This window comes from Leptinotarsa decemlineata, unplaced genomic scaffold (assembly GCF_025532065.1).
Source record: "Leptinotarsa decemlineata unplaced genomic scaffold, Ldec_3_MD MMD2_tig00026347_RagTag_RagTag, whole genome shotgun sequence".
In the NCBI taxonomy this organism is placed as follows: Eukaryota; Metazoa; Arthropoda; class Insecta; order Coleoptera; family Chrysomelidae; genus Leptinotarsa; species Leptinotarsa decemlineata.
Genome location: NW_027412698.1, coordinates 1,800,805 through 1,872,893, shown reverse-complemented (window position 1 = coordinate 1,872,893; position 72,089 = coordinate 1,800,805). Strand labels below are relative to the sequence as shown.

Here is a 72,089-nt window from a genome sequence, read left to right as displayed (position 1 = left end):
TTTATCCATTAAGTATTTTTACACGAAACCGATCAGCTCTAATTGGAAAAGGGGGTATTCATACTAAAAGTTTTTTAGATTGACTTTATTAAAAGATTGGAAAAATTAAATAGGTAGGTGAATGTCTTTAACTCTAACTGTACTAACTTAAAACTATTGACTAACAATATGCCATATCCTGTGGCAGAGAATTAAAAAATGTAATCGCACTGTATACAGTACTTCTTTCATATAGAGATTTTTTATGTATCGGATATAAAAAATCATTCCTAAATCTTGTTCCATACTTATGTGTTTTATGATGCTTTTCAAAGTAGCTTGGTTGATTTACTAAAAATTTCAATGACTCAAAAATGTATATCGCTGGAACTGTTGATAATTTGTTCATTTTGAAAATTCCTCTACATGAGTCTTTGACCTTCATACCAAAAAGTATTCTGATTACCCTTTTTTTGACAGAGAAATACTCTGTTCAGCTCATGACTGGAGCCCCAAATAATAATACCAAACTTGCAGAGTAAAAATTAGCGTAGTAGACAGTCATCGGAACATCACTCAAGGTTTTTTTTTTTGAGAATTCTCATAGCATATGTAGTTGAAGAGAGTTTTCTGCAGAGATTGTCAATTTGATTTACCCAACTTAAGGTGTCATCGGTAAATATACCCAAAAACTTCACAGAGGTGTTGCAGGTCACTCTAAAATCATTGAAACTGACGATCAACTTCTCAAAACCGCTCACTTTACTGATATTATTTTGTGTTGACAAAATTTTGAGAGCTGAATTTGCAAAATGGTTGTTAATATTATTAGCCATTTCTCCTGGTTTTTCAGTATCTATCTGATTACAATGCAGTGAACCCGTTTCTTCTTTAATTATCTTCCACATCATTTTGGTTTTGTTGTCTGATTGTGCAATTCTCTTCCTATAGTAATCTTTCTTGGCGTTTTCTAGTAGATTATTATAGTTGATCTTTAGTTCCTTGTAAATTTCTTTGTACTGATGATCAATGTGCGATATTGATTGATAGAAAACTAGTTTGTTTTTCATATGACTAATCTCTGGTGACATGAAATATTTACTTTTAGTCAACTTCTTTTTCTTACATGATTTGGGAAAATAGAGATTGAAATAGAAGTTGAAAGTATTACTGAAGGATGAGAATGCTTCATTTAGGTTTTCTGCATTGTAAAGATTTGACCAATCCTCGGAAACTAATTTTTTACGAAATTCCAGAATTGATTCCAGATCATAGTATCGTTTCTGAATTCTGGAAGGGAGGTGAGTTTGATTCATTATATAACAGAGCAAGAGCTGCCCAGAATGATCAGAAATACCGGTTTGTATGACTATTCCTTTTTCAAATCCATCAAAATTTGTAATAATATTATCTAAGCATGAACTAGTTCCGAAATAGTTATAGTAGCATTGTAGCTGGCCAGCAGATCTCTGAAATCTCTGCAAGCCTTCGTTTTTTGACATAAAAGATCCACATTGAAATCACCTGCAATAAAATATACACAGTGTTTTTCATATAAAATGTCCATTATATGTTGAAATTTAGATAAAAAAAAATTTATATCACCTAATAGTGATCTATATACACAGACTATGATAAATTTGGTGCCGCCTGCTATTTTGCAAGCTGCGCTGGAGCATTCAAAAGTAAAATCCTCTGAGAGGGCATTAATTTCACCAATGGGACTACCGGAGATCCTCTTCATCACATAAATTGCTGAACCTCCATGTTTGCGTTCCTCTCTGCAATGGCTCGATATAAGATTGAAATCATCAATAGTATAGTGTTTTAGTTTCTCCCATGTTTGCCAGTGCTCTGTTATGCATATAATGGGGCAATTAAGATTTTCCATGACTTTTTGGAGCATATTCACACTGTTTCCTAAAGACTGTACGTTGTGGTGCATTGGGAAATTTTTCATATCATTTGGATCTTGTTTATTTGATTCTTTTCTAAAAAAGATTCTGCTTGGTTTGTGTTATTTGTTCGAGTTTCCACATTTTCAAGGAGATCTGCCTCTCCTAAAATCGAAGCTTTCAAATCCAATATTTTTTGGCCAGAAATTTGGATCATATAATTCCTCTTTCAAGCCTGGTGCTGCCAGGATTGGTTATTCCTTCTTACATTAAGTGTGTGTAGTTTTTTTGACTTCCACTTCATTTCCAGAATCCTGATTTTTGAAAATATGTGTTTCAATATATTCCTTGACATTTTCTTCCATTATGTTATCAGGAACTTTTGTAACAAATTTTTTCTGTTCATCATTTACACCTTTAACACTTTCGCTGCGGAATTTTTAAAGCTTGCTGAACCTAGGTGCTAATTTTTTTTTCAATGTTTTTCTTTTATGTTCTTGTTGTAAATGTAAATTCACTATTTAGATCGACATATATCTAGCGCTTGTGAACTTCTCAAGCATGGCACGGATCCGTGTCATGAGCATATAGCAAAATTTTTCTTGCTTTTTGCTGACCGACACGGATCCGTGTCGGCCTTCTATTGTTTTTCCTTCTTGTAGGCGGTAAAAATGCAATCTACATTCCCATAAAAAAAATCAACGAATTATTGTAGAACACAAATATATTGAACATAAAAACGTCAAACATAAAATACATTCATAAAAAATGCAAAGTAAACATGAAAAATATTTTTTCCCAAAATAAAAAGCATTATTTGACAAGTATATTACAAAACATTTTCCTGGACACAAGCCAGGCGCATCAGGACATTTCTCGCAGTGATATATAGTGCTTTTCCTAATCCTATTTTGCGAGCATACCCTACACTTCTTTCTCTTGGTTTCATTTTTAGTAGAAACTTCAGGAATTTTTTTTGGGTGATGAGAAACAAATGTTGTGTTTTTGAAATCCGGAGTGGCTTTTGTCTTCATTTTCAATAGCTCTTCTATAACCGCCAGCCTGAAATCATACAATGACATTTTTTGCTGTGAAGAATATTTTCCATGCAAATAATATCCATTCAATAGCATTAGCTGAATAATATGTAGAGCTAATTTCCTGTACCACCGAAGCGTCTTTCTTTCACATGGGTAATACGAGGACATTTGATCCTGTCTATCCACACCCCCCATGAACCTGTTATATTCAAGAACAGGCAAAGGCTTTAGTCGTGCTCTATTTCTTTTATCTGTATGTTCAATCATTTCATTTTCAAACTCTGTTGATATGTAAAGAACATCCCTCCTGTCTTTCCACTTTCCCACCAATATTTTCTTTGAATATTTGGATATAGTCTCGCCTTTTCCCAGTTTTGCTTTAACAACTTCCTTTGGATTATTTTTTCGATCGGCACGAAGTGTCCCAGTACAATAAGTCTGTTTTTGTAGTAAAGTTTCTGCTAAGTCACAACTGTTGTAAAAGTTGTCCAAGAAAAGGGAATGGCCACAATTCAGTTTACCTTCCATCAGATGCAACACAACATTTGCCGCATGTCCCTTTCCTCCTTTACTATCTAAAACACCAGTGTACACAGCTATAATTAAAATGATGCCATTTGGTTCCGAAAGCATATAGAGCTTGATTCCATATTTATGTCACTTGTTTTTTATGTATTGCCTGAATAACAAGCGACCCCTCCATAAAACCATGGACTCATCAAGCGAAAGTTGTTTTCCTGGATAGTAAATTGTGGCCATTTTTTTATTGAAAAAATTTATAATGGGTGATACTTTATATAAGCGATCGTTTGTAGTTTCGCCCTCGGTAAGATTTTTTGAGAAATGCAAACATCGCAGAATTAGGAGGAACCTATCACGGCTCATATGACTCGAAAAACATTTAAAATTAAACAGTGGATGCACTTTCCAGTAGTCTTGAATTTTTTTTAATTTTATCGTGCCTGTGTGCAATACCAGACCCAAAAATGAAAGTAATTCTTCCGTCGATAATGGTTTCCATCAAACAATTCTGGATTTTTCAGATATACCTGGCTGACAAAATACTTCTTCGGCATAAATATTGGTTTGTTCCACTATCAGGTTTAGGAAATCGTCGTCAAGCAAGAAACGAAAATAATCAATTGGTTTGTCACCCGGTAAGGGGACCAGAAGCTCATTTCTTTTCGTAAATGGAAAGTTCCACATCCCATTAGAATTTTCATCCCATAAAAAAGAAATATTATCAGCGTGAGCCACTGCATTATTCAATTCTTGGTTATTGTTCACGTTATTTCTCGTCAAATTTATCAAAGGTACATCATCTTCTGAAATCAAATTAATTGCCTTCAGAGTTCGACTACAAAAAAACATAATAAATACACTTACCCGAGTCGGATGAGCTAAAACTCTCATCGTCATTGTTGTCGTTAGGAATGAAATCCGACGCGTTGTCAGAATCAAAGTCACTGAAAGATTCATACAATGCTGCCTGAAGCTCATCTTCAGTCAATTTACGAGGGTTTTTAACAGTCAATTTTCTTTTTTCAGGCTCCGAGGGCCCTGCCTCACTATCCGCCATTTTGTTCTGATATCAGTTGTTAGAAAAATTCTATACGGAAACGGCGCAAAAAATACGAATTTCCTATGCATTGGCTATATGCTAACAAACTTACTACTGCTTTCAACCGGTGCTCGCGATACACTGCCAAGATGACTTCACAAACACAGACGACACGGATCCGTGTCACGAGCACGTGACTACAGGTGGGAGGTGACACGGATCCGGGTCATTAGCATTGAAAGTGTTAAAATTGATGTCCCAATCGCTTCTTCCATAATTGATCTTCCTGCGATTACTTTTCCTGATGACCTGTTGAAAACGTTCAGTGTCACATTAATTTCCTTCCTAAAGGTTAATTATAATAATAATAATAATAATAATAGAATTTATTCATCAATCAAAGGTTATACAAGGCATTATACATACACATACATAACACTTATCAGACTAGTTAAGAAAGAAAAGAAGGTAATCTACAAATAAGTTGTTAATCGCAAACAAACCAGAAAAATTGTACATACAATAGTCAGTCTTACAATTATGAGATATCACGAATTATAAAAGTCTTCAATATTATAAAATACTTTTTCAAGAAGAAAGTTTTTCAATTGCGATGAGACTCTGGGTTCGATGAGTTTGATATAGACGTGTAACCACTATTGATTTATTTATCAATCAGAACATACATTAAAATATATACAAGTGTTAGATAGCTGCGATACAACATTAATTTCGCAATCGCCATCGTCAAATTCACAGTCAATAAACACACTGCCTTGTCGGCTGACCATGCCAGACTGACTGTCCAAAACAATTCGTCTCTTAACTCCGCGCGCCCCTCCACCGACACTTCACTAACAACCCGTTGGCGGTAAAACTGAATCACTACATCACCCCCTACTTAAATTAGGTGTACAAGTAACGGCAATTTAAGTACTGGAAGTAGACACAACCTTCTACAAAGCTCCCTTACTCAATTCTCTAAGGTAGCCAAAATGATAATGAAAAAATAAACACTGACAACTAAATAAAATAGATCTTCTAATTCCTCAACGATAACCACAGTTACTGTAATTTATTAATCTCATTATAGGGTTTCAAATTAATAACATTTTGATTAGAGAGTTCCCTCCCCTGGACATCACCAATGATGTATGAATTTGGGCCTGCCTGCCGGACAACCACAAACGGTCCTTCGAATAGCCATACAAACTTTTTGATAACATGATCGTTTACTGAGGACTGTGGGTGCGACCGAACAAGAACCCTATCGCCGACCTTGAAGGAAACAGGTTGAACTTTAGCGTTATGTATATCTGCCCGTTTTTGTGCTTTTGATCGTAACCGTTTAGAGGCCAATACCCAAGCGTGTTCCAAACCCATTGAAGTTTTATCGACCGAAGGAAATTGCACGATTTTCTCAAACGGGTTAGTAGACTCCTTACCGAACTGAAGAAACAGAGCCGTATATCCTGTGCTATCGTTAATAACGTTGTTCAAGCATGTTTCTACCCACGGAAGCAACATGGCCCACATTGTATGTTTCTCAGCGCAATTTCTCGGTTGTATCTTTCCGTCATATTCCCCTGTGGATAATAGACAGAAATCAACTTATGCCGGATTCCAACCTCCTTTAACTTTTTTCCCCACAGCTTGGAAGTAAACTGCGTTCCATTATCGCTCAAAAAACACTGTGGTTTTTGAACTTCTCCAATGTAATTATTCAAAATTTTATTCAAAATGGTTCTAGAAGACGCCCTTTTTAGCGCGTATAACTTGATATATTTACTGAAGGCATCTACTAATACTAGCAAATGTTGTACCCCGCCACGACTCGGTGGAAGAGGCCCCATCAAATCGATACATACTAAGTCGCCTGGTTTTTCTACTATAACAGCATGTCCCGGCAACCACCTGTCGAACATGCTTTTGCATTTTTGGCCAGTAAAAATAATTTCTTAGGCTACTATAAGTTTTCGCATTCCCAAAGTGGCCTATACTCTTGTGTTGTTGTATAATTAAATCTACTATCTGAGCCCGAGGAACACATAACTGAAACCCACTGTATCCTAGACTTCCCTTTCGAAACAATAGTCCTTCATGCATTAAATACCATTTATAAATCTTCTGTTCCTTCACTCCGAGAGCCCTTTTATCGCACTTTGCCTTTTCTAATATTTCAATCTTATTTCTGATCCATTCTTCCCGCATTTGGCCCTCGCGCAAATTAACAAAATGTTTTTCAATCCTAGAATAATCGGTATTCAAACGAGCAAAGAAAATATGTACATGGCCTCCGTCATTGATCGGTTCTTCTAATAAACATTTCTCTACAGGGTTCCGAGATAATATATCCGCTGTAAGGTTATCCACTCCCTTACAATGACGAATTTCAAAGTCGAATTCCTGAATGAATAGAATCCACCTAGTTAAGCGTGCGCTACGGAATTGACTTGTTAACAAAAACTCCAATGATTTGTGATCACTTATTATTACTAGTGACCTTCCCAAAACTAATTGACGCCACTGTTTCAAACAACAAATTACCCCCCAAAGTTCTTTTTCGGTGACCGTATAGTTGATTTGGTGGGATTTCAAAGTTTTACTAAGGTAGGCGATCACACCTTTGTCACCCCCTTCGTATATCTGATAAAGACAGCCCCCTATCGCAAAGTTCGAGCTATCGCATTCGATATAAAACTTCCCTTCAGGTCTCGGGTGTACCATCATCGATACTTCTAAAAATGCTTGTTTGATATTTTCAAAAGCACCTTGTTTATCTTCTCCCCAGCTCCAATGAACCCCTTTTTTCAGTAGTGACAATAATGGCACTGTTAATTCAGAATAATTTTTACAGAAGCGGCTGTTGTAATTTACAAGCCCTAAAAACCCACGAAAACTTTTAACATTTTTAGGAACGGGAAAATCTTGAATTGCCTTAATTCTTTGCTGATCCATTCTAACCTCTTCTGAAGTAATAATATGCCCAAGGAAATTTACTTCACTATTAAAAAACAACGATTTTCGAAGTTTAACCGTCAACCCCCCAGCAGATAGCCTCTGAAAGATATTGTCTAAATGCAAAAAATGTTGCTCAATATCCTTAGAAAAAATTATTAAATCATCTACGTATATAAACGCATAATCAACTTCTCCCAGTACCATATTTACACCCCTAATTAACGAAGCCATCGACGTTGACAGTCCAAATGGTACCCTTTTAAATATATACGATGTACCCTCAAAAACAAATCCCACATATTTTTGATTTTCCTTTTTGATTGGCAATTGCCAATATGAAGCAGTTAAATCCATTACACTAAATATTTGCCCTCGTTTAAAACTGAGCAATAACTCCTGTGGATTTAGTGGTACAACGAAGTCCTTTTCTATGCGCTTATTTAAATAACGAGCATCTAAACATATGCGCACGGATTTGTCTTTTTTAAGAACTGTAACTAAAGGTGAAATAAATTCGGTTTTTCCAGCTTCAATAACCCCTAGATTGATCATTTCCTGAATTTGTTGCCGAACCTCTTCCCTATAAACAAAAGGTATGGGATATGATGGACCACAGAAAGGACTATCATCCTTCAGCTCAATTTCATGTTCATAACCCCTCATTAATCCCGGCCTTTCTGAAAAAAGATTATCATACTTCTTCAGAAGTTGGAACAATTTATTTTTGACCTTCTCTCCCAAATTAGCATTATCTACTATTGCCTGATAATCGCTATCACTATAGTGGTGTTTTTCACCCTGGGTGGATGTTCTTTCTAACCGATTAACTTGCAGAGGTCGTTCATTATTCAACAAAAGTGAAAATATTTCATTATCTTTGCAATAAAAGTTAACCTGATATTTTTCGTTTTGGCACGAAAAATGCATTGCCCTTTTGTCAAAATGGAGCTCTACTTTGTAGTTTCTCATCCAATCTACTCCTAAAATAATATTTTTATTTAACCCTGGTACGATTAAGCATTTTGCTTCGCAACTTCGCTTTCCTACCAATAATGTCAATAAAACCTGCTTTTTTATCTTAACTGGTTTAGCACATACGGCCATAATAATAGAAGTATTTGTTACTGGTAATATCGGAATATTTTCTAAACCTTTTTCAATATGATTGAAAAATTCCTCTGATATCGCTGATATCTCGCTGCCACTGTCCAGCAGTGCTTCGCTTTTAAAATCCCCTAGAATAACCTGAATTATAGGTGATCTAACTTCCCTAACTTCCTTTACTTCGTTTTCCCCCTCTGACTCACTTAATAAATAATCCGATGGTTCTTCATCAAAAGCTGTAATCAAACGAACATTTTCTGTTGTACCCGAATTACCAGAATTTTGAAAATTACTTCTAGTAATTTCTCCTCGACGACCTTCATTTTGATATTAACCCTTTCGTTCCTACGACGCTGATCTTTCCTATCGTACCCTTTTTGGTCATGTCTTGTATTACTTCTCTGTCCCCCCCAATCATTACAGTAAGTTTCATCAACTTTTCTGAGATATTCTTCAACTGCCTCTACCGTTTTCAGCCCCTGCGTAATTATCCCCCGGTAAATTTCTATAGAAAAATGTTTGCCCAACATTTCGACCAGTCTATGTTTCTCTACTGTTTCCGATAAATAATTCGCTTGCGTTACTAGGTTTATAAAATAATCTGACCTACTTTCCCCTCTTTTTTCCCTCTCGAATTTTCCATAATTTAACTCCATAAAAAGATCCCTCTGTCTATCTACCCCCCAGAATCTTTCTCTAAAAGCCCTTTCGAAACCTTCAAAATCAGCGAAGGACTCCTCCCTAATCGCTGCCCAGTCCGCCGCGGAACCTCGTAAATTATTTAATGCAAGACTCAGTTTGTTTCCGGCAGGTACACCCGCATCGCGAAACATATTTTTCAATTTCTTTAAAAAAGTCATAGGATGAACTTTTCCATTTGGATAAAATGTTAATGTTGTCCCCCCTAATTCTCTCCAATTCAAAATAAAAGAATGATTTTGTTGATTTAAGTCTTGGTGATTTTGAACTGCGACAACAGGTGTCAACTGATTCCCCTGCCATTGATTTACTATCTGATTTCTATTAACTTGTAAAGTTAAATTTTCAACAGTTTGCCTCAGTTGTGACATATCCTGAGCCAATTGGCGAAAAACATCGTTAAAATTATTTTTTTCAATATTTTCATCGGACTGCACCGTCTCAAATAAATCGGTCCCGTCCATGTCTGAACAACTCAAATTGTTTTTACTTATTTCCGCCCTACTTCCAGTATTCTTTTTTCCTTTGGGCATTTTACAACAATAATGTGCCCGCCGTTTTTTCTTAACTAAGTACTAACAATATTTATATATCCCCATGCACATAAATAGAAAAAGTTCAAATATTAATTTCAATAGTTCATGAAATCTTCAAATAAGTTTATACATACGCAGATAACATTTAACAATCTCACCGGTCTCCACGTCCTATTTGTTTCTCGGTACTGCGTCAGTGCTTCCTCGAAATCCTATGCTCTCCCCTCTCCGCTCTCTGTTTCAGTTCGCCGAATTCGTAAGATCGCCGCCACTTGTGTATATTATTTCAATTTATCTATCGTGTGACACGCTATACTTTGCCGCTGTTGGGTGCTAATTTATGCGATGAGACTCTGGGTTCGATGAGTTTGATATAGACGTGTAACCACTATTGATTTATTTATCAATCAGAACATACATTAAAATATATACAAGTGTTAGATAGCTGCGATACAACATTAATTTCGCAATCGCTATCGTCAAATTCACAGTCAATAAACACACTGCCTTGTCGGCTGACCATGCCAGACTGACTGTCCAAAACAATTCGTCTCTTAACTCCGCGCGCCCCTCCACCGACACTTCACTAACAACCCGTTGGCGGTAAAACTGAATCACTACACAATTTATTTTTGAATAGAATGTCATTCAGATTCACATCTATCAAATCTCTTATTTTATTGAAACACTTGATACCAATATGCTTTGGTGAATTTTCACAGACTGATAACCTTGAATAGGGTTGTCGAAGTTTTTCTTTATTCCTAGTATTATACATATGAGTGTCTTCATTCCTCATTAGTTCTTTTTGGTTACGTTTTATGTACATAATCAGTTCAAGAATATATAAACATGGAAGGGTTAGTATTTGGAGATTCTTGAATAAAGATTTACATGTTGTGGTTGGATGAGCATGACAAATCGTTCTTATTATCCTTTTTTGAGATACAAATGCCCTTTCAAAGTGACAAGACGACCCCCAGAAGATCACACCATATTGTAGAGTAGACTGTACCATCCCAAAATAACATAGTCTCAAGATGTCTGCTGATACAGTATCTCGCAGATTTTTTATTATATAGCATGTAGTGCTTAGTTTCGAACATACAGTATTTATGTGTGCTTCCCATGTTAGCTTACTATCCAAAGTAACACCTAAAAACTTGATGGTTTCCATGGATTGTATAGATTTACCAGATAAGGTTAAGTATAGGTCATAATTCATGTTTTTTGGCAAGAACCGGACATAATTGATTTTTTTTTAATTCAGGCTAAGGCCATTCTCAAAGCTATACCTTTCTATTTCATTAGATGCCTTGTTACTTAAATTTGTTAATTGATCAATGTATTGTGTGACATCAGAATATTAGTGTCATCGGCATATAATATCATTTGATTTGCGAATTTACAGGTGTCTTCAATGTCACTCAGAATCACTCAGAAAAGCTACAAACAATAGTGGTCCCAGGATTGAACCCTGTGGAACCCCTGAATTTATTACTCTTGAATCTGACTTCACACCATTCACAACTGTCGTCTGGGTTCTGTTTGTTAAGTATGATGTTACCCATTGAAGCGGAACACCCCTGACTCCTAACCCTTCCAATTTCATGATTAACAAATGATGATCAATGGTATCGAAAGCCCGACTGAAGTCATAGAACAGTCCTAGAACATTATTTCTGTCATTCATTGCACTGTAGATAAACTCTAGGCAATCAGAAATTGCCGAGCTGGTTGATTTGTGCTTACGGAAACCATTCTGATTTGCTGGGATGAGCTCAAAATATTCCAAGTACTTGGTCAATCTATCACAATAGGATGCTTCGAATAGTTTAGCGATTTGACTTTGTATGCATATAGCCCTATAGTTATGTATGTCACAAGCAGAGCCCTTATTTTTAAATACAGGTATACATTTTGATTCCTTAACATCTGGAAATGTTCCAGATGTGAAAGATTCATTTATTAAATATATGATGTCTGCTACAAGAGTACAGACAGATTTGAGAATTTTCCCATTTATGTCATCTATGCCAGCAGACTGTTTAGCTGTTGTCTTATTTATAATGGATGTTACTTCTATGGGTGTCACTGGTGTTAGAAAAAAACTTTTGTGGAATCTGTTGATTTTTTTATCACCATTATTGGGTTTGTTGAAATTGTGAGAAGAGTCTGAAAAAGTCATTGATAAAGTTACTTTTTATCATTGGGTTTGTTGAAATTGTGAGAAGAGTCTGAAAAAGTCATTGATAAAGTTACTTTTTATCATTGGATCAGTAATTGTCTGTTCTTGATTATCAACAATATTGACCTTATTTATCTGCTTGGTACAATTTTCCTCTTTAATAATTTTCCAGCTCTCTCTCATGATATTAGGTGAATTAAAATGTCTGTCATCATTTTTTTGTTTTTTGAAATGTTTTACTCGGCATTTATACTCTTTTTTAAACTGTTTATATGCTGCAATGTAGTTCTTGTCTTGTGTTTGTTTTTTTACCCTTTCCATTTCACAAAGTTGAGAGCATGCATTTCCTTGATTTCAGGGGAATACCATTTTTTTGTGTTATTTTTGAATTTAGTTTTAGTTACGGGAAATGAAATGTTATAGTAGTAAATAAATGTTTTATAGAATATGGAAAACTTATCTTGAAAAGTATTAGCTGAGTATATTTCATTCCAGTCTTCAGTGGATATATGTTGTTGAAATGTGCTAATAGAGTCATTGAATATTCTTTTATAGATAGACTCTGTTTTGATTTCCTCATTCACTGCAATATTAAGAGTACAAAGCTGATATGTATGATCGGATAAAAAAGAGTGTAACACCCGTACATGACTTATTTCTGTATTCGAGAAGATATTGTCAATGCAAGTTGCAGAATGGCTAGTTATCCTTGTAGGCTCATTGATGTAATATTTTATGTTATACTCTTGTAGCAGATTCATCAATAACATTTTATTCACACTGTATTCGAGAAAGTTAATATTTATGTCACCACAGATAATAAAAGTATCCTTTTTGTTATATATTTCATAAAGTAGTTGTTCTATCTTGGTAATGAAGGTACCAAATTCACTATCTGGAGTTCTGTATATGCTAATAATATATATGAGATTATTTCTATTTAGAAATTTGATACGTGTTAAACACGTTTCAAAGCTCTTCTCTACACTACCTTTATAAGTGATTGGTTCAAGGTTTACTTCTTCATTAGCAAATATACATACTCCCCCTCTTCGATGTTGTGTCCTAGCAAAATATGAGATGAGTTTGTAGTTTTTAATCACAGTTGTCTTCAGTTCATCTTCTGTGAGCCAGTGTTCATCGATACAAGCGATTTTCACATTATGTGTGGTCAGTAGTACGTTAAGGTCATCACATTTTCCTGAAAGTCCCTGTATGTTGAAATGAATCATATTGAATGCACCATCACAGTTCAGTGGTGGTTGGGGGTATGATGATCTTGTTGTTGTATTTCTAAAAAAGACCTCGGTTGGTTTGTCTGTGCCTCCTCTTCTTTTGGTTGCCCATCTAGAAAGTGTTGCCCATCTTGAAATTGAATCTACTATAAATTATATTTCTGGGCCAAAAGTCAGGTGCGTAGATAAGTTCTTTTAGATGAGGATCTACTCCAATCATAAAAGACTGGTTATTCTTCCGTATGTTTTTTGTTTCTAGTTTTTTGACGTGCACATTTTCTGTCTTCGTTTTATCTTTAATATATTTCTCTATGTTATCCTCCTTAATGGTGTCTGGTGATACAAATAGCCATATCTTTTTGCTTTTATTTTCGTGTTTCCCATAAAAATGTTCATTTCCATTACCACTTCCAATGTTATGTCCTCTTCTCCTTCTTGTTACTACTTAGTAATCATGCTGTGTTTCTTCATCATTTTTTGTCAACATTATGATTTCGTTCATTTTTTGTTCTGTTTGAATTTGTAGTATTTTTGGTGCAATCTGATTCACTTTGAATCAGATTGTTTATTACCTTTGACTCATTTATAAGGTTTTGCTTGGTATGTTTGGTTTTTTCAGCCTCAACTTTTTCTGATAGGCCTTTTTTTGTGCTATTTGCCTGCCGTTTTTTTGTTCAGATTGAGTTTTGTGAGGATAATTGTAGCTATATTGTGACAAAATATTTTCTAGGAATGCGATTTTGTCATTCAATAATGAGATAACTATCTCTTTGTCCTTAATAATTGTTTCCTTATTCTGGATTACGTCTCTCAGAAGTTTATTTTCTTCTTTTAGGAATATTTCCTCAGTGTAGACTAGGTCACTTTGGTTTCTTTCTTTACCCTGGTTTTGATTTCCCACCACATGCTTACAATCACCTTTTTTAGACTCATTAGCCTGCCTGAGATATGCAGGATGAAAAGTGTCTTCACATTTGATACACAATGCTTTGTTCACAACTTTTTTCTGACAATGTTTACATATAAATTCATTGTTTTCTTTAGAGTTTAATGACAGTGGACTTGCACCTGCCGCCATTTTATATACATGATATTGGACATGATACTCCTTTGGGCCTTTTCAAGATGAATAGTTTCGTGTAATCTGTTCTTGGGTCTCGTTTCATAATTAGTGCCACCCTGTATGATGCTGGGTTGGGTTTCAATGTTGGTGCTATCCTGTATCTTGTTTGCAATTTATGAACTTTTTTCCAGAGTTTCTTCTTTACCTGCAAAAACAGATTTTTTGTGCTCCTGACTTGTTGAAAGACATGGCTATTTATTGATGAATGTCTTTCTTCTAAAAATGTTATTTTCTGAATTATTTTTTCTTTGTCGGCAATAATGATGTCTTTATCTGTCAGAATTTGCCTGAGTAATTTGTTTTCTTGTCTCAAGTATTCTTCCTTGGAGAGATGCATGATCTCCTCAGTTTGCCTGTCATGTACATGCTTGCATTCTGATTTTTTTCATCGCTAGACTGCTCTAGACATTTCGAATGAAAATATTCACTGCATTTTGTACACTTCACTTTATTTACCACTTTTTTCGAACAATGTTTACATGTAAAATTTTCATTTTCTTTGGGAGCAATTGTCTGATTGTTTGCTCTACCCGCCATCTTGGTATATTTACCAGCTGACCTCACTCTGTTTTTACTCAACACAGAATTATATGAATTAGTACTTACACTTAATGATTTATTCACTTAATATTACTTTTTATATATATGTTGCTATGTGATGTTCTGTAGCATTAATATTTTATTATAGCTAGCAGTTGAGTTTTATTTCAAATGATAAATAATATTTGTATATTATCTTTTAACTTTGTACTCAGTACAGAGTGCATCTGCTCTCTTTTTAACCTGTCATAAATGTATTGTACGCATAACATGATTAAATAAATTCTGTATGTCTGTCTATCTGTCTGTCATCCGCAGCTTTTGTTATTTTGTTTGCTTTTCTGACATGCTGTTATGGTTTAAACAGTTGAAAGTTAAAAAATTTGTTGGTTAACATAATTTTGAATCTTTGGTTGAACAAGTCACCTGCAAGTGAGTAACTCGTCACAAAAAATTGTTTCGGTTTATTATGCACCATTTTATTATGAGTAACTTTATGACAATATATTGATGGGAGGAAGTCGATAAAATGAAATCAATTTTAGAAAAGCTTGGCGGGCCGCTTGTTGCTCATTACTGCGATACAGCATTTACGCAGGTTAATACATTCATATGTGTTTATAAATTGATGAGTTAAAATTCCTTATGAACAAAATACACCTACAAATATTCACAAACATACTTGACATATATAAAATAAAATACAATTATACACATATATACCCACCGATCTAAGATGTGTTAGCGGGAATCTCATGAGTAAGATCAGTTTGTTTCATTCAACAAATTAAGAGCTGCGGGAAAAAATGAAACTGCGAAACTCTGAAGTGGAGTAAAAACAGTAAGTTGGTAAAAAATGTTTCATTCTACTCTTGAACACATTCTGGTGAAAATCTTTGAAGTAATCTGGAAGTTTGTTGCAAATGTCAAGGTCAAGCGAATTTTTCCTTCCTTATATCATTGACGTCTAAAGATTTCCAGATCTTGTTGGATAATTATGGTGGTCTGAATTTTTGGTTAATGAATCTTGTTATGAATTTCTATTAAGGAATCATAAATGTGAACCCATAGAAAAATCATAATTTCTAGTTTTGTGAAAAGAGGTCGGCACGAATTCCGCATATCCGCTCTTGTTAAAATACTTATGGCTTTATTTTTGTAGAATACAGCTTAAGCGGAATGGGACGATGCCCCCTATAAAATTATCAAATAGCATATATGCGAATGAAACGGTGAAAAATAAGCAATTTCAAAAGCTGTGAAGCTTAATATTTGTTCCAGTTTTCGAAGCATGAAGATTATACTTGATCATTTTTTACATAAATAATGTATGTGAGTGACCCAAGACAAAATGATTTCACTGATAAACCCTGTGCGACTTCTGTATGTGAAGAGATGATTATAGATTGTGTCTTGGCTTGATTCAGATTTTATTCGCTCTAAACCATTTGTTAGCCTGCAAAATTTGAACTTTCTTGGATAGACCTCGTATATGTCGTTTTCATATGGCTTTAGATTTGAATAAACTTCAATATCCACAATGAATACAAAGACAAGTTTTAGGGTGTCAAAATAAAGGTTTATACAAGTTTATAGCTGACTATCTTCAATTCTAGGATACTTGCCCTATTTTGACTAATATGACTGGATTATTTTATTAAATGTGAGATCTACTTAGTGTTATTGTAAAAAAATTGTGATCGTTTTCACCTATTTTACATATTGTATATTTTACTTAATTTTGATGGTGCCATGTGTATACTAGGAAATGAACTTGCAATATTCATGTTCTCTCTCGCATTTGCTATTTGATTCCAATTTGGATTTGATGGAAATGACAAAGTTTTCAAAAAAAAAAATACAGGAAATCTTGCAATACTTGATTCATTCAAATCAATTAATTATCTTCCAAAAGATTTGAAAACATTGATTATTGAAAATCAAAATGAAATAATAAAATTATTCTGAAAACGCATAATTCATCAGTTATTGGCCTAACTTATGGCCAACAAATCCTAGATAGACTGGTCTTTAATATTATACCAATTGTATTGAATGATATTTTTCTTGTTGGTGTTTTTGAAATCGATAGTGGTGTTTTTGGAATATTGATTTCTTTTCATGTAACAAACTACCCTCTTCTATAAAGGGATTTAATACTCTGAAGCAATTTCAGAACAACTTGAAAAACTATCTCATCGGAAAAGCATTTTACTCGGTAGAAGAATTTATTGAATCAGTAACCAGGCATTCATGACTACAGGCTCTTATTTTTTAGCTCCTCAATTTTAATATTTAACGTTTTTTGTAATCATCGTGTTCAATTGTATTTTACTGGTATCTGAACATTGTATAGTCATAAACTGTACTCTACAGACTTGACTTGCCTTCATAATGGGAAATGTTCCTCAATTTGGGTTATTACAGCAAATGCAAGTTTGAACAAAATAAAGTTGAGTTTAATTTATGAGTTTTTCAAATTCACTTGGAAAAGTATTCAAATTGATGTTTCAAATGTTGGGTTTTAATTTTTAAAGGGATTTGTTTCTAATTGGCAACTATTGGCAACAGCGCCTACATCAAGTTGAAAAATCTATACGTACCTAGATATTCTACTTTAAAAAAGGAAAATTATCTTTATAAATCAACAATTAAGGCAAAATATAAATTATAGTTCAATACCACCTCCACAAGCCACATAAACAGTTGTTTTGCTATTTATTTATATGGAGGAAGATAGGTTAGGTGCACAAAATGTCATGTCACAGAATGTCTCGGAGCTCGGAACATAAGTAAACAGAACAGCACGCCTCTGAAATATGTCATCTTTGTTTGTCTCATACAGGTAACAGATTCATTGTCCTTTATTAGCTATAATCAATGTTGCCAAATGGTGAAATAGGAACGAATCCTTTAAATGTTGAATGCATTATTTCATTCCTCTTTTTTAAGTATTTAAATAATTTTTTAAAGAAAAAGGTTGAAATGATAAGTTTAAAATGCGTTGTTTTAGAGGTCTTTTATGAAAACTACTTGATTTTTGTCAGGAGGAACATTCCCCATTGTATGACATCAAAGGCTCATCTTTCCCGAAGCATCGATACATTCCGGAGGGTGCGCCACCATTACCAACCAACGACCACTCCCCACACCGCGGGGTAAGTGATCATTGGGACCTAGAATCATGTGCCCTAAGTCAAGAATGACGGCCTTCTGCGTTTGTCTGGCTAAGATTTTGCTTTAGTGCGGCAAGATGGTATGATCTTGAAATTCGTCAGCAGAGAGGGCATCATTGCACTATCGACTCCAATAATCAGAACAAACATCTCAATTTGTGGAGTACGAAGAGAAAATCTCGTGCTCGAGATGAACTACATTAGGCTTATTACCTTGCATGAACCTGTGGGTAGGTAACAAATATTTTCAATGAATTTGGACTTTGCGTTCTTACAAAGGATTCAATATCCCCCGGAGCGTAGGGCAACACTTGTATCTCGTCAATACCGTAAGAGTGCCGTAGATGGTAATATAGCACTCTTAGGGCCGCGTGATGTCGATGAAAATAGGCCGAGGCCGCATATCGACGTCGGAAATGCAGGAACTCGTAAGTGACAATGTGATGATTTTAAAGGAGAGCCAAAAAACCGTACAGCTTCACATTCAAGACGTGTTGTATTAATTATCTCGTGAATTAGGATTACTTTTTGTTGGAAAAACGGAATGAGCAATTAATTTTCATAGTAGTTTTGACTTTTAGATAAATGAGGGTAGTTACGTGGTAATGCTTTTGCTGAAAATTCACTTACGAGTTAATGTCAATCTTGAAATATTTATATGAAACAACTTTAATACACTGAAGAATGTACTTGCAATATTTTCTTATAATTAAAATTAATATGAACATCCAACGTAATAACCAGTCACATGATGATCTACAAACACTTAGCCACCTGGTAACCCGATTTACCGTATAAATAAACACTTAAAATTGGAAAAATTTCTTAGAAAACGTGGTTACATGATGCTCAAGCAGTCACCAGGCGACCTGGTTCTACTGTAACATTGAAAGCCTAAAATTATAATTATTTTTTTAGGACTGCAGGTATACTAAAAGCAACTAAATATAAAATAGAATTATGAAGAGATCAAATCTATCACTTTTCTTACAATGTACTATTTCTCTTTCTTAGAATTGCTCTATTTTTCTTTGGTACTGTATGATAAACAATCGTAAAATTCCCAACAGTCACGCGGAAGACAATTTTTTATTGCCTGGAGATGGTCGAATTTAGTTTTGGTTTTTGGATTCCTGGAGCTGTATAGACGAGGAAACATGATAGATTCGAAGTCAACTTTACTCGGCCGGATTGGAATTTCCTGAAAATCTTCGCCAAAGTCGACTTTGTAGAAAATTTTTCCTTCTTTATACTGGAGTGCGCGAATATCGGTAACTAGGTAATTAGAGTCACTCGTCCTTGTAGGTCTAATAGATTTATACTTCATCAAACTTTTTTCTCCAAAGTTTTTGAAAAAGTCAAAGTTTCTATTTCTTGCTTCATATGGCTGTGCTCGTCTAGCCTCCTTGGTTATTTTCAAGTAATCACTAGGTAAGTAAATTTCTTTGTTTTTCAATCGTTTTTGAGTCACACTCCATTTGAGTGTGTCCTTTCTCAAGAAATTTTTGAATAATTGATACTGTGAATTTGTCCGCTAGGTAGAGTAAAGCATTAGAAAATATTGCATTTCTATTTTGGGCAGTGCATCCGTCCGAATATATGATGATGGCAACTTGTCATTTTTCAGGAATTCCCCCTCTAGATACTCTAGCAAAAAAGAAGCATAGGTTGAAGCTTGGCCGTCTGCTTCAGTCTCGTTGAACCAGTAGCAAACAACTCTTTTTGTAGCTAAGTTATACAAAGTAAAATTGTGGCAGCACAGTTTCGTCTTATAATAAAGTGCGCTTGCAGGTATCTGTGGCGACAACTTCACTGCTTGAACATCCATGGTTATCACATGACATTCTCCTTTCAGTGCCTTCTCCTTGTCTTTTTCTTTTTCTAATCTCGCCAAATTTTTCTTCGAAATATGTTTGTCATAATTTTCTTTTTCGACATTGCCATTTTTATACATAAAACAAATGTCGCATTGATCTTTGCGAGGTTGGAACAGAGAAATCTTCATCTGGTTTGCCACATTCTTGAATAATTTTAGAGAAAGAACTTTATAGTTTTCATCCTCGCAACGTTTCTCGTAAATCTTGTACACGTCAACCCATGATTGAAATATTTGCTCCAAATACAATCTGTCTGTAGTCTTTCGACAATAGTGAGATGGCAATTTATTCAATTCGGTCAAAAACAATTTTAGAAAGTCTCTGTCTTTCTCAAAAATGTCCCTACGTTTTGGTCTTGAGGCCGCCTCTAACTCTGTACTGGAACTAATACCTTCTTCTGCCTTTATAGCCCAAGATCTTACAGACCATTCCCCTAAAGATAGTGTATTCAAATACATTGTCTTGCATACAGGCAAGACCACATTATTCACGACCAAGTTATAGTGTAATGTGATTGATCGCCTAGATTCTGATTCAATATGCCTTCTTCTCTCGCCTATTCTGACGGTATTTGCTACAAAAGTCCTGCGTTGATCCCAATTCATTTGCGACCAAAATTTTGAGAAGATTTTCTCTCTGTTTTGCTCAGAAACTTCCTGGCACTTTCTCCTAATCACTTTTTTGCAGTTACAACGAGGTTTAAGGCGCCTTTCTTCCCTAGGTGTATCGTGAAATGTGTTATTTTGGTTCTTAGGTTTCCTGAATCCCAAATAATTTTGTCCGCTCATTCGTAACTTCTTATTCATGTGTCTTTTGTTTTCTCCTTTGACTACTTTTCTTTTCTTATCTTTATTTCCTTCATCACTATGGTCACTGGTATCTTCATAACTACTATTATCAGAATCTTCTTGCGGCTGGTACTGTTCAGTGCTTTTTATCGTTTCGTTATTGTTTATTTCTTCTGTAGTTTCAAGTGTTTTATAATCAACATGTGGTTTTTCAACTAATGCGCTAATATCTTCAACAGTTTCTTGAGATTGAAAAATCATAGCAATATTCAAATCAAGATTGTTTTGTGTAACTTGGAATGGAATATCATTAGGCGGATCTTCGTTACTCGTACTAATTAGGTCTACTTCGCTGCTGTCGTTCACGTTAGGTTGATTCAAACATTCATAATATATAGAAGTATTGTCTTCAAAAATAATTTCGGCGTTGTTTATCAGATGCTCCACATTCTCAGGGCTTAGTGCATCTTCTAAAATATTGATTTGAGTTGGTCTCAAGAGCTCGGGAGTCGATGTTGTTTTCTCACTGCGTTCGTTTTCCTCATCCTCCGCCTTTCTTCTGGCCAACTCAACAAGTTTTCTCGTCCGGTTCAGCATGACCCTTGTAGGGGAGACCGAGGAGGGTTGTGACACTTTTTGCTTTCACTCATATATTTTGGTTAAAAATTGACCTATATCTGTGAACTTTACATCAGTCAAAGCTTGTTCTATTCTCTATTAGAATCAAAAATAAAAATACACAAAACTAATAAGTTTCCCGAGATAATGGATTAAAACCAAAGCGACAACCCGTGTCACAACTCTCCTAATACCAAGGTAAGTTGTGACAGTGCTCGAGGTGAGTTGTGACACTTCAGTGTTTGGAATTTATCGGCACTTTTTGTAGATTAAAAATGAACAAGTAATTACGAAACAGTTTTAATCATAATCTTTGGCTAATTAAGTAACATAATTATTAAAACTTAACAAAATAAATCATCTTTCTAAATGGCACAGAGAGAATAAAAATACTTAATATTAGTTTAATCCGAAAAACAATTATGACACTCGTATTGCAGTTCTCCCCCAGTACAATCTTCATGTGACCATCCTTTGCAATAAATGCATTGCACCCATTTTTCGTTAGGCCTGCTATTGGCAAAGGGCTCGAGGCAACATAAGCAAAAACATTCATTTTCTGTGCCATCACTGCCCTCATTATCGTCCTCCTCTTCGTCACGAATATTCTTTGTCTTTGATTTATTTTTTGGTTTTTTCCCCTTTGGTTTCTTAGCATTTTTATCAGTAAAAATGCGCTTCTTCACGTTCTTCACTTTCCTATTTTCCTCTATGGCAGCAATTTCATCTTTAACTGGTGTATCTGTTAGCACGGCAGACTTGATCTTACGTCTATTCTGTTGCGTGGCTTTTCTTGGCGGAGCTTTAGGCAACGGCCTTATTGTTTCTGACGAGAATACATTAGATTGGGTGGCAAGTGGATTACGAACTGTAGATGTAGATGCAACAGGTTCAATATTTGCAGGCTCTTTAGAGTTGTCGCCGGTCATAACAAGAGGAGTCACATTACGTTCTTCACATCCAACATGCTCGTTGTGATCTCTTTTTTCTAGACCTTCCCCAACAACAACGTCGTTCTCAACTATATCAACTGACAAATTTTGGGTGGGGGTTCCTTCTTCCGGATTTTCTATCAATTCTTCTTCTGCAGTAATGGAAGCTTGTTCTGGCACAGGATTGGTCAAAATGCGATCTGTAACTTGGCTTGGCAAAAAATCTGCTTCTCCAAAAATATCTGTATTAACAGGCCATGTTCCTGTTGCAGCAAAACCAGCGCTGATATTTTTTGCAGTGATCGCCACATCAAAGGCAGTTTTTGTTATGGAAGGGATATCATAGATAGACATAACTTTGCCAGCATTTGACCGCATCCAATTATCACAAGCTGTGTTAATGGCCTTTTTAAGAGGACCAAAAATTGCACGATCCATTGGTTGCAGCTTGTGTGTGCAGTGTGGAGGGAACGTGAGCAAAATTATGCCGTTTTCCCTGCAAAACTCTATATTTTTCAAAGCCATGTGGGATGAATGGTTATCCAGAAGTAACAAAGCTTTTTGCTCTTTTGTTGGCCTCACGTGGTTTGTAAAATGTTGAAGAAAAAAGTGAAAGTCGTCTTCCTGCATCCACCCGGATCCATTTGCTGTTCCTACTGAACCTGTTGGGCCATCCCGAATAAAATGTTCTTGAAATCGCTTCCGAGGGAATATAAACATAGGTGGTATATAATTACCCAAGGCGTTCCCAGCAAAAGCCAGCGTTACTAAGGTTCCTCTTTCCGCAGAAGTCATCGCACTGACTTGTTTTTCTCCACGTCGTGCGATTACTCTATCAGGTTTTTGGACTGTAGTAATCCCGGTCTCGTCGACGTTCCATACATCTTTACCGCTGAGAGTATGCTTGGCCAAGACTCCTGTATAGTTTTCAAAAAAGGCAGCGACATTTGTCCTATTAAAGCTCGTGGCGCGAGCGATGCTTGTAGCTTGAGGTAGCCTAAGAGATAAATTTGAATGTCTCTTCATGAATAGCTTTAACCACACTTCTCCAGCCATTTCGTTTTTTTCCCATGATTCAGGAACTTTTTTATTGTGTTTTTTTGCTAATAAATAGGCTAAACTCCTTGTCTCTTTTGTAGTCAGTCCATAATTAGACGCGGCACAAGTCAACAAATAATCGCTCAATATCTTTTCTTCGTCCTTCGTAAAAACTGTTGGGCTGATATAGCCTACAGATGGAGCCTCGTCTGATAATTGTTGTTGATGTGCCTTTTTCTTTTTAATGTATCTTTGTAAAGACATATAATTTAGATTATATGAAGATGCTGCACTTCGAAGGCTTTGGCCTCTAACCGTCACCTCTTCAAAGGCCAGATCGTAAATTTCGATACTAGCCATTCCTCTCTCTGTTTTACGAACATATGTATTAGGCATTCTGAAACAATAAAAAAGCAATGCAGCAATCGAATGCATACAAAATAGCCATATCACTTGTTAGTAAATAAAATAGGAGAGTTGTGACAGCCTGTCACAACTCTCCTAGGTGCGCAAAATCGTGAGTGTGCCAGAATAATAATGTATAACCTCCAAACAGTAAGAGATCTCAATAAAATTATGAATGGCTTTGAATCTTGAAGGCCCGATGCAAATTAGAAAAAATATTACACTAATGCTCCCGTAATACATAGCAAAAGACAGAATAAGAAAGTTATGATCAAAAACTTACTTTTGGTCGTTTTTTAGATGACAGCGTCACAGTAACTCAGCCGCTCCTCGTGGGCCGTTGGCGCGTACTAAATCCAATAAGCAGTCTAGAAAACAATAAATGTGCGACGTTGACAGCTCGCTAACGGTCACAGATACAGCGAAATCGCGCGTGTCACAACTCTCCTCTGTCACAACCCTCCTCGGTCTCCCCTATACTAGAAAATCCCCCGCAAAATCCTCTAGTTTCAGCCTGAAATAAAATATCTATTCAATATTACAAAAATAGCATTGTATAATATTAAATACGACGAATAATCAACTACTCAACCTACCAATAAAATAAAAAATGTCATTTAATTCTGTTGTTGAACAGTTACGAGGTATTGAAAATTCAAGCAACCTAAGACAGGACCTCGTATCTTCAACCTGAAATTGTAATAATATATTTTAGCCGACACTGAAGGAAAATAATAACAAAATTTTTAAATAAACTTTTCTTACTTACTTTTGATATATCTGAAAGTGTAAAGTTATAATATGTCAACAAAATCAACTCGTAAAAGCAATATTTCATGCACACCACTATCACGTTGCACCCTTACGCACGTTGGAATACAAGTTACGAGGTATTGCATAGACAAAATAGCGCGAAAATATTACGAGGTAATGTTTTCTTCATTTTCAGCCGTTCTAGAATCTTATCAGCTACCATCTTTGATTGATAGATGCCGCTACTTATTCTAAAGACAAAACATAAAATAACTCATTTTTGAGAATTTTGTCAGTTACGAGGTCCTGCGTTTCCGCCGTCGATATGCTGGACATGCTGATAGCAAGTGCATTAGGGTCTCAGACGCCTCGCAACAGGACCTGCACCTTGTGTCAGGAATCTCTATCTCTATACCCATAACGCGACCGCGGTAGACTAAGGTGTTAAATACACCATCCTGTCAGTCCATGATGAACCTTCAATTTTCCACTTCAGCCCAGGTGCTTTGATAAACCTCAGTTTTCAATTTTGAAGGGATAACCCATGTATTTGCTTATTCTTGAGTAGCTTCAATTGAGGCTTCGCTCTGTCAGTGGTAATGATGTACTCCTATTTGTCAATTACTTTTGAACAAACGTATACCAGTTTCAAAATAGCTAGATTGATACTGGCATTCATTTTGATCAATTTAGTGAATCTATTTTCCCATACTTATTTGAGATATGATGTGATGCGTCACAATAATAATTTATAATTTCCACAGAAAATTATTGAACATAGTAGTGAAAATAATAGTAGCATGTATGTTTAGTTTAACTGAATTGACTGAAATTGGCGTCTAAGGCCTTATATATTTTTTTCAGAGTCCTGCTCTATGAAAAAGACAGCTGAAACGCTACCAAAGCCATCTTAAGTGCAAGAGTCAACCTGGGAAGCTGAAAAGAAAAAAAATGAAGTTTGTGAAATATTGTGGAATAGTATAGTGTCTTCTCAATTTATCATCAAATAATTTTGGTTGAATGATCTTTCATCAGTTGATATTATGTAATATACATGCATTTTCAATCATGTTTCATAAAAACCATAACCATAAAAACAACAAAAACCAAACAGGGCTTAAATTAGCTTTTAATGTTTTCATTCACAAAATTATTTCAATACATTATGTTCACATTTTGAAGGAGGTAATATAGCTGGGAAGTGTTTTGATTTTCATTTCACCAGCTCAGCATTGGAGAAAAACACTTTCTCACAGGTGTATTGGAGGAAACAGGAAATTTGTTTTATTGTTACAGGAATATTGTTTTATTGTTGTAGTTTATTCTCTTTCAGGAAAACCATACACTTGAACAAATTTTGTCATAATGGTGCTTTCTTTTTTGAATGTTTATAAAGCATACTTGAGGAAACAGTAAGTGATGTCACTTGTCCTGCTTTCAGAGTTGATTTTCATTATCTCTTGGTGATGGCAAATTTTCGAAAATGAGTTGCATGTAGTTGAATACTCCAACATTGCAAAAGTTTTTCTATGAATAACTACTCCAAGGGGGACAATATATGGAAGTCTGAGCTTCAATTGTTTGTTGAAGTGGGATTTCAATAATTTCTTACTTCAGTATCTTCTTCAAAATTTACTATGTAGTTAGGACTGGATGTCAATGTCAAGCTTAGTCACCTCGCCGAAGATGTTGCTCTCTGTCGGGGAAATTATCAAGGTATTGGAAGTTTTGAAATCGATTTATAATTGTTCCTCTTTGGTGCAATCTTCGAAATAGTTCGGTTATAGGAAAAAAATCTGATGGATGAAATTCTTTCATTATTTTTTTAATGCATTGGTTGCATTATTTTCTTGCTGTATGTTCTGTTGTTTTGATTCACAAAAAGTTTTGCTTGCATGACTTCTTTATATTCGCAGAATTTTGGTTAAAGGGGCTTTATTTCTTTCTTGAATGTTTATGCAGAGTTGATTTTCATCATCTCTTGAACCTCACTTTGCAGTTACTTTGGATTATATTCAGTAATCTCTAATTAATCCCTGAAGCTATTCTATTAATAGTTGAGCAATTTATGTTCCTGACATAGTTTGGAGATGAAAATGTTCATATTTTTTACATTCAAATAATTTTGGTTGGATTATCTTTTATTACTTGTTATTATGTAATTTAGATGCATTTTCAGCCATGTTACAGAAAAACCATAACCAGTTTATGTGAATATCCTTACCTGATTACGATAATGACCCTTACATTGATGTTTATAAAGATGTAGCGGATATGGTAAATTTTTTTTACAATGGAATAATTTTGGTTAAATGATCTTTTATTAGTTGATATTATGTATTAAACATGCAAACATGCATTTTCAACCATGTTCAATAGAAACCAAAACCACAAAAATGACAAAAACCCATAAAGGCTAAGATTAACTGATGTTTTCATTCACACATTTTTTTCTCTCTATATTTTATGTTCACATTTCGATGAAGGTAATATAGCTGAGAAGTGTTTTGATTTTCATTTTACCAGCTCAGCATTTGAGAAAAATACTTTCTTACAGGTGTATTGGAGGAAACAGGAATATTTAATTTATTGTTACAGGAATATTGTTTTATTGTTTTTTTTTCTCTTTCAGGAAAACCTTATAGTTGAACAATTTTGGTCAATGGTGCTTTCTTTTTTGAATGTTTATGCAGAGTTGATTTTCATTACCTTTTGATCATAGCAAATTTTCAAAAATGAGTTACCCATAGTTTAATTCTCCGACATTTTTTAAGTTACTTCAGTATCTCCTCTAATATTTCTCATGTAGTAAGGACTAGATGTCAGAAATTATTTTTAATATTTCATGTTCACATTTTTACGAAGGTAATATAGCTGGGTAGCGTTTTGATTTTCATTACTGGTCCAACTTTGGAGGAAAATTTGTTCTTGCAGTTGTATTCGAGGAAACAGGAATATTTGTTTTATTTAGACAGGAATACTGTTTTACTGTTACTGTTTTTTATTCTTCTTCAGGAAAACATTAAACTTGAACAATGTTGGTCAATTGTGCTTTCTATCTTGAATATTTATGCAGAGTTGATTTTCATTCTATTTTGATTATAGGAAATTTTCGAAAATGGGTTGCATTGTTATATTAGTTTTTCTATGAGAAAATATATTTGGAATTCAGCTTCAATTATTTTGTTTAACTGGGATTCATACTTCGTTACTCAATTTCTACTCCAATATCTACCATGTATCAATTGTATCAATGCAAATCTGTATATTTGCCATCTGTTTTTCCAATTCATCAGGATTAGATGAATACACTCCCATTTTATAATTTGCCGCCTCTTCTAATCGACGGTCTCAAATCAATAACTCGTATGTCTTGACCCATTAAGGCCCAGAACTATTTTTTTCCAAAATTGGTTATTCTGATAACTTTTTCAGTTCAAGGAACATCAGAAATGATTCAGAAAAATACTTTAAAAAATGCTATCTTTTTGGTTTTTGAGTTTTGAGGTGGGTCGTCGATGACCCCTTGGGACTTAGGAGTGCAATAAATGTACACTTGAGATATTAGGTGGTTTATTGACTTTATATTATTTGAAATCAACTATGATACGTTTGAAAGCATTTATCATGTAGCGGAACTTCACAAGCATCACAAGACTTGTTGGTCTTATTTTTGCATACCACACATCGGAGTCTTCTTTGTCCAGTTAAGATTATGTGTCGTCCGCTTGCAATTTTTGGGTACTGAATGTTTGCCCTCTTCGGTCCTGGACATGTGCTTCGTTTTTCGTATTTCAGTAAGAGTGCTTGTGTAACTGTACGACGGAAAGTAAGATTGTCTTCACTGTATCCATACTCACGCGCTAAAAGCCATGCATTTGTGACACATACATCGAACATTCAAAAAATTAGCTGAATGTACCACTTTTTGCCTCTAAATGCAATTCGGTAATTTGAGACGTGATTATCCAGCTGATCCACTCCCCCCATGAAAGTATTATACCTATTTACAACGTAAGGCTGTGATATGTTGACTTTAGATCTTTCTTTTGCCGAATATCTTTTACATTTGGCCACTGGTTCTAACCCATACTCATTAGACATAAGTGTGACAATATTGTTATCCTTCCATCCAACACCAACCACATTATTATGGTTATCAAGTGCAGAACACATGGAGCCTCTATCAAGCTTCTTCATTGTGGCAGTTTCTATCAGTTTGCATTTGCCAGTTCTGTTTTCTCTATTGGTACCTGTTGCTCCTATACCTTTTTGACCCAACAATGTGATAAGTTTTGGAAAAGTGAAAAAATTGTTAAAATAAAGGGAGAATTTTTGATCATCGTAATGTTTTTTCAGTATTTCTGCAAAATGAAATACTACTGATATTCCCAGTCCCATACCTTTGTCGATATCCATGTTCTTATCTTTGCCTTGATACACTTGAAACTGTACACAGTATCCATACTTTAAGCTGGCCGTCCACCGAAAGCGGTGCTGTGCGAGGCTGAGCTGTGCTATGCTAGGCTGTGCTGGTTCAAAGCTGTAGCAGTCCGTCCACCAAATGCTAGTCGTGCGGTGTTGTAGCTACTAGCAGAATATTGACATTAAAATGTTTAATAATTTAGAAATCAAAAAGTATCTTTTGGACGCAAGTTCTGAGGAAGATGATTCCGAAGACGAGCACAGAAGCGATTTATTAAGTCTTATTATACTGATGGCGGAGAAGAGAAAACATAGATTCTGGATATCAAACCATTTAGTAAAAAGAAAACAATTTGGCGAGTTTCATAAATTGATTCCAATATTAAGTGATGAACAGTTTAAAAATTACTTTAGGCTTTCTAGATCACAATTTATGGAAATTCATGAATTCATATGATTTGAAATTATAAAGGTAAACACTAACTACCGAGAAAGTATCACCACAGAGGAGCGTTTGGCTGTATGTTTAAGGTAATTTTGTTTTATTACATATACACTGTTTAGTTCTCAGCGCAAATTTATTTTACCATATGGAAATAAAAATAACTGCAATATTTCTGTAATAACAAAAACAACAACCAAATTAATTATAATAAATTCATACTTTAGTTGCCTACATTCCATCCTCCAAAATAGCTTGCAACTGTTTCATCGCCTGATGATTGGGTAGATGTTGATTGTGGCGAGGGCAGCGGGGTAGAAATAGATTGATTATAAACAGGGTTCGATTGTTGTGGCGGCTGTAGTGTAAATAAGTTATGGTGGTAACCATTGGCAGTGCTTTCTCTGTTGGAATGACTACCTAAATTAGTCACATGTGTAGTATGAGATAAATTCATTTCAGCCTCACTAACAGCATCAAATATTTTTCTCTTAATCATAATTTGAAAACGTTGAGGCATAGAAGCTGTTGTTAAATACATACTATTAAAAAATTCTTCAAGGGGATCGTTGGATTGTAATTTTTGTTCCAGTTCTTTTCTTTGGCTGTTTCTCTCAGCAGTCCTAACCTCTCTTTTTTCCACTTGTTGTTTCATTAACGATACAACATTGTCTTGCCATTGACATTTTTTTTTCTTTGCAGGCTCCACAAATTCATAATTATGTTCCAACGGTGTTTCTTGATCTTTATTTTCTTCTAAATCAATGTGAGACATGTCCTCTTGGGTTTGTAGATGGTCGTCTTGGCCTGATTCTATAACATTTTCGTTTACTTGTGTGTCAACTATGTTGGAACATCTGCTTCGGCTGGCCATGTATGGAACTAGAAATTCCATTTGTTTCTGGTATATCCATGATCGTTTTATACGAGCTGCGTCTCCACTTTTACAATCATTTTGTCGTTTTAGAGCGTCCCTCAATGAATCGCTTAATTTTTTCCACTGACGTTTAGCCTCGTTTCCTAAAGAAAAAAAACAGTGCAAATTTTAAAATCTCAATATTAATAAATTTTTTTATACACTGTAATAAAAATGTTTTCTTATGTTTTTTAGATTCCTGGCGACAGGTGATTCATATAGAACAATTGGATACAGTTTTTGTTTAGGAGAAAGAACTGTCTCAAAAATTGTTCACGAAGTTTGTTCATCGCTCTGGTCCCAATTACAACCAACATTCCTGAAAATGCCCGACGAGAAGCCTTGGAACGCGTATGAATTGGAATTTAGAGAGCGATGGCAATTTCCAAAATGTGTCGGTGCTATAGACGGCAAACATGTGATTATAAAAGCTCCACCGAATTCTGGTTCATCATATTTTAACTACAAGAAAACTTTTTCTGTAGTATTGATGGCCATAGCAAGTGCCAATTATCAATTGATAGCCGTCGACATTGGGTCAGCAGGCAGATTTAGTGACGGAGGAATATTTGCCAATAGTCCTATTGGACGTAGGTTAAAAACAAATTCATTTCATCTACCCGAACCTACTCCTATGGAAAATTATAATGATAATAATTTTCCATTCGTAATAGTTGGAGATGAAGCATTTCCGCTTATGGTAAATCTAATGAGACCATTTCCAAGACGTTCTTTAAATAAAGAAAATCGTGTTTTCAATTATCGCCTGAGCAGAGCTAGACGAGTTATAGAAAATACGTTTGGTATATTGGCAGCAAGATTTCGAATTTATAAACGTCCATTAGAATGCAAATTAGAAAGTATAGATAGCATAATCAAAGCCACTTGTATTCTCCATAATTATTTAGGCACTAGGGAGGGGAGATGCCCTAATATAAATGAGGAACTATTGGAAAAAGGCAACTCTAACAATCAGTGGTTGCCATTAGCACATAGAGGATCAAGAGCAACGACTGAATCTTTCGTTATAAGGCAGAATTTTTGTAACTATTTCAACTCCATAGGCAGGATTCCGTGGCAGAATAAAATTGTATGAATAAAATTTTGTATTTATAAATAAAAAGGCAAAATGAATAAAAATATGAAGTCTTTCGCCGGTTTATGTATTTTTTGTTTTTGTTTTAGTTCAGACCAGACTTGTAGTATATTTTAACTCATATATCTTCATTTACTTACTATTATAAACGCAAAATATAAATTAGTTTTTTAAATAATCCAGAAAGCATATTCAACTTACCGTCTTTTATATTGCACTTTTTTGAGATATCTTCCCAGAGACTATCACGTAAGTCTTGATTTTTATAGTTTTTCTCATCTACTTTCCAAAGGCATGGATTTAATCTAACAATTTCAATAAATTCTTCCACAAAGCGAAGTGATGCGAGTCCCGCAAGTCGCAGCTTGTCTTGCCGCACGCCGTCTAGCTTAGTGGACGGTACTTCATAAGAATACATTGGTAAACCAGCGCCGCTTAACCCAGCTCAACTCCGCTCCGCTCAGCACAGCACAGCATCGCTCTCGGTGGACGGCCAGCTTTATAGTTTCCATCCCCTGCTACCTGGGTCCATTACTATTCAAAAAGAGAAAAACTCGTAAGCGCATGAATAACCTGCTTTCAAACCATGCGAAAAACACGTAAACGCCAGACTTATTTTATTAGGATCAAGAATGGCATCCAAAGCGTGAGATACTGATCAATACAAAGACAATAATTGAAAGTATTATTGCTTAAACAACACTACACTAGAATTTCATTTTATGACATTTACTCGCCGAAAATTAAGTGTTAATTTCAATACCAAGCCGCACACACAAACGAACACAATGGCTGACGGAGCAATACTGTCGCTTACGAGTTTGCATTGCACAGTAAAATGCATTGTCCGGTCACGAGGTTTTCTCAGAAGTCTGTGACTTGCGCAATTATGGCTAGTCCCTTGCAAGCTTTTCACAGCACGCACCAAGGCAGATTTTAGATTTAAATAACTCATAAGCCCATTTGGGCATGCTTGTCGCTTACGAGTTTTTCGTAGATCAGCGACGATATTCCTCTTCGTTATACCCTGTTAACTGATTTACTTCTGAATCACATACCTAAGCTGTCCATGACTCTGCTATATAGCTGTCTTGCTTGAAGACTCACCTCTCGATTGTCTTCGACCTGTACCTCGGCCACGATGAGATTCACCTCTGTTGTAACCTCTCTGTACTCCTCGTTGGGGTTGGCTTGCTGGATATCTTCCTTGATAACTTTGCTTTCCTTGATACATTTTTTGACGGTGCCAACAGTCCTTTTTGAGGTGGCCAACTTTTCCACAGATGAAACATTGTACTTTAGTTTTTGTTTCGAAAGTACTCGTATTACTCTTCATGTTCTCGTTGACACTAGTAGTCATATTTTTGTCCTTTATTTTAGACTTCACATAATCCACTGTTCTTTGTTCTTCTAGAATTACATCAATAAAATCTCCAATTTAACTATAACTTGGGGGTAGAGCTCTAAGTAAATATCTCATCTTCTCTGGTTCATCTAAATTTCCACCAGCTGATTTGAAATCATTTGTTGTTTTCTCAAAATCAACAAAACATTCTTCTACTGTACTGTAATTATTCAATTTGATCTCTTTCATTTTACCTCTACATATTATTTGCATGGCAGTAGACTGTGTTAAATACATTTTACCAAACTTTTTCATCATATCATAAGCTGTTAAACATTCTCTGATATATTCTAATTGTTTATCGGAAATTGTGCTCAATATTATTGTCCTTGTTTTCAGATCCATTTTCTTCCAATCCGCTTCTTGATTTATATATTTGGCAGGCATTGACAAAATGGCGGGTTCGTTACATTCTTTGTATTCTAGTAAAGTTAGTAGCCTCAACTTCCAACTTGAATAATTTACGCCATCAAAAATGGGCAACATTATGTCCTCTACTCTTGCTTGTTTAGCCATTTTGTTGATAACTCTTACTATAATTTGCACTTTTGTCTCTATCACCAGCACGAGGCGTGAGCTTCCTTTCACAATCTCTTTTCTGTTTTTGACTTGCTGATGACCCAACCACGCTCTGCTACCATGTTGGGATAATCAATAATAATACACCTTGTTGTTGCAACACATCACTTTATTATAATGATTAAAAGTAAAAATGATCTGAATTTCTGTCAAACACTGTGCATTCATAAAGTCAGAAAAACGGCCATGATTAATAAAATATATCGTTGACGTCAGTTGTTGTTTTTGCACTATTGTGCAACAGATGGCGCTACCAATAGTAAAATGAAAATAAAAGAATATAATTTATTCACCATATTACAACAGTTACTAATATCAATAAAACATTCTAAAAAATTCAAAAAATCTACAGGGTGTAAGTTTCCATCATCTGCGATCGTTGGTAACAATTGCAAATGTTTAACATCATTTCTGATACCAAAAGAAATTTGACCTGAACTGGTACCTAAACTATACACGCTATTTCCCTGTCTAATTTGAGTAACAATGTTATCGCTTATCTCGTGCCAATGTGGAATATTAAATATTTGATTTTGAAATGAATTTTGGAACCTTGTTTGAGAATGACTGGCCGATTGAGGAAAAGCATTAACAGTGTTAGAAAAATTTATTTTTTGCATGACCTTAATCACTTCCGTTTTGATAATTTTGCGCATATCTATGTCAACCCCATTTGTATCGACAGAATTTATGTTTATTTCAGGATTGTTTGAAAGACAGGTACCTGCGTTTTCTGGTGGTGCAACATCATGGAGTGTGGGCTGCTGATGTACTGCCCGCTGCAGGGGTGACGAAGGTAATCCAGTATTACCTTCCGCCACAACATGCGGAAGTTGAAAATTGTTACCTTGTTCAACATTTGAAGCGTTTCCCTAAGAAAGTCTACCAGCGCCTTCTCTGCCAGCCTGTGATGTCTGTTGCTGGTTGTCGTGAAGAGTTGAATGTTGTCCTTTGCTCCGGAGCTGATATGGTGGTGTTTTCTCCAAATCCATATTGGCCAGGAACCAAAAATATCGGGCTTCGAGATGGGAGCCAAGATGTAAATGATGGGAAATATATTCTCAGGGTCGGCGCGATTTCCGAGGATTTATGGGTTCTTGAAATAAAAGCCTCTGGATCTCCTCAGTCAATGTCTGTTTATTTAACCACCTAGTTAGCTAGGAACTTTAGATTGATAGAGGAAACAGTATTCACCTCGTAAGCTACAAAAAATACATATTTTTCCAAATGGAAAACACAACTGCTACAATAAAAATTTCATATGATAAAATTTGGGAAATTACAAAATTACATAATTTGGTTAACGTACCTACAAAAAATACGGGTACAAGTCAAAATCTTCGAGATTTTGCTATATAAAAACCCCAAGCACCTTTATAACCAGAGGTCTTTGTGTATGAGCAATCAGCACTAAACCACTCCTAGAATCAGATAATTCTGTTCTGGCATTCAACTAGTTTTTACAATTCTAACCTAAAAACATTTTGCCACAAGAGTAGAATACGTGGCACCCTCTATCAATGAGAGCAGTAGAAGTGCAGTACCACCGTAAAGGAAATAATTTTCGTTGGCTTCTTAACATCGGTCGAACTAGGCAATCATGAATACATGAAATATTTATAGACCGGTTATATTTCCGTCTAGAGCAATATAAAAAAGATCTGCTACACGCTTCTTCAAATTGGCTACAAATTGCTAACTTTTGGTTATGCAATTTCACAAAATTATTGTGTCTGGAAACATTGTATTGCACAAAGAATTGCACTCTATTGTATATTATAACAATTCTAGAAAAAACAAGTAGAAGAACTTAATACTATAAACATAGAAATATTATGTCACTGACACTTCCAACACTGAACACACTAGAATAAAAAATGTACCAATTAATCGATGTCAACATATTTTTTTACATTTTCCTGTTGCAAAAAGAAGATGTTTTTCACCATTAATCCAATGCAAAGTGAAATGGATATGCTGCTATCCTTGAAAGATAGACATATGCTATCGCGGCTATTTCAACAGAACTATAAAAAGGCTTCTAACAGAAAGGCGTTATTAATATTTCGATTGATTGTGGAGGTCATTTCATTCGATGATTCTCCATCTTTATGTTTGTTCACAATATGTGAGCGTTTGAGTGTCGGCAAAAATTTCCTTTGCTGCTGGTGTGGAAGTCGCAGAGGCTGCAGGAATACCAAGTCGTATTTTCCCTTCGTGTTCTGCCAAACGATGATTTGTCGTATCTTCCTGATCCCAACTCTTATATTCGCAGTCTTCGCATTGAATCTCTCTCATCGATTTTATCGCACGATACTCGACTCGAATTTCACTCTCTGAAGGAGACGCACTCGTACGAATATATCTACGTACGAATATATATATATATAGGGAAGGGGGCAGGTTAGGACACCGTTTTACAAATTGTTGTATCTCTATCGGTTGTTAACATTGTCAAGTTGTTGGAATTTTGTAAAATAGAACCTTCTTGTTATATGACTTTTCATTATCATATACATGCAAATTTCGAATAGTTTTCCAGAAAATGTAATATTGGTGAATTTGGAGAATTGTCCGGAAGTGCCCCAAGGTAGGGCACTTTCGGACATGATTGGGTTAGGTTTGGACGAATATGCATTTTTTTAACGTTGCTTCACTTTCCATATAAAGATATTGACAAAATACTATGAAACATTAATTAACATCGTAACCAAAAAATTTTACATTAAATTGAAGAAAAGATGCCATTCTTGAAGTCCCCGGTGTTGTCATAGGCTTGAGTAACTTTGATACAATGTCTTTCCTCTCAATAAATGAGATATCCTCAACTTCTGGATAAACAAATCCTTGTATACACTTCTTCAAAAATGTTACTTCATTCCTCATTTTCCATCACATTGATCACTTTCCCAACATAATACAAGGATCTTTTTTTTGTTGCGAACTTCACTAATAGATAATCATCTTTTAGGATTTTCTCGTCATCTAAAAGTTCATTGAGCTCATCATCATTACTTCTATAATCTAAATCAATATCAGAATCAGACGAATCGTTCCTTTTTATAATTTTTGTGGCAGTTAAAGGTAAATTTATATCAGAATCTGATGACGAGATGTCATCTGAAACTGTTTTATTCTTTTTTCTCTTCTTTGATTGCTTACTTTTTTGCATTTTCTTCTATTCTTTGTTTTTCCGCAGTACTGGTGTAAATTCTTGATTTTCCCTTTCTCGATTTTCTGCTTGTATTTCTGGGACCAGCCTTCGGTAGGGGTTTCACATCTGACGGTTTGACAATAGATACAACAGAAAGTATTTTAATTTTTGGTTTGGTAGCTTCATGTATTATTATGTTCAACAAATCCCTAACTATATCTTCTACTGCGTGATTTTTAGATGAGCATTGAATTTGATCATTGGAATGAGGCTGAACAACAATACTTGTATCGACAATTTCTGCAGAGGGCTCCCCATCCTTGTTTTCAAGAGGACGGTGTGTTGCGAATGAGGCACAGACATCCTCCTCTTTATAAACCAGATAATTAATAGGCCCATAACCCAGTACTGTTGAAACTACTCATAATATTACAGGGAGTAAATATTTGCAGATATAGTTGTGCTGACAACTTGGCAACATCATAAATAGCTATTGTTTTACCAGGATTCGGCAGAATGAAATCATTTTAGATGAGCATTGAATTTGATCATTGGAATGAGGCTGAACAACAATACTTGTATCGACAATTTCTGCAGAGGGCTCCCCATCCTTGTTTTCAAGAGGACGGTGTGTTGCGAATGAGGCACAGACATCCTCCTCTTTATAAACCAGATAATTAATAGGCCCATAACCCAGTACTGTTGAAACTACTCATAATATTACAGGGAGTAAATATTTGCAGATATAGTTGTGCTGACAACTTGGCAACATCATAAATAGCTATTGTTTTACCAGGATTCGGCAGAATGAAATCATTGAAAGAAATCTTACATTTGGATTTGAATGGACCAAACACTCCTTTATCCAGTGGCTGCATTATATGTGTGCAATGTGGCGGGAAAGACAATAATACAATTCCGTGTTCTCTTGCATACAAGATGGCATCAATAGAAACGTGTGTCTCGTGATTATCCATCAGCAGTAGAATTTTATTTGAAATGCTACTGTTCGTATGTTTTTGTATATGCTCTAACAGTTTGAGAAAGACCCTGGTCGACATCCATCCCGATTTCTCAGCATAACCAACAGCCCCAGAAACGGCACTACACAAGAACATACTTAATATTGATTATCGAACATTTGCCCTGGCATCCCACAGTGGATTGTCCATAGTGCCGATTCCATTAATTGACTATACGATAAATGCTCAGGTTCATCTTCACTTTCGCTATCTACTACGAAAATGACCGGTGTTTGGTGCTCCATTTGTAGAGAGAGGAGGGCTGTTCTGACTGACTCCCAAGGCTCCGGAATAATTTCTGCCTGTGAAACTAACTCATACTCCACCCTATTTTCGAAATTATCGATGTTTCGGAACCGTTTGGGCTTACATCCTCAATAGGACAACCCGTTTGGAAGTGGGCCTGTAGTTCTTCCCTCATAGATTCCAGAGATCTATTCCTAACTCTCCCTACAGCCATCGCGACCCTACATTCCGGACATGCCTCTACTCTCGCAGAACATTCTTCGCATAGAGAATGCCCGTTGAAGGATTTTTCTGGAGTTTTTGAAAAACTCCTCACAGCATATCGTACATGTCAGAAAGCTCAACACTATGGACAACATAGACTTTTTGTTTTGTTGATCCCTGAAACAGATGAAAAATTCAAAAATAATAGACAACATCGCTTAACTAATAATAATAGTAATAATAATAAGACAAAGAACTCCCTCCATGTGTACGATAGTTTCATTACAGATTGAAGAAATCATAGACAGGTGAAAATGGTTATAAAAAATTATTTAAATGAGAAAGTATAAATATCATATTCATTCTCTACCACATTATGAAATTTCTCGAAATGGAACGAATTCTAAAAATACATCATAGTAATCGAAAAAGTAAAAAAAAAATGTATTAAGTTTTTTTTTTCGGGGTTGCATTGAAATTGACTGTTCAATGTTTCTGTATCAATTGAAACATTATGAGTGGTATCGACTTGTACTTGTATCGACAATTTCTGCAGAGGGCTCCCCATCCTTGTTTTCAAGAGGACAGTCTGTTGCGAATGAGGCACAGAAATCCTCGTCTTTATAAACCAGATAATTAATAGGCCATAACCCAGTACTGTTGAAACTACTTATAATATTACAGGGAGTAAATGTTTGCAGATATGGTTGTGCTGACAACTTGGCAACATCACAAATAGTTATTGGTTTACCAGGATTCGACAGAATGAAATCGTTGAAAGAAATCTTGCATTTGGATTTGACCAAACACTCCTTTATCCAGTGGCTGCATTTTATGTGTGCAATGTGGCGGGAAAGACAATATTACAATTCCGTGTTCTCTTGCATACAAGATGGCATCAATAGAAACGTGTGTCTCGTGATTATCCATCAGCAGTAGAATTTTATTTGAAAGGCTACTGTTCGTATGTTTTTGTATATGCTCTAACAGTTTGAGAAAGACCCTGGTCGACATCCATCCCGATTTCTCTGCATAACCAACAGCCCCAGGAACGGCACCATACAAGAACTGATCCTTCATCCTCACACGAGGAAAGATATAAAGAGGTGGAATTGAAGCCCCAACAGTCGAAATTATTCCACACGTCGTTACAAGCGATCCTAGTTCAGCAGATACGCATTGTCCTACAGCTTTTGATCCTGTTTCTGCTATCACTCGCGGTACTTGAGGGACTGTGGTTATACGGGTTTCATCAGTATTCCATATACGATCTGGTGAGAAATTACATGGGGTTTGCACTGAGGCATAATTATTGAAACATTCCTCCACTTTGCTCTATTGAAAGCTGAAGCTCTAGCTATATTAGTATTCTCAGGTTAACGATTGGAAAGCCTTGGATGGCGTTTCATGAAACATTGCATCCAATCGATTCCTGATTTCTTGTTGATTTCCCAATTTCTCGGAATTTTCTTATTCAGCTTTGAAGCATCTTGGAAAGCCAGTCCACGACGGAGTTCATGTGTCAAGCCGTAGCATATTTTTGAAGACTTTTTGAGATATATCTTCAGCGCGATACCTTCATTTCCTGAAAACACTTGCCCTGTTGCATATTTTGATGATGCAAACTCTTCCTCTGATTCACCACCTTCATTTCCAGAGTCTTCAATATTATTATCGGAACGCTTTTTAGCGCTGACAACTCTGTCGAATAAAGTTGATTTCGGTATATTGAATCTTATTGCAGCAGCTCTTAATGACATACTCTTGCTGATAACATTCTTCACAGCGTTTTTCAAGACTCCTCTAGGAATTTCTGGCTGAATAGGACGTTTTCTTTTGTATGTTCTCACCATCCTACAAACAGTAAGAAGTTACTGAAAGATAGATCATGGGGCATATCTGGACGAACACGAAAATGAAGCAGGGGCAGCCCCGGACAGTCCGAACCTGCCCCAGCTGTATATATCGTCACAATTTCCTCAAACACTAAACAATCATCATACTTTTTTAAGGTTAGATGAATGAAAATATGCGTTCTTCCTGATAGACTCATCATTTCTTACCTGAAATTCACTCCTTGAGGTGTAAGACCTTACTAGTAGATACCTCAACCTTGTATCACTAATCCCTTTTGGGAACTTTCGAATAAATATCCACTTTTTAATTAAATTCAAGAAACACAAGCCGGCGTCAACGATTTCAAACTGTTAACAGAAGCATTTGTCTCTGATCGGTGAATTTTGTGTCATTGCTGGGCGGTAAATTTGTAATGTCCGGAAGTGCCCCATGTCCGAACCTACCCCCTTCTCCCCTACTTCGACCTATACTCTAGTAAAATGAGGATTTAAATTACCATGCAAAAGGCAAGCCTGCATTTTTCAATATAAGTTGATTTTAGCATACATTCAAAGGATTTTTATTTCAAAAATGTTGAACTTCATTTAGAGAATAGAAAATGAATAAAAACTACCCCAAAAAATCCCATTTTTGAATATATCTCGAAAGCATAAAAATATATGAAAAAAAGGTCGAAACAAAAAATGTAGGCAATAAAATTTTCTATAAAATCGTTTACTATCACTTTTGATGTATTTGCAATATAAACCGAGATACGTGCAATAATCAATTTATACTTATAGTTCAGACGGGCTGCAGTAGAGCGGCTATATCTCCCCAGCACTACGAAATAGATTAAATGTTGTCGTTGTTTCCCAGGTGCATATATGAATAAATGCGAGTTCTGTTTATTTTCGTTCCCGAAAGTGTTTCCATCCATTTTATCAGAGTGTTTTTTTTTGCATTTTATTGAAGAACCTGTGAAAAATGAAAAGGGAGCGTGAATTGTGCTGAATTTGTGAATTGCTTCTTGAAAGTGATTGTGACACAATTGCAACTGTGAAAAAAATGGTTTAAAGACATTAATAGACAAAAGTAAAGTGAAAAATGACCTGAAATATAAAGTGTGGGAAGGCAAGGAGTCATGTCGATTTCATGATGACATGATGACTACCTAACAGTAAATTTTTTTCATTGCAAGATATTATTTATGAGAATATAATGAATTATTCATCTTATTCATTGTTATGTAGAAAAATTGAATAATTTACTATACACATGTGTCACAAAAATATTATCGAAAATAAATTTGCATTCTTCAATCTGTGAAATATATACAGTGTGTAAAGGCCAAATGTAATAAATTCATTATTACGGTTGAAAAAAATCCCGGAAGACGTCAAATGTAAATTGTAATCTTGAATAAATCTGTCTTCTAACATTATTCAACATATCAACCGACCTAATCGCAAGCGTTATTCGTTCTATTGAGTCATTAAAATCTGAAGGTATAGTTTTGTACACATTGCCCTCCACATATCCCCATAAAAAATCTAATGATGAAAGATCAGGTGATCGCGCTGGCCATTCAATCGATCCTCGCCTCCCTGTTCCATTCTGCTTAAAACCATATCGTATTCACTGCATGTGTCCATCATTCGCTCACAAAAATAAGTTCTTCTATCAAAATTCTATCAAAATCGTCTTCCATGAGCTCCTAAGTAGGTATCATTTCATAGGGATGCATTTTATTTTATTTTAATATGTTTACTATCGATATATGGCTAACAATGAATGTAGTGGATGCCTGTCTACTCGATATATGTGGGTTTTTCTCAAACTCAAGCATCACATATAATTTGAGTTCATCTCTCATTGCATTGGCAGCTGCTTTTTTTATCTGCCCCACATGACCAAACTGCCGAAACTGCTTCTCTATTTTGCTTATTATTCCTTGAAATATGGGCGGTGAATTAGGAAATTTCTTATCAAATAGGCGAGCTACTTCCTGTTGTGTTCGGGTTTTATGTCTATAACCAATCATTTGTAAAACTGTTATTTTATGCATTTCCTTCAATCTAACCGTTTTATGCATTTCCTTTAATCTAATCTAATTAATTATTCATAGGTGTTTAAAGAATACCATCTAAAAATTACACTGCTATGGTTTTTGATTACTTTCTCATTATCAATACCTCAACATGAAATAATTTTTGAGTATATTGCAATAAGTTGTGGGTGTATTTTGTCGAAGTTCGGTAACCACATGTATTCAATTTATTTTATATTGATTGTTGCAATGAACTGAAAAGCGGTAACATTTTTTAATATGGAATGAAAACGCCTTTCAAACGATGTTTCATAAGCCTATACTTCCCATTTGAAAAATTAGGGGTTGTACCTGTCATTCGACGGGGTTTGAAGATAGAGGAAGCATTTTTCCGTTTAAGTATGTCAAATTATAATCTGAATTTAACGTGTTTCAGGATTTTTCATAAATATGTACAGTAACCGAAATAATGAATTTATTCCATTTGGCTTTTACACACTATATCGATTCATATACAGAAACCCAGACAGCACTAGATATTCCCTGAATATTCCCAGGACATTCGTTTAGAGATATTGCAATAGCCCATGAATATGCCGGCAATATATACGTCTTTTGTGGAATATTTCACGAATGTGCAAAGGGGGAAAACGTAGAAAAACTCAGAATATTCCTCAGAAATATTCCAGGAATATTCATTGAATATTCTATATATTCCACGGATATACTTGGATTATGAAAGGGGAAATATTCATAGAATATTCAAATGTAATATTTCAGGAATATTCGTAGAATAATCAAAATATTCCAGGGATATTCTTGAAATGTGAATGAATAATTATCTTAGAATATTACACAGCAAATATTCATGGAATATTCACAGAATATTCCAGAAACGTACTGGGGATATGAATGGAGAATATTTAATGAATATTCTTCCAAGTATATTTTTTGAATGATCCCCGTATAATCTCTATTCTGGTATCTTCATACCTACTTTACCTGTTTGTTTAACTGATACTGATAATAATACAGATTCGGTGATTATTATGTTTTTATAAATGTGTTGATGAAGAGCTAATAAACATTAAAAATGTCAAAAATATCATAGCCATCATTCTCATCAATTCAGTAAATAGTTCTATTTGATGTTTTCTCTTCATCTCTTAGGCCCATTTTGCTCATTTCTAACTATATGAACTGACGATGACTTATCACTGTCGAATATAGTTGAAATAGCCTAAAGATTTTGATTATTTACTTGGATAATATAAAAATTTTAATTAAGTACCACCTCTCTCGACCATAAATCAATACACAAATTGCATTCAAATGTATATATTTAAAAAAAAAACAACTGTGAACTTTATCAACTAAAACACAGTAGAATTTCTCATTCTACCGGGATATCTTCACTCACAGGGGCAGCCCTAGAAAGAAAAAATATGTTTGAAGATAATTGTTCAAATAATGAAGGGGAGTAAAATCTACTTAAAACAATGTACTGATTGTATTGTCAATCAACAACTGAGTCATCGACTTGAAACTGGTTATGAAAAAACAAAAGTAAAACTTAATAATTTTCAAATCAAACATTTATCTTGAAATTTAACAATGACTGGTACTGAAAGTTCAAAAAAATAAATGTAATCATTTGGTAAAACATTGCGGTTGAGAAATTTTATATAAAAGAAGTATTTTAATTCTCTATCTAACAAAGGTTCACTTTTGCTAATTGTTTTCTACAAATGGTGATTAGTAGATGTGAATTATCTTTTTAGTTTTCAAGATATTTTCAGTTACTTTTGTCAATAATTATTACTAAAAATAACTCACTGTTGCCTTTTCAGTCTTTCTGTGGATTTTGCCAAGTACGCAGAAACAACCACCTCAATGTCCTTTAAAGTTGTATTTTTATGGCACCTTTGTATAGCATCTACAAATGTAAAGAATATATTACTTTATTTACTGATAAATGTTTTTATAGACACCAATGAATCATATATAAATTATATATCTTTAATCGTAATAATAAGTGATAAAAATTGTGAAATGTTTATATTGCAACTGTCAATTTCATAGAAAATCAACTGAGGAGTTAATTTACTTGACTTCGTTAAAAGTACACTTGAGCTTATTGTTTACTATTATAGCGATAAATCTTACCCAAAACGCAAGCACAAATTTTTGTGTTTTTGAAAATTTTTTTATGTTTGTGTCCGTGTAAACTATACTCTGCGGCAAATTTATCATCCAATATTTTTTTGAGGAATCGACGCGAACATTCTTTAAAATCTTTGCTCCCGATTCGACAGAGAATATTAACCTGAAAAAAGATAATGAAGTTATTCAGAAATGACTCATGAAAAACAAACTTTCCTTAAAAGACATTTCAGATAATATATTGTTAACAATTTCAGCTGATATACTTACTAGATTTTTATATGCTGCCTCACTTATCAATATCTTTTCTATGTGGTTTAACATATTTTCATTTTTAATCGGGAAATCTGTAAAGATATCTATAATTTCATTTTCCTCTTGATTTTTCTCCAATGATTGTGGTTTTTCCTTAATATATATTGAAATATTATCCACTTTTCTGGATATTTCTTCTAATTTTTCCTCTAAATCTCGCAACATTTTATTTGTTTTCACCAACATTCCTATGCAAGTTTTCTTAAATTTATTGTCATCTAGAAAAGAATGATGAGAGAATAGGTCACTATTCTCACATATCAATGTGAATAGTAGAATATGAAATAAAGGTACCTGTTGAAATTGTACTTTCTCCAGGATCATTTTCTGAATCTGAAAAAAAAAATTTTATATTTTGCAATATTGAGACATTTAAATCATACTAAGCAGGAAAGATATGATTAAAAATGAATATATACAACTAACTCACTTTTACTGAAGTCATCATTTCCAAGTTGTTCAGGTAAACAAGTTGACGATTCATAATTTTTCACCGGCATCACATTTGAGACTGAAAAAAAATTAGTTTGTGAAAACTCAATGGTACCTAGTCCCGAAGACTGCATCTAAGAAACACATTGCATGTCTTGCAATATTTGATGAATTTGTTTATAAATTTCTATAAAATTTGTGTATTGAGGTTATTCTAATTGGTATTCTTGACATCACAAATATGTATGAAACAAGAGATATCGTTAAAATTGCTCACTTACCTGATTCAACCTGGCTCTCTCGGCAAGCATTTTTTTCAGACTGATTGGTGCCTGAAATAAAATGTGTTGTCTGTATACATAAAGCACTCTCTGAGAAAATTATTATGTATAGAAAATTTTAGGAAAAGTACCTAACATATTCAAATGGATAATATGCTGTAACATTTTAAAACAAAATTTATAGAAATCACAACTCACCCTTTCTGATAGGTCTACGTATTTGTGGAATCTCTAAATCTGATTCTGTTTCACTGTCAGAGGAGTAGCTTTTCTTCTTTGGTTGTCTTTTCTCTGATACCACATCGACCTCAGATAGTTCTGAGGTGACACATACACCAAGCCTCTTAATCTCAGGGTACAAAATTTATTAATTAAAGGTTCGTAGGTGATTGGTAATTCAAATAAAAAACAATAGTGTTGGCTTACTTTGTTGGTTTAACTTTAATCTAACTGTTAGCATGCAAAATCAAAAGGTCATGACCCTAAATGAAAACGCCATTTCCATAACTAGGAAAATGCAACAATGACTATTACAAAAATTAACACCCTAATCCTAATCTTAACTAAAATGTTCGATTCCGAGCGGAGTTCAAGTCTACAGCTACGCACTGCGCGATAATGAAGAATTCCCGGAATTGTGCCCGGTGTTTCGAAGTAAATAACCAGTTCACACTGTTTTTCCCTTGCATTCGGCGAATAGCCCAACCAATGCGAATTCGGATAAAGTAATTGAAAAGAGCCTACCTTGGACAACTTCTCACAGAAGTGTTGTTTGCAATTTTCAACCACTAGAAATATCTGTAGACTCTTCACCATCCACATACATTAATTAACAAAACTTGTTAATTATAACTCGTTGCACTGACATAATAGTGTTTCGGCATTACACTGCCCTCCTTAACGTATCGGCAGGTACTCATCGACCCCGACACAATCGTACCCTAGACGTATTCCCTTTTCCCCGCGTCAGCGTCTGGTTCACACACATGAGAGTGGGAGGCACATCAATTGTTTGTTTTCACTATATTAGAAATAACACTTATATTTACAATACATGGTATCATGAATTACGAGATAGAATAATTCAGGCTCGGCACACACAACATTTGGAGGCTTTCGCACAAGCGATTCGGAAAGTGTCATACTTCTTTTCTCTCATTAGTACCACACTGTACTCCCGCCAATCGTCTCCAGGCTCTGTTTCATGTCTAATTGCCTTTTCACTTCGACTTATTGGAAATGGAGGGTAAAATAATGTTTTTTTAGTTTTATTGTACCAACATTCAGGTACAGCCTCAATTTCATCTGATTCTGTGAATTTCACTATCAGCCAAGGCATCCTAGAAACATGAAATTCAAGAAAAATTATATAATAAATGAACATTGAATTATGAATGACACAATTATTTGTGTGTGATCTTCAGTCACACACACACACACACACATTCTGTCTTGATCAACTCACAGATTTTGATGATTTGATAGTAATACCCCCATTCACTAACCATTTCAAGTTAAAAATGAATAACTTATCATGTAAGTCTTAGTTTCTAAATAGCAAAACCATTTATTTTGGCCAATGCTCAACAAATAAAGTTAGAAAGCTTTAACAAGTACTAATAGAACTCTTGGTGTGTAAAATTTTGTTTATTTATATCATTAGATAAATACTGAAAGTACAAATGGACAATTTAACTGCTAGTAAAACACAAAAATTTAAAAAAACCTAATGTCCACCGTCAGTTCCCCCCAAACTGTGAACAGTAATTAAGGTCCAAATTCACCGCCAATGGGAACTAAGATCAACATCTCCCCGCTTTCCTTCTTTGGGTAGTCAGGAAAATTAACTGTATTCTATGACGTTGATCTTAGTTTGTGTTTTTAATGAATTCGGGTTTTGTTCTGCTATTACAACCGAAATTGTTAAAGCAACCAAACCCCTCAGAAGCATCTTCACTCCTGTCGGGCATGAATTAAAGGAAAAACTACAAAAATATCATCATAAGGTACACGTACAAGTTTATGGGATATATCATTTATCAACCAATATTTCATTTCACTTAAACTGTGAACACTGAAAATGTTTAGTAATGACGAGGCTAGTGGTAAATCAAAGAAATCTGATTTATTTATGTATGCTTGGCCAATCATAACATAATTATTCAATACTGTGGAGAAGGCAAAATTTTTTATTTCTATCACTGTCCCATCTTTCAAAGCACAGCACGAATCTCTGAGAGTGCAAGAAAGCCTAAAATCTGAAAAAGCAACTGATTTGAATTCTGGGGCAGAACATCCTTCTATCAATGGACCATCACAATGAGATTTTATCAAATTGAAACCTGATATTTTCTGAGAGATATTTATTTTTCTCCCACAGTTAAATGATTCAAAGTAACGACGAATCACCTGCTGTAAAGGTTTATCATGCTTTCTAATCAATGTTCCCAAATACTGAAGAAAGTTTTCACTTTAAAAGTTACTAAAATTATCGAGTATTCCAAATTTTCTAGCATCATCCACTAAATGTAATAAGTTATGGAAATTGTGAGTTAATAAATGGGCTCCATAAATTTGTTTAATACTCTTTACAAAACATACAAGTAATTTCTCTGCATAATCGATATACATTGTTAAGTATTTTTCACTCAAAAGAATTCTAATTGACACTGATAATATCAGGAAAGTCTGATATTTCTTTTTTGATAGTATATTTTTCAAAGCAACTGGCCCTGTATATAATAAAAATTGGCGGAACTCTGTAGCTTTCCACCTCTTTACCTCCCTCAAAGATCTAGGCTTTCTAGCAAAATCAGAAGGTACAAAAGGAATCATATTAATTAAAAATTCTGAAACTCTAGTCAACTCATTACTTGAAAATTTATGAGGAGGTGATCCATAGCACCAGACTGCACAAAGTAGTTTTTTCATCACTCCTAAGAGAACTAAATGCATATAATCCAGAGGAACATCTTCTATTATATTGATATTTGGAATATCTAATAAAATGGATCGACCTGAATGATGGTCAGAATCTGACTGTAGGATAATACTTTCATGTGTTCTTTTCTCAAAAGGTAGAAGAGGAAAACATATACGGTTTTGAATACTTTCTCCGTGTTGATAACATTTAGTACAAGAACTATATCCTGAATGCCCTTTTATTGCTAATATTGGTGCCTTTGCTACGGCATCAAACAAAAATTTTGTAATTTTGAATTTGTATTTTTTACCAAATAAAACTAAACCATTTTAGTCAGCCTTATAGCGTCTTCAACTAAATCTGAAAGGAAGTCATTGAAATTTTTGGGTTTTTCATAACCATGATATAATCCAATCAAAAAAATTATGTTTTGATTCTAAGCCCAATATTGGACAAAATTGACTATTCGAACTCTTTGCTATGGGTAAACCATCTATATTGATACCAATCTCAATAGCATTTGGTGGATCCCTATCAATCCTTTTATAAGGATCTTCAATGGCCTGTTGCAATCCAAAGTGATAATATTCCCCTGGATCTATTTTTCGAGTGATGGTTTTTTTGGGAGTGGCTAAAAATGTTCTTGCATCTTTGGGCAATCCCTGGAAATCATTAGGTACGGCATTTGATAAAATGCCCAAAAGTTCATTCAAAGCTTCAAGAGTTATTTTATTATTGACTGACCAGTTCTGAAGCTTTTCTACAGTATTTAACGAATTATAAAATGTATTAAAAGTACTAGCTTCTGAAAAATCCTCATGTTTATTAACACCAACCGATTCTCTATATGTAAAATTATCATCCGACAAACTTTGGTCATCCATATCACTATCAATATCGCAAATGCCTTCACCACTACTACATCCACTACTACTTTTACTAGTACTTGCTAGAATCATATTTTTTTCTGCAGTAAAACTGATACTCTCGTTATCACAATGTTGATCCTCTGTCTCAACCAAATTATCATTATTCGCCGTCATCATTGGTTCACATAATTCACTAAAGATAGTTTCCGTCTCTTTGCAGACATTTCTGTACCAAGCACCATTTCTTTTCCTTTTTGGCATTTTGAAAAATAATGTCTTGGAAACAAATAAAAATTGGGTTACTATAAATCTACAAAAATACAATCTTATTATTAATAACCACTTACATGAAAGCATATTTTTTTATAATCAAAATGTTTGATATACACCTGAACCTGAACCAAATTCACTTCCTCTTTCGAAGCAATCTCAAACATCATTATTCAAGGGGACAGCTGTGTGAAATAATTTTAAACATGGAATGTATGTGTCTGCACACCTCTAAGACAAAGTGAAATTGGCCAAGCTGTGAAGCTATATTATAATTATCGAATTTTTGGAAGGTAGGTGTATAGTAGGTATTTATGACTCATCCATTTATGTAAAAGTTAGATATATCTACAGAACCTTTTTAAAAACTGTTTACTTAAAAACTAATGTACTGTTGATGCAAAAAATACGAATTTAATTTGTCCATTTGTCTGAAATAAGTTATGGACCCTCCCTTAAAGGTCGAAAAAGGGGCTTATTTGGGCCTTATCTTTTGCATAGCACGATCTGTATACATACTTATATTTTTAAGTACTTGTCAGGTACCTTCAAAATCGAATTCACACTTTTGCAATTCAGTAAAACTGACTATTTTCTGGAAAAAACTCAAATAACGTAAATTTCCTAACCTTACGTAATAATAGCTCGGGATTTCGAGTTATTTCATAGAAATAGATATAATTTTATAAATTATTCAAATAATGTTTCAAAAGGTTTTGGTATAAAAATGATCTGGTTTTATTTCTATTCTAGTCATACATACAGTCATATTATGTCATATTGGTAAAAACCGGTTGGAAATTAAAACATGTATAATCATGAATTTTTACTTACGCGTGTCTATGTATATGTGGAAACTACACTTCACCACAATATTAACGTAAATTCAAAATGATGCTGATATCTCAAAAAGTAACACAAACAAAAGAACAAGACAGCTCAAAATGAAGTACGAGAAGTACACTGTTTTACCGACTGAATTTGATAAGCAAAGATGCCAAGCCAATAAAGTTATTTTGCACGAGGTTGCTATTAATAATTCGCAAAATACGATCTAAAAGCGCAAAACTTAAATTTTTGTTCCAAAAATAGACCTACACTTGAATTTGAACATTTCTGTGTACTCGAAATTTCAGGAAAAATTGTTTGATTTTACCATAAAAACTGTTTTTTGTCCCGCTTGAAAGACTTTTGTTTTTGGGACAACAAGCTTACTTGTACCTATTTGTCATATGCATGCATGCATATTTATTAAATGAAAATTAAATCAGAATATTAGAAAAATCTGTTTCAACCATATTTTTATACCAAAAGTTCAACATAATGATAACGGAAAAACTACTTATTCACTAAGAAATTTAACCGGTGTGTAAAAGGAAAATGCGTATATTTCGCGTATTTTGTGTTTTATTGACAACACTGTTGGTAATGGACCTGCTTCTCTCACTTCCCGAAACTTAAGGTACTCTTGCGCAGGTGGGTCGGTGGGTATAAAAACACAGAGTTTTTTTTAAGCCCAAGAAGTCTGAGACGTATCTTATTTTACTTACTGAAAATTGAAATGATTTATTTCTTTACTCCATCTGAGCATTTGAGGAATATCCTGTGGATATTGCATGAATATGCTGTAACAAATATACAGTCGAGAATATTCCACGAATATTAATATGGGAATATTCATTGAATAATATCCTTAGCATATTCCTTTCATAATATTCTGAGAATATTCTCATTTGAATATTCTGTGTATATGCTCCAGGCATGTATATATTCATAGAATATTAGAGGAATATTCGGAATATATATGTCCTTTTTCGCATATTTAGGGAATATTCTGGGAATATCCAGTGCTGTCTGGGAACGATTCATTGTTATATCTGTCACAAAGTAAATCCCATGCAATTTGATAATTTATGGCTGAGAATTCCAGTGATTGTATTATTTGCCTGGCGTCACCATCTAAAGCACCTCGAAGAAAATGGAATTTTTCAATGTTGCCTATAGAGTCATTCTCATGAATCAATGACTTGAATGTGTCTCTAAATTCCAACCAAGTACCTACAACTCCACTAAATTTTGGAATAGGAATAGGTGGAAGTTTAGGTTGTGACATTATAGCGTTAGGGGCTCTCAAACTGTGTATGGACAAAACAGATGCTCTTTGTGACATATTATCATCGAAATTGTCATTAATATTTACATTGAACCCATCCAAAACTTCCTTGCAAATGGCTATAACTTTATGATAAGTATCATCAAATTCTTCCCTGATTTTCAATTGATTCTCCAAGTCGTTTTCGTCTACCAACATTTCTGTTGTTGTTTGAACTTAATCAAAATCTGATAATAATGCGTTATGTGACTGCATCCTTGATTCTAATTCTATCAAAGATATTTTTTCAATGAGCTGACCATTATTTTTTTTATCCAAATACACATCTACAAATTTCTTGAAAAGTGTTAGGCGAGCTTTCACTACACCCCTTTTTCTGTTTAGTGTTTTCATATCCTCTGCCATCGTATTTTTATTTTTGTAGGTAGGTAAATAGCACAAAATATGAAATAAATATTGAAAATAGAACAATTGCCAATCTATAAACACAGTCAAAAAACAGCCTTAATAGATATAGAGGAAAGTACATGCATCGACTCACTCTCGTTCTTCCAATAAACAAACCAATGTATCCACTGCTCTTCACCACGTGGACCTCGAAGTTCACGTCGTTAGAAATCCTTCCGTCGCCGTCGCAGATGACGCCCACCGCCCATCCAACGTCAACACCGGCAATTCGTAGAAGTTGTCGCTGACAACCCCTCTGAACGTATCGGCAGTCACGGGGCGATAGAGTTCAATTTTGCTAAGCACTACTTCTGGCGACCACTCGATGTGAGGGTGTTGCTTGTTGCTATGCGGTCTTTTACCGCGCTCAAGTGACTTATGTTTCGTGTTGAAGAACTGTTTTAGATCACTATTAATTTGAATAGGGCCAAAATATTAATACAACCAACTCAATCTCAAGCTGTTTTATTTCACACTGCGGCTCGGGAAACGATGCCTTATACAAAAAAACATACTTTTTATATTAACACTTTTTACAATCTAAAATATACCCAGTGTTCTAAATAACTTAATATCTAACACCTCTTCCCTAAAAATAATGTCACCCAAAGAAAACTTCTATAAATTCTAATCACATTCTTAACCTATCCGGTTGTTTCAACTGACTTCGACGTCTCAATATCTTAGGGGAATAAGTTTCAGATGTACTTACATTTTCACTAACTATGTTTTCGCTGTCATTCATGTTTACCTTAGAATCTACATTATTAACATTTTCTACTTCGTTCAAATCAGATCGGGGAATGATTGAAACAGGTTCAGGTTTTGTTGCAACTGACAGTCTAGATTTCATTTGGTTCTTATGCCTTTTCCATTTCATTCCACAATTTGTTTGAACCAAGTATGTTTTCAAGCCAAGAACCTTCTGGACTATTCCTGAACACCAAGGAGGTGTACCAGATCTGAAATCTCTTACCCATACGTGATCATTTTCATTGAAAAATATGTCTCTTTTATTTTTGTAATATGATTTTTGATAATTTTGTCTATTATTCACAACATTTTTGACAGAAGGCATTAATAGATCGAATTTAGAGCGTAAAGAACGACCTATTAATAATTTTGATGGTTTTTCACCTGTTGTGGTATGAGGTGTATTTCGATATTGAAACAAAAACCGATTTATAATCAGATGCAAGTCAGAATTTGTATTTTGGTCTCTTGCTTTCAAAATAGCATTTTTCATTATCTTTACCCCACTTTCTCCCAAACCATTTGTTGCGGGATGATAAGGAGCACCCGTAGAATGTTTTATGCCACTAGCTGACAAAAAATTCTGAAATTCTTCAGATGTGAACGTTTTCGCATTATCAGTGCAAAGTTCACGTGGTAAGCCAAATCTGGAAAAAAGTTCCCTGAAAAATTTTATGGTTGTTGAAGCCGTGATATTACCAACTTCTACACATTCTATCCACTTCGAAGTTGCATCTTCCACCACTAAGAAGTTTTTGTTGAACAATGGTCCAAAAAAATCAGCGTGCAATCTCGTCCATGGTTCTCGCGGCCAATTCCAAACTGTTAGGGAAGCCTTTGGAGGATTACTTGAGAAGCGTTGACATGATTCACACCCTCGTGCCGTATTTTCAATTTCCCCATCCATCGATGGCCACCACACATATGAGCGCGCCAAAGATTTCATTTTCACCATACCCATATGTGATGAATGTAGTTCTCCCAGAATTAACTGTCGTAATTTCGGAGGAATTACTAATCGATATCCCCACATAAGGCAGTCCTGTTCTACCGTTAACTCATTTTTACGCAAAAAATACGGTTTCATGTTTTCTGCTGGACATCTATCAGGCCAACCGTTCCGAACATAAAAACTTATTTTGCTCAAAACAGAGTCTCTGAACGTTTCTTTTTTTACCACTGTGGAATTTATGGGTAAACACGATTCTTCAACATATTTCATATATGAAATATTTGGATTTGAACATAAGGTTTTTATTTTACATTCCTTACCTTCGTTTTTTGAAGGTGATCTAGATAAAAAGTCAGCCGTATTATTTTCAGATTTCACGTACTTAATATCGTATCTGAACGCTGAAAGAATATGCGCCCATCTTTGTAAACGATTTGCTGCAAAAACTGGCAACCCTTTTTTATCACCAAAAATAGCTATTAATGGTTTATGGTCAGTAAATAAATAGAAATGTTGTCCGTATAGGTATTGAAAAAATTTTTTTACACCAAATATTATTGCAAGAGCTTCTTTTTCAATCTGAGAATAACCAATTTCCGCCTTATTGAGTAGTCGCGAAGCAAAAGCAATAGGTTTTTCTGATTTGTCGTCCATAATATGACTTAAGGTTGCACCTAATGCATATTGCGATGCGTCCACAGTTAATTTAATTTTTTTTTCTGGATCGAAATGTGCTAATACTGATGAAGATAATAACATATTTTTAGTTTTCTCAAAACTTTTTTGACAGTCCGAAGACCAAAACCAAGTTGTTTGTTTTTTTAGTAAGTTATACAGAGGTCTCATTATTTCAGAAGCGTTTGGAATAAATCGACAATAAAAATTTACCATTCCTAAAAATGATTTTACTTCTGTTATACTTTTTGGAATTTGAGCCTGCCTGATTGCCAAAACTCTATCCTCCGAAGTATGTAAGCCATTTCTATCAATTATGTGGCCTAGATATTTAACTGAGTTCTGAAAAAAACTACATTTCTCTTTTTTCACCTTCAAACCACACTCCTGAAGTCGCCTCAATACTGTTTCAAGTCTTTCTAAATGTAAATCATCATTATCCGCGGTTATTAGGATATCATCTAAAAAACAGGCAACGCCCGGCATGACAATCATCTGTTCCATAATATTTTGGAATAAAGATGGAGCCGATGTTATGCCATAGGGTAACCTGGTATATGAAAAAAGTCCCTTGTGAGTACTAACTGTTACAAGTTTTCTGGATTCTGATGTTAGAACAACTTGTTGATAGGCCTCTGAGAGGTCAATTTTTGAAAATTTCTTTCCCCCCTGTAACTGAGAAAATAAATATTCTAACCGTGGCAATGGATAATGTGGTATTTCTAGATGTGGATTCAAAGTAATTTTAAAGTCACCACAAATTCGAATTTCGCCATTAGATTTTAACACTGGAACGATTGGTGTAGCCCACTCCGAAAATTCAGTAGGTACTAAAACACCATTATCCACCAATCTTTTAATTTCCTTTTCAATTTTTGTTTTCAGGGCTAAAGGTACGGGTCGAGCTTTATAAAACCTTGGTACAGTACCCTCCTTGATTTTCAAAGAAATCTCCATCTTATTAAAAGTTCCTAAACCGCTATCAAAAACTGTTTTATATTTTTCACATAAAATATTCACCTCTTCGACAGCCCTTTCTACAATGCAATCATTTTCCGCATTAGATGCATAATTGATTTTGCCTATGCCTAAATTTAACATTTTCAAACCGTTTCTTCCAATAAGTGGAGGACCCCCATTTTTAACAACATAAGTTTTCAAAATTAATTTTGTTCCTTCATAGGTAATATGTAAATTTAGAAATCCTAAAGGTTCAAAAGTAAGACCTACATAATCTTTAAAAGCTAAGTCGTTTTTATACAATTTTTTACATTGAAAATGTTTGTCATATAATTTTTCTGAAATTGCTGCGTGAGCAAAACCTGAATCTGCTTCGAATCTCAACGGAATATTTTCTACCAATAAATTTACAAAAGTTGGTTTCACATTGCCCTTTGAATCAATATCTGAATCTAAATTGCGAATATTAAAAAGTGAATCATCGGAAACAATTTCTGGTTCAGCTACACTCAAAAAATGTTGAGTAATTTCTTTGCAAACAGGAGCTAAATGACCCTTTATTCCACATCTATAGCATATGCAATTTTTATAGGTACAATCACTTGTCAAATGATTTTTCCGACCGCACACTGAACATAATTTTGAGCTGCTTACCGCTTGAATCTTTCCATGATGCTTACCCCCAGTGTAAGATGATGAACCCTGTTTCACCCTTGGATCAGATCGCTGGGTATAACGTTGCCCTTGACTGCGTTGGCAATGAAAATTTACCGGTTCAGCCTTGATGTTTACAGCTCCCCAACTCTGTCTGACGGTATGTTCCTTCAAAGCCGATTCCTTGGATAGTGCCAACTTTACCATTTGTTTTAAATTTACTGATGATTTTGAAGCGTCTTCTTCAAATAAACGGTCCATGATTTTTGAGTCATTTATGCCAATAACAAAGATATCTCTCATAACTGTTCCAAGTTCGTCACCAAACTGACAATTTGAAGCTAATTTCTTTATTTTAGCTTCCCAGTCCGCAACACTTTCACTAGTTTCGCGGCTTGCTGTGTAAAATTTTAGCCGTTCAGCAAATAACGATTTAACTGGAGCCAAATGTTCTGATAACAAATTGCATAAATCTTCGAAAGGTTTATCTTCTGGAAGGTTTGGAACACACAAGTTCCTAAGTAATATATAACATTTTTCGGAAAGCGTATTCAAGAGAATAGCCTTTTTACGTTTTTCTTCCGTAATGTTATTAGCAATGAAAAATTGCTTCAATCTTTCGAGGAAAACCGAAAAGTCAGAGTTTTCATGATTGAAGGTACTAAGCGAACCTAAAAGTCCCACTATTTCGGTAGTTGTCGTCTCTGGCATTTTGTTCACTGCGTTTTTTGGTTACGATAAGAATCCTCGTCGCCAATGTTTTAGATCACTATTAATTTGAATAGGGCCAAAATATTAATACAACCAACTCAATCTCAAGCTGTTTTATTTCACACTGCGGCTCGGGAAACGATGCCTTATACAAAAAAACATACTTTTTATATTAACACTTTTTACAATCTAAAATATACCCAGTGTTCTAAATAACTTAATATCTAACAATTCTCAATTCTCAATTTCCAAATTGTCTCAATAAATGAAAGTCTCAACCACAGATATAAACTAAAGGCATCCGTAATTTTCACTCTTAATAGCAGTATTATCCAAACTTGATGCACTGAATTATGCTCGAACTAACAGTAACCCAATGGTGAATGCCAAAAATTATCCAAATATATCCGGTTCACAGGAACAAATCCGGCTCGAAGGACCAAATGTTAGGGTTTTAACCCGTTACCAATGTGGACTGTATATAATTATTCACTAGTATTAATGAAAGCCCAAGTACTTTCTACTACTACTACTACTACAAACTATATTTCCAAATATTACACAATGTGCAATGTATGCACTGTTTGTCTTCTATTCTAACGTGTTACCATCGTCACACTTGACTAACTACCCAAAAACTCTTAAAACTGTTATCTCTCTATGCGCGAGGGGTGTGTTGGCATCATTGCCAGATATATAATTTATCCTATAATTTCTAACACATATCTTTATCATAGTAACTTCGCTGGAAACTCTCAAAAGCATAATAAGCAGGAGCATCACGTTTTTTATCGAAATTCAAATTCCAACGCTCATATGGATAAACTTCAACATTCAAGTATAATCGAATACTATTGATATCAAGTGCCCCAAGGTGGGGCACTTTCGAACAGGATTGGGGTAGGCTCGGACGAATATGCATTTTTTTCAACGTTGCTTTACTTTCCATATAAAGATATTGACAAAATACCATGAAACAATAATTAACATCGTAACGAAAAATTTTTGCATTAAATTGAAGAAAAGATGCCATTCTTGAAGACCCCGTTGTTGTCATAGGCTTAGGTAACTTTGATACAATGTCTTTCCTCTCAATAAATGTATATCATCAACTTCTGGATAAACAAATCCTTGTATACACTTCTTCAAAAATGTTACTTCGAATTCCTCATTTTCCATCACATTGATCACTTTCCCAACATAATGCAAGGATCTTTTTTTTTTGTTGGGAACTTCACTAATAGATAATCATCTTTTAGGATTTTCTCGTCATCTAAAAGTTCATTGAGCTCATCATCATCACTTCTATAATCTAAATCAATATCAGAATCAGATGAATCATTCCTTTTTATAATTTTCGTGGCAGTTAAAGGTAAATTTATATCAGAATATGATGACGAGATGTCATCTGAAACTGTTTTATTCTTTTTTCTCTTCTTTGATTGCTTACTACTTTGCATTTTCTTTGGTTTAGGGGAAAAGGGGATAATGGGAGTCAGTTAAGCAAGTTATCAAATAAAACACACAATTTTCACCTAAACTTTGTTTTAATCAATTTTTTATGTATTTTAATTGTCACACTATCAGTCTTGGACAGTTTCATTACCTTTGGAATCATATATTAATTGCCATTAAACTTTTTAAAAAAATCACCTTTGACCACCATTGTTCACAAATGAGGGCAATTATAGTCACTATGGGGACAATGAGAGTCAGCTTAGCCTAACAATGGTCACATACGTAATCTTGTGGCGAGTCCAATCCTATGCAGTTAGCGTGTGCCCATAAGCCAGAAGAAGTGCATCTGTACCATAACTCATTATTGCGACCAAATTCATCGCATACTAAGCATTTATTCAAGTCGTCATCTTCATCATCGTCACATAACTGATTAAGAGGAATATCTGATTCTGAAGAAGTGTTTAGATCTTGTGAATACGCGCCTTTTGGCCTTATTCACAATATCTTTCTTAGGTTTCTGTTTCTTGCTAGTTTTTGGCACAGGGTTCTTTCCTTTTGTTGTCTTAGATGCTTTCTTATTTTCTTTTTCAACAAGACTATCTTTGACTGGTGTCGATGTCATAATTTTTGCATGTTGCTTCGTTTGTCTTTCTCTTATGGGCATCTCAGAAATCATTTTGACAGGTAATGGAAGCAGATCTTCAATAATAGGACTTAATGTTCCAGAAGTTAACGTTGCAGATGATGTTGATGGTATTGGATCGGCTGCTATGGTTGATGTTGTTGCTAAATCTTTTGCAACTGATGAATTACACGGCATTGGATGTATTGTTGTAGACGATGTAGATGGTACAGGATCTGTTATACCAGACGTAGATGGCATGACCATTGTAGTATCTTGAATTATTACTTAAGATTGGGTTAAGACTTCAGCTGCAGTAAAATCTGCGTCAGTAAAGACAATCGGATTGTATGGGATTATACCTGCTGCCCGGAATCCTGATTCACCTTTATTTATAGAGGTCACAGTAGAATACGCTCTATTTAAAATAGCAGCCACGTCGTATGAAGTTATCTTCTCTGCTAGGTTATTTTTCAAAAATAAATCACACTCCTTTTCGTACATAGCTTTAAGATGACCAAAAAATGTGAGATCTAACGGCTGCATCCTGTGAGATGTATGTGGAGGTAATGACAGCATATGTATATTATTTTTTTCACAAAATTCATGTCTTTAAAGAAGTATGAATGGCATGATTATCAAGTATTAATGAAACAGGTTCCTGCGACGATGGCTTTGTATGCATGGTAAAGTGTTGCAGCCACTCAAAGAATTGTTGTTCATTAATCCACCCATTATCTGAACATTTGTATATAGCTCCTGCAGGACCGTCTTTTTCAAGATGAGGAGTCATTCTCTTTCTCGGAAAGATGAACATTGGTGGGACAAAACCACCAACAGCGCTCATGGTACACAAGAGTGTAATATTTTTTCCTCTTTCTCAACTTGTAATGGAACCTACTCTTTTCATGCCTTTGGGAGCTAATATTTTACCGGGATCTTGCACTGTGGAAATGCCTGTCTCATCGCAGTTATAAATATGATTAGGTGTGAATTTATATTTATCCATTAGATCTCCTAATAGGCTGTAGAACAGTTGAACTTCTTCTTTATTGAATGCCGTTATTCTATTTATACTTGTAGCTTCTGGTTTCCGAACTGAGATGTTATTTCTTTTCAAAAAGCCATCTAGCCAGTCGCGTCCAGCCATGTTAGCACTCGTCTCAAAATTGTGTGAAATTTTAAGCTCTTCAGCATACTGGTATGCTGCTTTCCTTATTTGATTGGCAGTGACACCATAAAAAATGGAAGATAAGTATTTTATTCGGTCTGCTAAAACCCTTTCTGCATCTGCTGTGAATACAGGAAGTCGCCCAAGACGTGGTTCCGATGAATGTTTATGATTTAAATGCTTTTGAAGGCTTGAGAACGGTATATTCATGGCTTTAGCAGCTTCTCATGGAATGCCCTTCACTCATAAGAACCTCAGCTTTTAAAAGAGTTTCAGACGACCACTGAGCCTTCCTTGTGGACCTGGGACCTATTTTCGGCATTTCTGGAATAGAAAATAATAAGAATTAGTTTTTTTAGGTATGTTACAATTATTGCAGGCAATGGGAGTCAACTCTCATTGCCCGCACTGCAGTAACTCTTATTGCCTGATCGTACCAAATGGGTAAAATAATGAAATAAACTTTAAACTTGCTATTGAAATACCAGAAATATTGATTAAGTCGATAAAATGAACTTATAGACACACAATAGTCTACTCTAAGTATTTAATTTTCATGTAATAATGTACTTACCACTTATTTTGTACACACGTAAAATGACATCAAAAGCGCGCGAAACTGCGCAGCGGCCTTCTCCTGCAAACGACGAACGCGAACTGAACGGGCGAGCGAGGGGCCGCAAGCTGTCGCTTATCGAGTCTTTTAGGACGATATTCGTTTGTTTAGCATCTTTCGTCTAGATGTTAGAACGGTGACTATCATTGCCTCCTGACTCTCATTGCCCTTTTTTCCCCTACATTCAGACACCAATTTTCTCGAAGTGTTTGTTTTCTTCACATTCATCAGTTTGGCTTTCTCCAATTCTTCTTTTCTTTGTTTTTCCGGAGTACTGGTGTAAATTCTTGATTTTCCCTTTCTCGATTTTCTGCTTGTATTTCTGGGACCAGCCTTCGGTAGGGGTTTCATAATGACGGTTTGACAATAGATACAACAGAAAGTATTTTAATTTTTGGTTTGGTAGCTTCATGTATTATTATGTTCAACAAATCCCTAACTATATCTTCTACTGCGTGATTTTTAGATGAGCATTGAATTTGATCATTGGAATGAGGCTGAACAACAATACTTGTATCGACAATTTCTGCAGAGGGCTCCCCATCCTTGTTTTCAAGAGGACGGTCTGTTGCGAATGAGGCACAGAAATCCTCGTCTTTATAAACCAGATAATTAATAGGCCATAACCCAGTACTGTTGAAACTACTTATAATATTACAGGGAGTAAATGTTTGCAGATATGGTTGTGCTGACAACTTGGCAACATCACAAATAGTTATTGGTTTACCAGGATTCGACAGAATGAAATCGTTGAAAGAAATCTTGCATTTGGATTTGACCAAACACTCCTTTATCCAGTGGCTGCATTATATGTGTGCAATGTGGCGGGAAAGACAATAATACAATTCCGTGTTCTCTTGCATACAAGATGGCATCAATAGAAACGTGTGTCTCGTGATTATCCATCAGCAGTAGAATTTTATTTGAAATGCTACTGTTCGTATGTTTTTGTATATGCTCTAACAGTTTGAGAAAGACCCTGGTCGACATCCATCCCGATTTCTCAGCATAACCAACAGCCCCAGAAACGGCACTACACAAGAACATACTTAATATTGATTATCGAACATTTGCCCTGGCATCCCACAGTGGATTGTCCATAGTGCCGATTCCATTAATTGACTATACGATAAATGCTCAGGTTCATCTTCACTTTCGCTATCTACTACGAAAATGACCGGTGTTTGGTGCTCCATTTGTAGAGAGAGGAGGGCTGTTCTGACTGACTCCCAAGGCTCCGGAATAATTTCTGCCTGTGAAACTAACTCATACTCCACCCTATTTTCGAAATTATCGATGTTTCGGAACCGTTTGGGCTTACATCCTCAATAGGACAACCCGTTTGGAAGTGGCCTGTAGTTCTTCCCTCATAGATTCCAGAGATCTATTCCTAACTCTCCCTACAGCCATCGCGACCCTACATTCCGGACATGCCTCTACTCTCGCAGAACATTCTTCGCATAGAGAATGCCCGTTGAAGGATTTTTCTGGAGTTTTTGAAAAACTCCTCACAGCATATCGTACATGTCAGAAAGCTCAACACTATGGACAACATAGACTTTTTGTTTTGTTGATCCCTGAAACAGATGAAAAATTCAAAAATAATAGACAACATCGCTTAACTAATAATAATAGTAATAATAATAATACAAAGAACTCCCTCCATGTGTACGATAGTTTCATTACAGATTGAAGAAATCATAGACAGGTGAAAATGGTTATAAAAAATTATTTAAATGAGAAAGTATAAATATCATATTCATTCTCTACCACATTATGAAATTTCTCGAAATGGAACGAATTCTAAAAATACATCATAGTAATCGAAAAAGTAAAAAAAAAATGTATTAAGTTTTTTTTTTCGGGGTTGCATTGAAATTGACTGTTCAATGTTTCTGTATCAATTGAAACATTATGAGTGGTTTCTATAAAGATTTTAAAAACCATAAATTCATAATTTTTTTTTAAAAGTAATGAATCGTTCCATTGATGACCTATTTAGTTTGTAGAAATTCATGTTGAATATAGAATAAAAAAATAACTTTGTGTAGTTTCGAGTTTATTTATTTGTTACGACCTGTTTCGGCTTATAACATGAGTCTTTAGAAGAGTATTAGTGCTTGTAATATTGGTAACGTGTGAATCCAGGTACCTATATCAGATACCTGTTCACACTATTTAAAGACTCATGTTGACATGAGTTTTAATCTTCCTCTTGAATATGATCACTTGGCGATCGAAACACGTGTCGAGGTGTTTATAAAAACAGTTTGGTGTTTGGATAAAAACTCCAGTTAGATTAAATATATATATGTAGTTATTTGAAAATGGCCTTATAAGCCGAAACCAGTCGTAACAAATAAATAAACTCAGTAGAGACTAGACAAAAGTATTTTCTTTTATTCTAAATTCTAAAGTAATGAATTGTCAATAAAGGAAAAATAGTTTCAACAGCTAGATTATGTTTTGAAATAACTAGTTTTAAGATTAAATGTACTATGAAAACAGAAATTATCGAAAAAAATGTAAATCATCGATCTAACAAGAAAGTACATTATAATATTTGAAGAAAAACTGGAAACAAACTTAAAAAAATGTACTTACATTATTTTAAATATAGAATTATTTTATTCGGGAGTGATTGATGTCAGTGAGTTCTGTAATTAATGAAATAATATGAGTGATTTCTATCAAGTTTCAAAATCATAAATTCACAAATTTTTAGGTAGGTAATGAATAATCAATAACAAAAAAAACATTTTGAACAGCAAAATTAAGTTTAGAAATAACTAGTTTTGAGATTAAATGTACTACGAAAACAGGAATTATCGAAAAAAAAATTATTTAACTAACAGGAAAATACATTATAATATTTGAAGAAAAACTGGAAACAAACTCAAAATTGTACATACATCATGTTGAAATAAAGGAATATTTTCTTCGGAGTTGGGTCGCAATGACTGGTCAATGATTTCTGTAACAAATGAACTAATATGAGTAATTTCTATGAAGATTCAAAAACATAAATTCATACATATTTTTTAGTAAAGAATGCTCAATAACAAAAAAACATTTTGAACATCTAGATTAAGTTTTGAAATAACTAGTTTCAAGATTAAATGTACTACAAAAACAGGAATTATTGAAGAAAAAAAATGTAAATTATCCATCTAACAGGAAACTACATTATAATGTTTGAAGAAAAACTGGAAACAAACTTAAAAATTGTACTTACATTATGTTGAAATTGAGGATTATTTTCTTCGGGGCTGAGTTGCAACAAAATTTCGTTTTCAAGTAATATTCTTACTTTTGATGATAACTGTAGAAGTGATTTACTTAGGTTATTATTGATATTGGTTCTCAGCAACTGACACCCCCGAAAGCGCTTATTTCAAATAGTTTTATTGAAACAATTCCAGCAAACTGTAATAAAATCTAAAACTAATTGAACTGTCACTCGAAACGTTGTTTATGTGACTTCGATAAGTAACAAAGAACAATAAAAACCATTGGGAAACCATTAGGAAAGTCATTGAGAGTAATAAAAAAAAGAAATTTTTAATTGATTTATAGAATTGCTGGTTCCCATCACAACACTCTGTCATCACCAAAGATGTAACAAAAGTCTTCCGAACCAACTTTACCAAACGAAAATGTGTTGAAAATTTTGATTCTGTACCTTATGGACATAAAAAAATAAAACATTTCAATTGAAAACAACAATATTTGGAATAAACTCACCATGTCTCTAAAACATTTTTATTATTGATAATAAGGTTGATGTTAGTCAATTAAAAACACTAGTATGTTTTGTTCCTTTCGAATACTAATAATTCTTCCTTGTGGTGTACACTACTAACGAATACTCCCACATATATCCATTACTCAAATATCTACAATATCAACAAAACGTTTTCAAAATTTCTCATTTTCGAAATGATTGTGGTGATTTTTTATCAGGTTTTCAGACATTTCAAGATGTGGAAAACTTTTACAACCTTGTTTTTGTGATTGCTACTCTGTGTGATTTTTGTATTGGTAGAAGAATATTATAATTTCATAGTGGACCAATTTACAATGTTTGTGGTGTCACTTTTGTATTTGAATTATTGAAAAATGTTGTAAATTGTATTTTATTTTGTATGTAATTTATTATATTTTAATTTATTCATTTACATTTCATACATTTTTTCTTCATGTTATTAATATTTATTTGTGACATTGTGTTTGTAACGAGAATTTTTATTCTTATACAATGAACATATTATCAATCAATCAAAAACCTAACATTTTCGTGGTGTAATTTAATAGTGTTTCTTTTAAAAAATTACATTCATTTCAAGTCTAAACCAGATCGTTCGATCTCACAATGTTGGGCATAGTTTCGTTAATGCCATATTAGTCTATTGAAGTCATCCAAATTCCTGCTCCCTTACGAATACTTATGAAACAATGTTACCCCGAGTTCATACTTCTTACAAAACTCAAAAAAAAAAGTTTCCACACCTTCTGAACGCCATAACATACGGGTAACGAGAATAGAAAAATTTGAAAAAAATCTAGGGTATTCAGTTGGTAGTCATGAATATTGATTGGTAGTAATTGAAGCTTAATTTTTTTGAATTTTGAGTTTTCCAAAAAGCACTTAAATGATAGAATGCACGCAAATGACTGAAAGCACGTAAATGACGAAAAAGCGCTTGTTAATGACAAATATATTAGAATAAATACACAAAAAATCCATAGGGCCCTTTTTTATTTATAAACAAAAAATACATTTAATAAAAAATATTAGTCTTCAAAACAAGATTAAGTTTCTGGTCATTTCTTGGGAAGTTGGAACTTGGAATAATCTACTTGATACGGGAACTGGAGGTTCTTTCAGCACACATAATATTTCATTCACACCAAGTTGTTGGCAATCAGTAGTTAATGGCCAGTAGTAGCGATTTCCACTTCGTGCCATGAAATTAACTGTCACATTATTTTCACTGATTTGCTCAACAATGCCTAAAAGGTTTATTTAATGTACAACAAAGGCATTGAAAACATTTTAATATTCAATAATAGTATCCTAATAAAAAAATAAAAGCCACAAAATAAAAGTTTGTTATTAAGTAAATGCACAGCAAAATTTTGAAGAAAATTACCTGGGTACCATTTGTCATCATATATAGCAGCTATCCACATATTGACTTTTAAATCATTATGATCATTTATATTTGGTATATCTTCGGGTGACAAATTCACTTCTAAATCATTATTATGATCATTTAATCTTGGTATATCTTTGGGAAACAAATTCACCTCTAAAATAAAATTGTGTGTACATTTCTCGCCAATACTGCACTCTTAGCAGGTTAAAGAGTTTAATATAATTTTATTATTTGTTCTGTTCCATGTGATTTGATGTGTCTTTATTGTTCCTACACAACATGGGATGTTTTTTGGTAATACTTCTTTACACTTTTGAATATCCTGTTCTTCTATAACGCAAATATAAATATTGGGCAAATTTTCTGTAACTTTTTGGGAAAACTTGTCAAAAGTGTCTATATCGGTGTTAAATTCTACTAATCGATCAGCACATCTTTTAACTGCAGCTCCAATTCCGTCTGGGGCACCTTTTCCATGTCCTGCTTCAGAGTAATTCCATGATATTTGTTTGATGTTGGGGAACAATATTGGCAAGTAAGTTTGAATATAATAAAACATTTTTTTGTTTCGGTATTGTGTACTAGGACTATCGGAAAGGAAGTGTAAAATATCTATATTATCAATATCATGTTTAGTTTGATAATGTTCAATAACAGGACAAATGTTTGCTAAAACTGCAGCAGCATCATGTCGAAGACATGCAGAGACTGTACAAAAACCTTCCTTTTTGCTCCATATAATACAGAACACCTGTATGTAAAGTTATTTGTTTCCTAGATGCTCCGAAATGTACTGATTGAGGTTCACATGCATATTTGCACAAGTAATTTTCAGAAGAGTCCATGTGAAAGAACAGTTCATTTTTCTTTAATGTCCTTTTCAGCTTTTTCATTTCTGATGATTGGTGAACATATGCGTATGGTATAAAAATGTAGGGAGGTACTCTTGGTTTATTTCACACACTAGTTCGTATGTTGTGGCTTCTAATGTTCCTTTCACAGTTCTCTGTACTGTTATTTCTTTTTTGGTTGTAGCACTAATTCTCTTTTCCTTTCTGGTTTTCCATTGTTGGTACGATAGTTCCTTAGTTTTCTGTCCATCTGTTAAAGAAAACATTATTTTTTGTGACTTACATTCACTACATTCGCTTTTAAGGCATTGTGTAGAATCTGTACTGCAGCATATTCGACTAAGAACCTCATAACAATTTTTCTGTGGAATAATTTTGTTTCTGTTCAGGGCAGAAATTAATAGGTTCATATTTTCATGCGTAATGCATAGACAGGTATCTCGAGCTGATACTTTGGGAAAAACAACCCAAAAGGTCTCAATTCACAAAATAATGCGTAAAACACATTGCTGTTGTTTTTATTTTTGAAAGTATTATGTAACACTTTCAGAGAATTATTTAGGTATCTTTTTTGCTTCTTTACTCCTAAACGTGTTACGGTATCATTTTTTCCAGGGCAAACTTTTGAATTGTCATCATCTAAAAAAAATTTTTGTATGTGTGTTTTGAGTTTTATAAACTCCGCTTTCTTTTTTCTACTAAAACACATAATATTTGAATTATTTTTATGACTTCTATATAGACTGTATGATAAGAAACTAGAAACTGTTTGTAAGAACCTGTATTTCCTTTAAAGTTTCCCAGAAATAACTTTAGTGAATATTTGTTTCGATTTATGATCTTTTAATTTTTTTAAATTGGCGGAAAGTTCTTCATTTAGGACTTCTCCAAAAAGCAGCTTTCTTCTCACTATCTGCGGTACCTGAACACCTTGAAGAAGTGTATTTATTTTAGTATTGAATTTTTACTTGTTTTTTTTTCTGTAATATCTCTTTTTATAACGTTCTGTGTTCGCAATCTTTGATTTTCAGCGGCAATAATTTTTAAGTTTCTATAGCATTTAGCTCTTTTGCCATACATTATTTTTCTTCCTCCTGCTTTCTGACGACTTGGTCCTGGAGTGTTTTGGATGATGAACTAAAGTTATTTGGTAAAAGGGAAGACGTTGGCGTTATCTCATTGTTCAAATTCCCAGCAGCAGTTCCTTCAGGTACATTACCGGGGTCATTATTCTCAGCATCAGAATCCGGTGGGGTGTTAGCTGCCATCGAATTTGGCATGCTTGTTAACCCCAGAAGAGCCGCTGATTTAGTCTCGTGAAAGAACATCCCCGACTACCCTTAATTCAATTTTCACTAAAAAAAAAATCATGAGTCCTTGCAAAAACACATTGCTGGGAGTATTTTTTCATGAAACCATCGAATTTCGCAAGCTTGTTAACCCCAGAAGGGCCGCTGATTTAGTCTCACGGAAATACACCCCCTTCTACCCTTAATTCAATTTTCATTAAAAAAATCATAACTCCTTGCAGAAACACATTGCTGGGAAAATTTTTCCATGAAACCATCCAATTTGGCATGCTTATTAACACCAGAGGGGTCGCTGATTTTGTCTCACGAAAATACACCCCCTTCTACCCTCAATTCAATTTTCAATAAAAAAATCATAAGTCCTTGCAGAAATACATTGCTGGGAGTACTTTTTCATGAAACCATCGAATTTCGCAAGCTTGTTAACCCCAGAAGGGCCGCTGATTTAGTCCCACAGAAATATACCTCCTTCTACCCTTAATTCAATTTTCATTAAAAAAAAAAACATAAATCTTTGCAAAAACACGTTGCTGGGAGTATTTTTTCATGAAACCATCGAATTTCGCAAGCTTGTCAACCCCAGAAGGGTCGCTGATTTTGTCTCACGAAAATACACCCCCTTCTAATTCAATTTTCATTAGAAAAAATCATAAGTCCTTGCAAAAACACATTGCTGGGAGTATTTTTTCATGAAAACATCGAATTTCGCAAGCTTGTCAACCCCAGAAGGGTCGCTGATTTTGTCTCACGAAAATACACCCCCTTCTACCCTTAATTCAATTTTCATTAAAAAAATCATAACTCCTTGCAGAAATACATTGCTGAGAATATTTTTCCATGAAACCATCGAATTTTGCATGCTTGTTAACCCCAGAAGGGCCGCTGATTTAGTCCCGCGAAAGAACACCCCCGACTACCCTTAATTCAATTTTCATTAAAAATATCATAAGTCCTTGCAGAAACACATTACCGGGAGTATTTTTTCATGAAACCATCGAATTTTGCAAGCTTGTTAACCCCAGAAGGGCCGCTGATTTTGTCTCACGAAAATACACCTCCGCCTACCGTTAAATCAAGTCCTTGATTTGAAATATACTCCCATAACCTCATATCATCAAATTTTGCTGAAAACAAAACAGGTGATATCTAAACTACCCAAGCGATGCATTGTATATATATATATATATATATATATAGATATATATATATATATATATATATATATATATATATATATATATATATATATATATATATATATACAGTGTGACCCATTTAAAATGGAACCACCCCTGTAGGCACTCTATGGTTTTTTTTGTTTGTCAAAAACGGCAAAAGTTCATTAGGCAATTTTTGTTTTCAAATTTGACTACACCACTGGATTCGTAGTCGTTATAAATCAAAACTGTCAAATTTTCATTAAAAAATATTTGTTAACAACGAAGTTACAACAACTTCAATTTTGGAAACAAAGTATTTGTTTGTAATTTTCATTCAGATTATAGACATATTTGAGATCTGACAACACTGTCATCACCAAGTAGAACACCAGTGAATTTGTACAGTGAAAATCCGAAGTCAACAGCTCAATCGTTCTACAGTTATAACTCCTGAAAATATGGTAATGTGAGAGATTTGTGGTGCAAGCGTTTTGTAATAAAAATCTGACTACGCCACTGGATTTGTGGATAATATTCCCTTAAAATCATTCATTTGAGTGTAGGTTACGAGAAGTGAAAATTAAAATAAAAATTGAATAATTGAATAACAGAAAATTAAAAGTTCATTTTCAAGTTACGCAGTAGTAGACCAAGTTCAGAATCTCATGTCATGGGATCTCCCAATTGCGCTTTTACCAAATCTTGATAGAATCTTGAAGTATTAATGGTCATACTTGTAAGCTTTTTGGAAGTTTCCCAATAATAAATAATAGTACTTTTGTAACAGCGCACCTGGAAAATCACATTTTATGAGATTCTGAACTTACTCTACCTTCTTCTATAGCTGATGAAAACAAAATGTATACAAACAAGTTTCAAAGTATTTATTCAACAATTAATTGTCATTAAGAAAAAACTGATACTAAAATAAACATTGATTTAAAACTAAACATTCAAACTTTTGTGGCTTCTACCAAACCTCCATTAAGTTCAATACATTTATCGTATCTCTTCCGAATATTGTTTACACTATTTCTTATTTGTTGAACTGTAATTTCGGCACAAGCTTGTCGTATCCTTTGCATGAGTTCAGCTCGATTCGTTGGTCTTGTTCTGTATACTTTTTGTGTCAGAATACCCCACAGAAAAAAGTCTAATATTGTTAGATCAGGCGATCTAGGTGGCCATTCAATTAAGTCACTACCTCGTCCTATCCAATGATTTGGAAACTGGTTATTTAGCCACTCTTTAACAATCCTCGAATTGTGCACGGAACAGCCGTCGAGCTGGAAATATAAATTTACTTGTTCCGCAAGAGGCATTTCATCTATTTCGTCCGATAATTGGTTATTTAGAAATTCCAAAAAATTTTGCCCGTTTATGTTTCCATCAAAAAAATATGGACCTATTATTCTATTTTGTACTATACCACACCAAACGTTAACTTTTTCGGAATATTGACTTTTACAATTTATGATCCAGTGCGGATTTTCCGTAGCCCAATACCGAGCATTTTGCGATGAAACTACCCCATTGGTGCTGAAAGAAGCTTCATCACTGAACATTATGCAGTTTAAAAAATTTCTTGTATTCAGGTACTCGCCTTGTGCCCACAAACAAAATTCCATACGTTTCACTCCATCACCTGCCTTTAAAGAGTGAAGAAATTTAGGTTTAAATGCTTTCATTTTGTTTTGTTTAAGACATCGTCGAATAGTCTCTCTCGGTGAGTTTAAATCCGAACTGGCGACTCGTAAACTTCTGTTTGGGTGGTTTCTAAAATAATCTAAAACAGCACCTTCGTTTAAATTTTTTCTTCGGTGATTATTTTTTAAAATATGTTTGCTGACTGCACCGGTTTCTTTAAATGTTTTGTTAATTTTACTGACGGTGCTTCTGTCAATGGGAAGTCGATTTGGATGTCTGTGATTAAATATCCTAGCTGCTTCTCTTTCACTATGATAATTGTCCCCAGAAATTCTCACAATTTCAATTCTCTCTTCTAATGATAATTGCAAAGCCATTATTAAATGCACGTAACTAACAACTATTTTTTTATTTATGATTAACTGTCAAAATCACAGCCTACTGTTGATTTATTATAAAACCTTTGCATAATGAGTTCAGCTTCCTCAAATTATTGATATCTCCTCTAAAAGATTGTTTTAGCTGAGTTATGAAGAATTTACAGGGAACAATTTTTGTCCTGCTCTCTGTTTTATTATTGAATAAATGATTTCCATGCTTTAAATCAATTTGATTTTAGCGGCTATGCGGAAGAATGTACTAAGTACTGCATAACTTGAAAATGAATTTTTAATTTTCTGTTATTCTAGAATACACTTCGTAACCTACACTCAAATGAATGATTTTAAGGGAATATTATCCACAAATCCAGTGGCGTAGTCAGATTTTTATTACAAAACGCTTGCACCACAAATCTCTCACATTACCATATTTTCAGGAGTTATAACTGTAGAACGCATTGAGCTGTTGACTTCGGATTTTCACTGTACAAATTCACTGGTGTTCTACTTGGTGATGACAGTGTTGTCAGATCTCAAATATGTCTATAATCTGAATAAAAATTACAAACAAATACTTTGTTTCCAAAATTGAAGTTGTTGTAACTTCGTTGTTAACAAATATTTTTTAATGAAAATTTCACAGTTTTGATTTATAACGACTACGAATTCAGTGGTGTAGTCAAATTTGAAAACAAAAATTGCCTAATAAACTTTTGCCGTTTTTGACAAACAAAAAAAACCATAGAGTGCCTTGGAAATGAAACTAAAATTGTGAAAGTTAGTGTCAAGATACAGTTTTTCATGCTTAATATTTCAATAAAAAGAAATTGAGATTGATTGAAAAATGCACATTCTACAGGGGTGGTTCCATTTTAAATGGGTCACACTGTATATATATATATATATATATATATATATATATATATATATATATATATATATATATATAGATATATATATATATATATATATATATATATATAGATATATATATATATATATATATATAAAATCTAGAAAGGTTAATGCAGTCAAGCTGCTGGAAAATAATTCCATGAAAATCAAAAAATAAATAAATAAGTACTCTTTGATCATTCCCATATTGATTTCAATTTAAGAGCCACCGGTATACAGCTGTTTCAGCCTATTGGGCATCGTCAGTACCGGGCAGGCGGTCCTCGATTGAAGACAAAATGAGAAAAAACCAAGAAAGTACTTGATAAAAATAGCTGCGTAAACGCAAGCGAAACATAAGTGGAACCACCTATTGGTGTGACACCCAAGTCAACTTGCCAAGTTTTTATGTCAGTGTTGGTGGTTTGACCAATCAACCGACAACTGCGGTAGCAGAAATTTGGGAAGCTAACCTGA

General features: G+C 34.4%; 3 protein-coding genes and 1 long non-coding RNA gene across 4 annotated transcripts in view; 1 reads left to right on the top strand and 3 right to left on the bottom strand.

The window, feature by feature from the left end:
* Positions 1-25,652, top strand: part of LOC141486244 (uncharacterized) — a 41,594-nt gene extending 15,942 nt beyond the window's left edge. The window contains exon 3 of the long non-coding RNA XR_012467722.1: positions 25,313-25,652. This is a non-coding gene — a long non-coding RNA (uncharacterized lncRNA). The remainder of the gene's footprint in view (positions 1-25,312) is intronic.
* On the bottom strand, positions 21,725-24,189 carry LOC141486154 (uncharacterized). Its single transcript, XM_074183871.1, has 2 exons — positions 23,979-24,189; positions 21,725-23,687 (listed from the first exon to the last, which is right to left on the bottom strand). Exon 2 carries the CDS (start codon positions 23,684-23,686, stop codon positions 21,725-21,727), a length of 1,962 nt encoding a protein of 653 aa, XP_074039972.1. The 5' UTR covers position 23,687; positions 23,979-24,189.
* A 17,493-nt stretch (positions 25,653-43,145) lies between the features above and the next one.
* Positions 43,146-56,341, bottom strand: LOC111512027 (uncharacterized). Its single transcript, XM_074183886.1, has 9 exons — positions 55,631-56,341; positions 45,213-45,363; positions 45,015-45,065; positions 44,732-44,812; positions 44,596-44,634; positions 44,257-44,519; positions 43,990-44,149; positions 43,660-43,759; positions 43,146-43,253 (listed from the first exon to the last, which is right to left on the bottom strand). The coding sequence occupies exons 1-9, from the start codon at positions 56,339-56,341 to the stop codon at positions 43,217-43,219; spliced, it is 1,593 nt and encodes a 530-aa protein (XP_074039987.1). The 3' UTR covers positions 43,146-43,216.
* An 8,426-nt stretch (positions 56,342-64,767) lies between these two features.
* LOC141486243 (uncharacterized) lies at positions 64,768-66,276 on the bottom strand. Its single transcript, XM_074183972.1, has 3 exons — positions 66,122-66,276; positions 65,365-66,090; positions 64,768-65,224 (listed from the first exon to the last, which is right to left on the bottom strand). The coding sequence occupies exons 1-2, from the start codon at positions 66,261-66,263 to the stop codon at positions 65,567-65,569; spliced, it is 666 nt and encodes a 221-aa protein (XP_074040073.1). The 5' UTR covers positions 66,264-66,276; the 3' UTR covers positions 64,768-65,224; positions 65,365-65,566.
* Between the last annotated feature and the right edge of the window lie 5,813 nt (positions 66,277-72,089).

What these genes read in the sequence shown, in the direction of transcription:
- LOC141486154 (XM_074183871.1), bottom strand. Translation starts at nt 23,686, where the DNA reads ATGCCTAATACATATGTTCGTAAAACAGAGAGAGGAATGGCTAGTATC.
- LOC111512027 (XM_074183886.1), bottom strand. Translation starts at nt 56,341, where the DNA reads ATGCCAGAGACGACAACTACCGAAATAGTGGGACTTTTAGGTTCGCTT. An exon ending in ATCATGGAAAGATTCAAGCG is followed by an intron (nt 45,364 to 55,630) that starts GTAAGCAGCTCA and finishes TTGTACCCTGAG; the next exon opens with ATTAAGAGGCTTGGTGTATG. An exon ending in AATTTGTGCTTGCGTTTTGG is followed by an intron (nt 43,760 to 43,989) that starts GTAAGATTTATC and finishes TTACATTTGTAG; the next exon opens with ATGCTATACAAAGGTGCCAT.
- LOC141486243 (XM_074183972.1), bottom strand. Translation starts at nt 66,263, where the DNA reads ATGAAAAAGCTGAAAAGGACATTAAAGAAAAATGAACTGTTCTTTCAC. An exon ending in ACAAATAACTTTACATACAG is followed by an intron (nt 66,091 to 66,121) that starts GTGTTCTGTATT and finishes GCAAAAAGGAAG; the next exon opens with GTTTTTGTACAGTCTCTGCA.